General features: G+C 39.4%; 2 long non-coding RNA genes across 3 annotated transcripts, besides 3 other annotated features; one reads left to right on the forward strand and one right to left on the reverse strand.

Moving 5' to 3' along the window:
• The first annotated feature begins 6847 nt into the window (after positions 1 to 6847).
• Positions 6848 to 21936, forward strand: LOC105369439 (uncharacterized). Of its 2 annotated transcripts, none has more exons than XR_947928.3 (4): positions 6848 to 7139; positions 15736 to 15896; positions 19152 to 19261; positions 21613 to 21936. It is a non-coding gene; the product is annotated as an uncharacterized LOC105369439 (long non-coding RNA). The 2 variants fall into 2 exon arrangements; XR_947927.2 differs by having other exon boundaries at positions 6888 to 7039; positions 21613 to 21726.
• Positions 6974 to 7174: a silencer, noted in NCBI's record as "peak1408 fragment used in MPRA reporter construct". NCBI's record gives its function as "represses an SCP1 promoter by STARR-seq MPRAs in K562 erythroleukemia cells {active_cell/tissue: K562}" and the evidence as "EXISTENCE:reporter gene assay evidence [ECO:0000049][PMID:32103011]".
• Positions 17196 to 17697: an enhancer, noted in NCBI's record as "NANOG hESC enhancer chr11:95209557-95210058 (GRCh37/hg19 assembly coordinates)". NCBI's record gives its function as "activates a minimal SCP1, AML or CMV promoter by ChIP-STARR-seq in primed H9 embryonic stem cells {active_cell/tissue: H9 hESC(primed)}" and the evidence as "EXISTENCE:reporter gene assay evidence [ECO:0000049][PMID:30033119]".
• Positions 23107 to 23657: an enhancer, noted in NCBI's record as "H3K27ac hESC enhancer chr11:95215468-95216018 (GRCh37/hg19 assembly coordinates)". NCBI's record gives its function as "activates a minimal SCP1, AML or CMV promoter by ChIP-STARR-seq in naive H9 embryonic stem cells {active_cell/tissue: H9 hESC(naive)}" and the evidence as "EXISTENCE:reporter gene assay evidence [ECO:0000049][PMID:30033119]".
• On the reverse strand, positions 54999 to 57956 carry LOC105369440 (uncharacterized). The gene is made up of 3 exons (XR_001748336.2): positions 57881 to 57956; positions 57164 to 57267; positions 54999 to 55918 (listed from the first exon to the last, which is right to left on the reverse strand). It is a non-coding gene; the product is annotated as an uncharacterized LOC105369440 (long non-coding RNA).
• Between the last annotated feature and the right edge of the window lie 14133 nt (positions 57957 to 72089).

The following is a 72089-nucleotide window of genomic DNA, read 5'->3' on the forward strand; positions in this document are numbered from 1 at the left end:
TGCATCAGGCATTGTTCTAAGCACTTGACACATCTTTTGACACTGACACCTTGTACATAGGGCAAATATTACCTCCACTCACACTGGAACCACAGAGGCTAAAAGATTGGTCTGTTAATCTGGGAATCAACAAGTTTAGACCTTGGCAGTGCCTGGGTAAATAAGCAACGGAGCCTCATTTCCCGGAGCCTTCAGGAATGCAACACAGGCTGAGCACCTCCTGCCACCTCCTGAAAAACATGTTTCTAGTGGACAGGAGGCCCAGACAGGGAAGAGTGTTTTCCCATAGCAGATAATCACTTCTCTCTCAAGCAATCAACCACGTGATAATTTCTAGGCTGAAAGCATGAGGCTGCTGTTGTGGGATCAGTTCCCATATCCAGTAGAACAATACTTACACTCTGGCCTCATTTCATGAGAGCTGATGTTTCTCACATGAGAAAATTCGAAACTCTTGGAAGGAGATGGAACTTTCTAGGGTGAGTTCCAAAGAAAGCCAACACAGGTCCTGCTGCACAGCATAAATGGAGGGGCTCAAGCCCCCTGCAAACATGACACCTTCTTGATGAACTCTGGGCATGTCAAGCAAGGACTGAGATGTGAAGGGCAAGCCAGAATGTGCCAACCCGCAGTTGTGTGATTCAAAGCAGAATCTAATTAACTCATGGAGTTGGATGGTTTCCAGATTCCTTATAAATGTCATAGAAAGGCAGAGGAAACAACATGGCTGTAATCCCTCTTTTTTTTTTTTTTTTATTTTTCTTTTGAGTCCTTTTTAAAAGATGCTTTCAGCTCAGTGTATCATTGAAAACACTAACAACAGCTTACCGTTGAATAGCGCTTTGTAACATTTAAAACGTCTTTCACATCTGTTATCTCAATGGATCTGACACCAACCTTATGAGGTAGACAAGTGTGTTATTAATAACTTTGTTGTAAAAGCAAGGGCACTAGGGTTCAGTGAGGTTAAATGATTTGCTCAAATTTACCTGTATTATTATAATAGTAAGTATCATTTATGGAGTGCTTAAGTGTTCTATATACATTATCCCATTTAATGCTCACAGCTCCCCATGAGGTGGAGACGTTCTTCTCCCCAGGACCACAAGGTTCTGAGCAGAGGTGCCTGCCCACAACCAAGTCACCAGCTGGGAAGAGGTGGAGCTGGGGCAAGAACTCAGAGTCCCCACTCAGAGCCCAGCGTAACTTGAAATTTTGTACCCTTCCCAATACATGAGGGAAGATGTATGTTTCCAAAGCATTGTTTAAAATGAGAAAGACGGAGCGCAGTGGTTCATGCCTGTAATCCCAGCACTCTGGGAGGCAAAGGCAGGAGGATTGCTTGAGACCAAAAGTTTGAGACTAGCCTGGGCAACATGGTGAGACCCTGTCTCTAAAAAAGAAATAAAAATAAAACGTAAATAAAATAAAATGAGAGGAGAATTGTCTTACTGAGAAGGCTGAGACTTTTACTGGGCAAAGAAGGTGGGCTAGAAGGAATCCCAGGGGTGGGATAGGAAGAAGGAGGGCAAGGGTCTGAGAGGTGCCGCAAGGGTGCAAATGATGCTGCTGAAAACTGTCAGCATGAGTCCTCGTGGGGCCAGGGACACAGCCTGCTCCCCGAGGAAGGGGCCACATCGTCTTATTGTCCCAGAACCCACTGTGTGCTCACTAAATACTTGCTGGATAAATGGAAGAACAAATGGGTCTTAAATTCATGAGCGATATAAGAAAAATATGAAAACATTTTGACAACTACTTAATAAAAAATTAATAAATAATCATATTTGATGACTCCTCTGTACCTGGGTAAATGCTGGTTATTACTGACATGCCAGGTGCTTGGTTAAGGACTTGCCAAGCATTATCTCTTCTCCTTATGTAATAATCTCATCTCATCTCAGTAGGCTATAAACATGAAATGAATTTATTATTATTTTAAAATCACTGTTTCAACAGGGCTTGGTGGCCATTTCTTCCAATTCCTCAATGATATTTTGGGCACAAGGTATATTTTTGGGTTGCTCTTTGTTATTGAAATGTCTGTCTAGTTTCAAACCTGAAACTCAGTTCGAAGCTCACTTTCTCCTTTTCATCTAGCATAGGCTACCTGGGGATAAGGTGGGGCAGGCAGGGCATGGCCCAGCTCTAAGATGCTTCCCTACCACCTCCTTTTCAAGGGCTAGTTCTTCTGGTAGGAATGGGGGCAGATGATGAGGGAAATTGAGATGTGATCTTCTGTAACTGGCCATAGGGTGGTGGCCAAGTGTCCTAGGCCCTGTGGTAGTTTGTTCTGGTTCTGTCTGCTCCTACTGACTCTGCTGTAGAGTAGCAATATGAGGGTGGGATGGGCCAGTGTAAACACTTCACCTTGACTCTTCATGATCAAGGACCCTTCAGAGAGGGGACCCATGCTTCCTATCCGCCCCTCCCATATGTCCACATTCCCAACCCTTTCTCCATGTAGGGCTTTGCCTTATTTGGCCACTATATGACTCCTATGTTCTCCTGTAAGCCATGGACCCCTTCTAGTAGGTCCGGAGAACCATAGGGGTCATCATTCCCATGCTCCAGTGGTCAAACAGGATAGATTGAAGGCTTCCTCCATCTTCTTCCCTGGTGTAGTAAACCAGGGTCCCTTCTTACCTTGCTGAGGCAGGCTCCCTAGCAAGCCTACCTCCTTCAGAAATCTCCAGAAAGAAGTAGCACCAGTTTCTATGTTTATTTAGATCTCAACACTTCAGGGTATATATGGCAAACCCTTCCTCATTGTTCTCTGCTTAGTTCTTGTGGCAATAACAGGTGGACTGCAGATTTTGCATTTCAGCAAGAATTTAGCAAGGTGATAAGATACCAGCTTCCTCTTTTTGTAGGTACTCTCATATCTGTGAGTGATTCTCTTACAACATCAATGTTTCCCTTACCTTTGGGGGAAGTACACCTCTCTACCCTTCCCTCTTCCTAACCACTGATTGCACAGAAGGCCACAGACTTGACTCTCCCTCTTTTTTCTCTTCCTTTTCCCCCATCCTCTTTGTGTAGACCAAGGGGGATAATGAGATACAATGCTAACGGTTGGATTTTCCTATGCCAGTCCTGCTTCCCTTTAGAAAGCTAGGAGTCAGGGGAGAAAGGGTGATGGATTACTTCAATAATTAGAGGTACACCCTTCTAGTCTCTTTTAGCTTCATTTAGGTGCAATTTATATGCAATCCAATGAACCCATTTTAAGTGTGTATTTAAGTGTGCATTTGAAAATTTATGTGACCGTGTAGCTACCACCATATTCAACATATAGAACATCTTCATCACCCTTGATATTTCCCTTGTACCTCATCCCAAAGTCTCTTTTCAGTTTTTTTTTTTTCTTTTTTTTTTTTGGTCTATGGTCTCTAGTTGCTCCTTTGGAGACACGCAATGTCCTTTAACATGTTTAACAAAATTTTGATATTAGTAGGTAATATTTTTATTTTTCAGAAGATGAAACTGAGGCTTATACCAAATTACTTTTCCAGGGAGGGACAGGAGAAAAGCATTAGCTGGGAGAGAAGGCTAGAGTAAAAGATTATGAGACCGTGTTGGAAAGATGTGCTGAGATAAGGTGGATCTGACCTTCTTGTGGCAGACATAAGCAGGGGCCCAATCACAAGGACCTTCATGGGCCATGCTGTGCCAATCTTTTAGTTCTGGAAATTAAAACAACCTCCTATGTCTAGTTAAAGTTTAATTTTTCTATGCCAAAATGATGTATGAACAGATAGATACTTTGTGTGTGTGTGTGTGTGTGTGTGTGTGTGTGTGTGAGAGAGAGAGAGAGAACAGGTGGAGGGGGTGTGTAGAAGGAAGAGGTGGAGGGAGGGAGATAATGAGAATGATTACATATGGGTGCTCTTGGCAAATATCCCTCATCCAAAAATATCTCTCATTGGTCTGTCAGCTGCCCCAAATTGTTTTACCATTGGAGAATTTATCCTTCTTGTACCAATAAATGTGGTAACGAAAAAAAAATACCCAGGACGCACGACTGGCAATCAGAAAATCAAATGTTGCCTTAATGCTCTCATAAAAATCTGTTAATTCTGTCCAAGTCATTTCTCTTCCCAGTTTCTCATAAACCTCATTGGTAAAATGTGCATAATAATAGTTGCCTTAATGGGGTAAAAGCTCTTGCAAAAGTAAGAGACATGTTAGAGCTGGTCTTTGGTTTTCATGGCTGGGACTTGATTCTTCTTTTTGCAATCTACTTTCTTTTAGATCAAAGAAAGGCCCAAAAGTTACTGCTGATTTGTTATCTAAATAAAGAGCAAATATGTCTCAAAATATAGAGGTGATATTCAGAGTGATTTTTTGTTTTCCCTAAAGGATATTTATTTTATCCCTTGTCAAAGCAAGAAGGGAAAGGAAAAGAAATTTAGTTATCAGAGAGATATGCTGAGAGGAATATTCTTTTTTACTATAAAACTGTAGGGCAGCAGCTAGGTGACCTCTTTTACATCTCTAGCTCTTAATAAGCATAGAGAAGTAGAGAATTTTAAAAATATTTAAATTAAATATTTACACATACAAAAGAATATTAACAGCATGTAAGTAAGGTATTTTTAAAAAGACAAAAATGAACATCTGAACACACCACCACAGTGTAAGAATGAAATATTTAGCAGTAGGTTATTAAGCCCTCCCTGATTAATTCCTCTCCCTCCCCAGAGTTAACCTCTAACTGGTGAACATTGTATTTGTCTTTCCCAGAGCTTTTTTTAAAACCACATATGATAATATTATTTGACTTGTTATAAGTGGACTGATACTGAATGTGCTATTCTGCAACCTGCTTGTTTGGCCCAGTTTTACATTTGTGAGATTTATGTATATGGCTGCATGTCATCTCACTCCAGAGATTTTCGATTCTGCATAGCATTGCATTGTATGACCACAGTTTGGTTACTGTCCTTCTGTTGGTAAAACTTTGGGTTGTTTTCCATATTTTCTATTATAAACAGCGTGGTATTGAACATTCTTCTTCATGTCTTCTGATGCATATGAGCAGGAGTTTTTCAAGGTCTTAGTCCTGGTACTGACACTGTCAGGCTTCAGTAGGACATGCTCAACTTTACTGGGTAATGCCAGGTAGGTTCCAGGATGATAGTGCCAATTTAAACTCCTACGACAGTGTGTAGGGGTTGCCATTGTTCCTTGATCTTGCCAATTGTGTATTCTCAGGCTTCTTAATATTTTCCAAACTGGTGGGAATAAAATGATATCTCATTGCGGTTTTACTGAGGAGGATGAAAATATTTGCATGCCTATTTACCATTTGTTTTTCCCATTTTCATTGCATAATTTGTTTAATTCTGATGCAAGAAATTTAGCAATTCCTTATATATTTTGTGAATAATAATACTTCACTGGTGATATGTTGCAGCTCCTGGATTTTCTTTTTATTCCCTTTGTGTTGTCTTTTCATGAATGGAAAAGACATTCTTTTCATTAAGGAACAAAATTCTTAACTTTAACATAATTGAATTTATCAATCTTCTTTTACAGTTGGTATGTATCATAGGAAGTCCTTCTCTAAACTGAAGGTGTATTCCCTTAGATATCACTCTAAAATTTTATGTTTTGCCTTTATATTTTGCCTAATGCATTTATCAATTTAGTTTTAAATGCACTTGCCATTTACCTTCATGCATTAATCAATTTAGAACTGATTAGGTTAGGTAGTAATTCAGTTGCATTATTTTCCATAAGTATAATTCACTGTCTGCACCATTTACTGACTAGTCTCTCCTTTCCTTACTGATTTGCAGTGACCCTTCTGTTATATGTAAGGAGGACCTATACATTCAAGGCTGCTTCTGGGCCCTCTCCATTGAACTGTTTGTCTCTTGCTTGGTCAATACCACCCTGTCTTAAATTTCATATATTTATACAATTTATACCTTTATAGAGTAGGGTAATCCCTCACCATACCACATTCTTCTTCTATAGGACTTTTTGGAACTTCTTGGCCTTTTGTATTTCCATTTAAATTTTACAATCACATTCTCAAGGTTTATGAAAATCCAATTGGGATTATAATTGGAATTGCGTTAAATCTATACAGATACACTAAGGAGAAATGACATCTTTGCCACAGTGAGTATTCCTGATCTAATTATTTAGCTTTTAATAAAGTTTATAATTTTTTCCACAAAGTTCTTACATCATTCATTAGATTTATCCCTAGTTATGTTTTTATATTTGAAGATTTTACAAATGGCATTTTCAGTTATGTATTTTGATCTGTATAGCCAGGTATATTAAAATACAATTGATTTTTTATATTAGTTTTTTATCTATAAAGCCTGCTAAATTTTCTTATTAATTGTAATGTTTTTCTGTAGTTTCCCTTGGGTTTTTTATATAGCCAGTTACATCAAATGTGAAAAAATGGTAGTTTTGTTACTTTCTAATCTTTTACATGTTTTACATTTATTTAATTTTGTGTTATTTGCATATCAACTATGACCTCCAATACAGCATTGAATGTAAATAGTAATAATAATTCTTATCTTGGCTTGGTCCTCCTGATCTTACAGGGAAAGCTTTAGTGTTTTACCACTAAGTATTATGTTTGCAATTAGTTTTGTTGCTGTCACTCTATATGAGGTTAAGACAGTTTTCTTCCTAGTTTGATAAATTTTTTTCAGAGTGTGTGATAAATCTTACATGATTGTTTTCTCTATCTGTTAAGATGATTGATGCATTCTCTCCTTTCACAAGCTAACGTGAGAAATTACACCCTGTTATTAGGATGCTGCAAATACTGGCTAGCTGTTTTCCCAATACATTCCGTTTCCTCCTGGGCGCACAGCAAAGCTGTACTTCCTGGCTGCTCTTGCAGTCAAGTGGCACATGCAACTGAGTTCAGGCCGGGGGACTGTGAGCGATGTACTCCACTTCCAGGCTTGGGCTAATTACCTCCTATGTGCGGTCCTAGCTCCTTGTTCTTCTTCCACAGCGGATGTGCATGAGCACAGGACTTGGATGCTACTTACTGAAGGTAGTAAAGCCAGAAGATGACAGATACCTGGGTCTCTCAGTCTCTCTACACGGCTCACTCATTTTGGACTTTTCATGAGCAAAAAGTAAACTTTTATCATGTGAGTCAGTATACGTTTTAAAATTTAGTGCAGCAGTTAGCCGACCCTATCCAGTAAATAGGAAAAACCGGAATTGATCTTAATGTATCATCTTTTTAAGCATTGTTAAACATGGCTAAATTTAGTTTGCCAGTATTTTCAGTGTTTTACTTAGGATTTCTTGGAACTAATTGCATGAATGAGACTGACCCATAATTTTATTTTTCTCATATTGTCATCAGTTAACCTTCAAGATTATGCTAGCCTCATAAACTGAGTTGGGGAGTATTTCCTCTTTTCTGTGCTCTCAACTAGTTTGCAAATGTTAATAATTATTTTTTTCCTTTAATGTTTAGTAGAACTTTTTCAGCTTGCTTTATCTGCATGGGAAGATTTTTTTTAACATGGTTTTTGGTTATTGGCCAGGTTTTTCATTTCTCTTAGGTAGGTTTTGGTAAATTATATTTTTCTAGGGATTTGTCCATTTTATCTAAGTTGTCAAGTTTTTGACACAAAAAGTTCCTCATATCTTCTTATCTTTTTAATCTCTATCAGATAAATGCTTTGGCTCCTTTATGTACTTTCTCTCTTTTTTATGGATCAGTCTTGCTGATGATTTGTTGATTTTGTTAGTCTTTTCAAGTACTAAATTTTTGCTTTGTAGATTCTCCCTTCATTTCTGCTCTTTATAATTTTCTTTCTTCTGTTTTCTTTGTCTTCATTGATTTTATTTTTTTAATCCTTAATTTCAATGTTTAGCTCATTAATTTTTGAATAGTTGGCTTTATAATGAATAAGTTTAATGCTAAAATTTTTTTCCCCAAATCACTTTACATCTCATTATGCTTAAAAACAATATTTTACTTATTGTTTCATTCTAAATATTTTAAACTTTTACTTCTTTATTTCTTCTTTGGCCTATACATTACTTAATTTCCAAATGTATAGTCTTTCTCTAGTAATGTGTTATAATTTCTCACTTAATTTTGCTGTGATAAAAATACTTGATCTAATTTATATCAATCCTTCAACACCTATTCATTATCAGTGGAGTGGAAGTTCTATCACGAAAATGTTAAGGGTGGGAGACAAATTCATGCAACCTCTAAAGAAACTGATGTCCAGGGAGAGTGAGGGGCTTGTTTAAGTTACTATTACTAGTTAGTAGCAGGGCCAGAACATTGAAAAAGGTTTCTTAACTTCCCACCAGTGTTCTTTTTACCAGGGTTATCACCTCCAGGACAATCTAAAATACTGTTATTTGTTTTAAACAAACATATATATATATATATATATATATATGTATCACTATATATAAACTTCACACACCCAATAAAGCACATATATCTCTTGGGTGACTCCGATTTGTGTTAAACAAAGAAGAATATTTTATTTGTGTTCCATTAGCATACTAGTTACTACAATGTTGAAGTACCTAGACAGGTCTGCTTCATATTTTCAAACAGAAAGTTGCATTATTTTATTGATAAAATTATTTTTCAGCTTTTCCGAAGTGGTTTGCATTTTATTGGATATGTGAAATATATATATATATATGTAACATTCACATACTGGGACATGTAAATTAATATATTAAACTTCTAATTAGATTCTTAGACACCTGCATGAAGTCAATAGCTAATGAGTCATGCTCAGATGATTTATTCTTTAAATAATCAAATCATATGTGTGTATATGAGATACATATATAGAATTCTATATATAGATCATAGTGTGTGTGTATATATATATGTGTATATATATATGTGTATATATATGTGTGTATATATATATGTGTATATATATATGTGTGTGTGTGTGTGTGTGTATATATATATATATATATATATATATATATATATATATATATATATAAAATTTAATCCCCAGAACAATTCTATGGGGTTGGAACTATGACCCTAATTTAAAAGCGAGAACTCTGAAATTCATAGAGTTTAAATTGTTTTTCTAGAATTAATAAGAGAAGCACTGAAAGAATTGGGGAGATGCATTCTATCCTCTACTACCTTGTAGTTTGGTTGGGCAAAAAAATTAAGACTAACACAAAGTAGCTAAATACAATAAAGTTAGTAGAATAGTGGGAGAAAGAGTGGCAAGATGGATGGAGGCCATATTTATGAAGCTCTTAAATGCAAAGCTGAAAAGTTTGATTTTTATCGTGTGTAAAAATAGCTATAGATAGAATGTATTGAATGTGTACACTGTGCTCATCTCTTTAAAACATACTCCCATTTTTATACTTGTATCTTTCCTGTGAAATTGAAATTATTTCCATTTTACAGGTGAGGAAACTAATACTTAGAGGGATTAAGGAATTTGTCCAGGATCACACAGCTAGTCAGTGACAAATTCAAGATTTGAACTGAGGTCTGTCTGATTTCAAAGACTATGCTTTTAACTGGAGGAAAAATTTGTGAACAGTCAAAAGCACAGACCTGAAGTATAAAATTCTGAGTTTTGACAAAGGTATATACCCATGTAACCAGCTCTAAACAAAACAGAGAGCATTTTTCTATCACCTCATACCCCTTCCAGTCAATCGTCACTTCCCAACAGAGAACAACTGCTGTGTTTTCCATCACCGTAAATAAACTTTGTCAGTTCTGGAACTTCATGCAACTGGAAGCATACAGTAAATATTCTTTTATGTCAGCCTTTTTTCATTCACCATGATTCTTTTGAGGGTCATTTATGTTTTGCATGTGCCAGTAGTTTGTTTTTGTAATTGCTGACTAGTATTTCATTGTAAGACTGTACCATGATTTATTTATCCTTTCTGATGTTGATGAACATTTAGTTGTTTCTAGTTTGGGGCTGTTAACTATAAAGCTGGCATAAACATTCTGTGTAATCTTTCTGTGAACATATGCTTTTATTTCTCTTGGATAAATAACTCAAAAATTGAATTACTGGTCAAAGATTAGGTGTAATTTGTAAGAAACTGCAATTTTTCCCGAAGTGGTTGAACTCCTTTACACTCCCAAGAGCAATATGGAGTTCTTATTGCTTCTCATCCTTGCTAACATTTGGTGTTGTCTGTCTTTTTAATTTTAGTCATTTTAGTGGGTGTGAAGTGGTATCTCATCATGCTTTTAGTTTTCATTACCCTCATGATTAATGGCAATGTGTATCTTTTCATGGGCTTATTAGTCATTCACATAGAATTTGTTGTTGTTGTTAAGTGTCTAAGTCTTGTGGTCATTTTTATTGGGTTATTCGTCTTTTCCAATTGAGTTGTAGGAGTTCTTTTTTTTCTTCTTTTTTTTATTATACTTTAAGTTCTAAGGTACATGTGCACAATGTGCAGGTTTGTTACATATGTATACATGTGCCATGTTGGTGTGCTGCACCCATTAACTCGTCATTTACATTAGGTATATCTCCTAATGCTATCCCTCCCCCCTCGCCCCACCCCACGACAGGCCCCGGTGTGTGATGTTCCCTGTCCTGTGTCCAAGTGTTCTCATTGTTCAATTCCCACCTATGAGTGAGAACATGCAGTGTTTGGTTTTCTGTCCTTGCGGTCGTTTGCTCAGAATGATGGTTTCCAGCTTCATCCATGTCCCTGCAAAGGACATGAACTCATCATTTTTTATGGTGGCATAGTATTCCATGGTATATATGTGCCACATTTTCTTAATCCAGTCTATCATTGATGGACATTTGGGTTGGTTCCAAGTCTTTGCTATTGTGAATAGTGCTGCAATAAACATGCATGTACATGTGTCTTTATAGCAGCATGATTTATAATCCTTTGGGTATATACCCAGTAATGGGATGGCTGGGTCAAATGGTATTTCTAGTTCTAGATCCTTGAGGAATCGCCACACTGTCTTCCACAATGGTTGAACTAGTTTACAGTCCCACCAACAGTGTAAAAGTGTTCCTAATTCTCCACATCCTCTCCAGTACCTGTTGTTTCCTGACTTTTTAATGATTGCCATTCTAACTGGTGTGAGATGGTATGTCATTGTGGTTTTGATTTGCATTTCTCTGATGGCCAGTGATGATGAGCATTTTTTCATGTGTCTGTTGGCTGCATAAATGTCTTCTTTTGAGAAGTGTCTGTTCATATCCTTTGCCCACTTTTTGATGGGGTTGTTTGATTTTTTTCTTGTAAATTTGTTTGAGTTCTTTGTAGATTCTGGACGTTAGCCCTTTGTCAGATGGGTAGATTGCAAAAATTTTCTCCCATTCTGTAGATTGCCTGTTCACTCTGATGGTAGTTTCTTTTGCTGTGCAGAAGCTCTTTAGTTTAATTAGATCCCATTTGTCAATTTTGACTTTTGTTGCCATTGCTTTTGGTGTTTTAGACATCAAGTCCTTGCCCATGCCTATGTCCTGAATGGTATTGCCTAGATTTTCTTCTAGGGTTTTTATGGTTTTAGGTCTAACATTTAAGTCTCTAATCCATCTTGAATTAATTTTTGTATAAGGTTTAAGGAATGGATCCAGTTTCAGCTTTCTACATATGGCTAGCCAGTTTTCCCAGCACCATTAAATAGGGAATCCTTTCCCCGTTTCTTGTTTTTGTCAGGTTTGTCAAAGATCAGATGGTTGTAGATGTGTGGTGTTATTTCTGAGGGCTCTGTTCTGTTCCATTGTTCTATATCTCTGTTTTGGTACCAGTACCATGCTGTTTTGGTTACTGTAGCCTTGTAGTATAGTTTGAAGTCAGGTAGTGTGATGCCTCCAGCTTTGTTCTTTTGGCTTAGGATTGTCTTGGCAATGCGGGCTGTTTTTTGGTTCCATATGAACGTTAAAGTAGTTTTTTCCAATTCTGTGAAGAAAGTCATTGGTAGCTTGATGGGGATGGCATTGAATCTATAAATTACCTTGGGCAGTATGGCCATTTTCACAATATTGATTCTTCCTATCCAGGAGCATAGAATGTTCTTCCATTTGTTTGTGTCCTCTTTTGTTTCGTTGAGCAGTGGTTTGTAGTTCTCCTTGAAGAGGTCCTTCACATCCCTTGTAAGTTGGATTCCTAGGTATTTTATTCTCTTCGAAGCAATTGTGAATGGGAGTTCACTCATGATTTGGCTCTCTGTGTGTCTGTTATTGGTGTAAAGGAATGCTTGTGACTTTTGCACATTGATTTTGTATCCTGAGACTTTGCTGAAGTTGCTTATTAGCTTAAGGAAATTTTGGGCTGAGACAATGGGATTTTCTAAATATACAATCATGTCATCTGCAAACAGGGACAATTTAACTTCCTATTTTCCTAATTGAATACCCTTTATTTCTTTCTCCTGCCTGATTGCCCTGGCCAGAACTTCCAACACTATGTTGAATAGGAGTGGTGAGACAGGGCATCCCTGTCTTGTGTCAGTTTTCAAAGGGAATGCTTCCAGTTTTTGCCCATTCAGTATGATATTGGCTGTGAGTTTGTCATAAATAGCTCTTATTATTTTGAGATACGTCCCATCAATACCTAATTTATTGAGAGTTTTTATCATGAAGGGGTGTTGAATTTTGTCAAAGGCCTTTTCTGCATCTATTGAGATAATCATGTGGTTTTTGTTGTTGGTTCTGTTTATGTGATGAATTACGTTTATTGATTTGTGTATGTTGAACCAGCCTTGCATCCCCGGGATGAAGCCCACTTGATCATGGTGGATAAGCTTTTTGATATGCTGCTGGATTTGGTTTGCCAGTATTTTATTGAGGATTTTTGCATCGATGTTCATCAGCGATATTGGTCTAAAATTCTCTTTTTTTGTTGTGTCCAGGCTTTGGTATCAGGATGATGCTGGCCTCGTAAAATGAGTTAGGGAGGAGTCCCTCTTTTTCTATTGATTGGAATAGTTTCAGAAGGAATGGTACCAGCTCCTCCTTGTACCTCTGGTAGAATTCAGTTGTGAATCTGTCTGGTCCTGGACTTTTTTTGGTTGGTAGGCTATTAATTATCACCTCAATTTCAGAGCCTGTTATTGGTCTATTCAGGGATTCAACTTCTTCCTGTTTAGTCTTGGGAGGATGTATGTGTCCAGGAATTTATCCATTTCTTCTAGATTTTCTAGTTTATTTGCGTAGAGGTGTTTATAGTATTCTCTGATGGTAGTTTGTATTTCTGTGGGATTGGTGGGATAACCCCTTTATCATTTTTTATTGCGTCTATTTGATTCTTCTCTCTTTTCTTCTTTATTAGTCTTGCTAGTGGTCTATCAATTTTGTTGATCTCTTCAAAAAACCTGCTCCTGGATTCATTGATTTTTTGAAGGTTTTTTTGTGTCTCTATCTGTAGGAGTTCCTTATATATTCTGGTTTCAAATTCTTTATTAGATATATGTAAAGCAAATAGTATTAACCAGTTTGCAGTTTGCCTCTTAATTTCTATAATGGTGACTTTGGGTAAACAGAAATTTTAATTTTGATGAACTGCAACATTACTTTGGTAAGAGTATAGATTTTTGGATCCTGTGTAATCTTTACCTACCCCCAAGTTCAGAGATGTTCTCCTAGGTTTTCTTCTGGAAGTTTTATAGTTTTAGCTTTATGTTTACATGTGTGATTCACGTAGAATTAACTTCTGTGTGTGGTATAAGGTAGGGGTAGAGGTTTATTGTTTGTTGTTGTTTTCTTCTTCCATGGGGTTATCCAGTCATTCCAACATTACTTGTTAAAAAGACTTACCTTTCCCCATTGAATCACTTGCATATTTTGTTGAAAGTTGATTGACTGTATATGTTTGGATCTATCTCTACACTCTTAATTCTATCCTATTGATATATTTTATCTAGCTTTACACCACTTCCAAACTGGCTTGATTTTTATAGCACTGTAATTTATCTTGGATTCAGGTAATGTGAGTCCCAAAACTTGTCACCAATTTTCAAAATTCTTTTGGCTATTCGCATCCAAACATTTACCAAGTGTATTTATATCACACTTCTATATAAACTTTGGAATCAACTCTAATACTTCTTTTATTTTTCAGAGTAGTCAAGTGTATTAGTAAGAAGGGGGAGCAAGGAATTCAATCTGTGACTGACTGTGAACAATCAATTGAGATAACTCACTATTTTCAGACCAGCCTTAACTCTAAATTTTTATTGGAATTTCATTGAGTCTGTAGAGCAATTTTGAGAGAACTGGCATCTTAACAATATTGAATCTTCTAAGTCACAAACATGATATATTACTCCACATATTTAGGTTCCCTTTAATTTCTCTAGGCAATATTTTACAATTTTTAGGTCTTGAATGTCTTTTTAAAGATTTACTCCCAAGTATTTGATGCTTTTTTGATGTTACTGTAAATAGTGTTTTGTAAATTCCATTATTTTATTCTTTGCTGCAGCATATAAGAATACATTTTACTGCTGTATATTGACCAGTTATCCTGTGACCATGGAAGTGTTTTGACTAGTGCAATGAAATGATCAAAGAGGTATTTCAGAAAAAACTGAGCAGAAGAATTGCTCACTGACATATTGATTAGATGTGTCCCAGGAGGATACATGAGCCTTACCGTGAGGCATAATCACAGATCATAGTTCTAACCTGTGGTTGCTGCCTATACATTTGTGCTCATAGTCAATTGTGTTAGCTCTTGGGCCAAAGAATGTGGATAGCTGATTGCAAACCCATCCATCACTCAGAATGGCAAAGCAACTCAAAGCATACCTCCTACGAATGGAAGCACAGTAGTGTCCTCCTCATCAGATTGGTTGAACACTTCTCTTAAATTGCACTCAGTGCCAAAGCTCATTTGCACATAAGTTGGGTGTGGTGAAGTGTATGTGTATGAGGGACTACAGGTTAATATCCCTTATCTAAAATGCTTAGGACCCGAAGTGTTTCAAACTTCAGATGTTCTTAGAATTTTGGAATATTTGCATATACATAATGAGATATCTTGGGGATGGGATCTAAGTCTAAACACAAATTATTTATGTTTCAGATACACCTTATACACATAGCCTAGAGGTAATTTTACACAATATTTTAAATAATTTTTGTGCATGAAACAAAGTTTGTTACCTTGAACCATTAGAAAGCAAAGGCGTCACTATCTCAGCCATCCATATGGATGATCTGTGGTTGTTTGGCAGCAGCATCATTCCTGACTCTGAATTTATATGCTACCAATAAGCAATCACTTTCTTACAATTATTCACACATAAGTATTTAACAGTAAACAACATGACTTACCATTAATATAGTGATATACCATTAATGCAGTGAAAACTCAATGTGTTCAGGGTAACTCAGCAGCACAGTAGCATCACCACAATACCTGTATCCACTGTTCAACAACAGCAACAGCAAATAACAGCAGGCTTTCAGGTCCACCTATGATGTGTTTTGATTAAAAGGTTTAATGTACACTGAATTTTATTTCTAAGGTAAGAAAAAGCATCAGAAGCAATTGAGGGACCAGGAAGTGGGCCCTCTAAGGAAGAGGAGGTATTTTGCTAGATGGCTTTTGAAGTTGTTTTCTCCAGAGTCATTTTCCTCATTAACAACAGTTTTTGCCTTAGAAGTCTCTCTTTGATTTTATAAACTGACGTTATTTATTGTTCTGTTGTGAATACACACTGCTCTAGTCCTTCAATAATCTCATCACACATTTTCACCATGTTGTCTATAGACACTTTTTCTGCAGTGTCAACATCATCTTCATCATTACTATTACTACAATCACCTTGATTCAGAACCCATCAGTCAATGAATGAACAACTGGAGCCTCACTATTGGTGTGAATAATTTCTTTGATATCCACTTCTTCCAGCTTGCTGATAGACTCTGAAGGTATGTTTTTTGCAAAAGTAAGGAGGTTGGGTTTTATTTTTTCTCACTTGACATACAAAGTTTTTAAAGTCACCATCTTCTTCATCATCACTGAACACAGTCACAGGCTGGAGGTTGTGACAGGCATGTGTCTTTAGTCTGTGTACCAAGCATTGGCAGTAGTATATATGACATCCTTCATGCTAAACTCCTTTTGAAAACCTTCCATATTCATACCTCTGTTCACTGCTGCTAGCATGCTTTTCAAAAAGTGTTTTTATATTTACTTTTCATTGATAGAAGGATGCTCTGGTCCCATGGCTAAATTAATGAAGTCATATTTGGGGGAAAGTATATGGCATAAACATTATTTTTAATGAGAATTCCAGCTGAAGAATGAGCAGAAAGTTGCCAGGGAATAACAAAATCTTTCAATAGTCATTTAGTCCAGTTTCCCTGCAGTGAGCCTGAGCAGCTGGTACAAAATGTTTGTGAAACCAATCAGAAAGATGTTCCTGGTGATCCATGCCTTTCTGTTAGCATAATAATGGACTGGTAAGAAATTCACTCCTTAAAAACAGTGAAGATGCAAGCTGTTGCCTATCACAGTATGTTTACACTTATGTGTGCCTGCTGCATTAGCACATCCCAGCTCAGTTATTCTGCCTTTGGCATCCTTATTCTCTGTAGGAACTGTATCATCAGTTCTACTCAGTGTAGTTCCAGGGCAATAATGCCAAAACGGTAATGCTTCATCAGCATCATAAGCTTGTTCTGGCATAAGATTTTCATCAGTAATGACGAAGGTCATCATCAGTGATGACCTTGGCAAATTTGTTAATGAATTTATTCACTGCTTCATGATCAGCACGTGCTTTATTATTACAAATCTTTAAAAATGTAATACTATATCTAAAAAATATCTGCAACCAGCCTGTTGAATATTCACAGTTCCCTTCAATTTTCAGTTCATCATGACAGATCTTTGCTTGTTTAATGATCAGCACACCCTTAAGTGGCATGTGTTGCTTGCAGCACTGATGGATCAACTCTTTTAATACACAATTGAAATCTCCATTTTTAGGTTTTGTGGTGTTTTTCCATTTTTCATTAACTTCTGTTTATCACTTTCTGTGTAAACTTCAACATTTTGTCCTTCTGTTTCTTCAGGTCATATGTGGTGGTCATTTCAACACCATAGTCTTCTGTAAGACATTTCACACTTATATCACCGTCCAGTTTCTCCCCAGTTTAACTTTCAGTGCCATAGATAAATATAAATCCTTCCTCTTTTTTAAATTATTGTTACCCTTGGGGGTATCTGCAGCCCTTTTTAACATTTTCAACAATATTTTACAATACATATCAGAGAATAGGCAAAAACACAGTGAGTAATGCATGTTGGTCTTAGCCCCATGTGGGGCATTGTGGGGAACCTACCCTTGGTGTGCCTGATTATCTCAATGCCATTTTATTATCCCTTGTGGGCATGATTGCATGGGGGAATCTGGGCATCATCAGAAGAGATAGGGGCGTGAAGAGTCTTTTTTCCCTCAGAGATGCTAAATAAATGATGTGCTGCATGCCTGCATTTTGACCGCAACCCATCACATATGGTCAGGTCTTATTTTCCACGTGTCAGGTCATGTGGGTGATAAAAAAGTTTCAAATTTTGGAGCACTTCAGATTTCAGATTTTCACATTAGGGATACTCAACCTGTATATATATTTTTGAAGCTCAAAAGAATTCTGAGGGTACTCATTTATACAAGTTTTTCATCAGCTGCTCATTTTTTCCATCCCAACTTTTTGGTAATGGCTCAAGAATCTAGCTAGGGTCCTCATAATTCTGTATCATATTTCATTTTGCCCTCTGTGTATCTATCTTCATAAATTATTAGGTTGAGCTTGGGAGAATTTCCAAATTCCTCTTTGCATGTTTTTGTGTGTATGAACAATCCAAAACTTTCAGCTTTAAGCTTACTATTTTACTAAAGCAGGGAGATTGATAGAAAGTTTTTAATTTCCTTAGAAAATAATAAAAGACAAAATAAAAACACTCTTATATTAAACATCCAGTTCTTTTCTTTCTTTTGGTAACTTACCTTCTTATTTTGATAAACAAAATTTCATGTCCTTCCTTAACATGATTCAAAATTTTAAAATAAATTCTATGCTGGGAATAAAAACAAACCATACAATGGTTGAAAAAATAAACATTTTCAAACTCTGAGTAATCACAAAAGTTCTGACATGCCCCTCTCCTACCAGTTGAAACACATGGATTTTAAAGGATTACATGCAAGGTAGCTTTCCTGGTTTTGAACTACAAAATAATGCAGAATACAGGTATGATTGACTGGTGCCTTGGGACAACAGACACTGTGCATGGGTTTATAAAATATAGATATTTATCTTGACTTATTTGCAAGTCACCTTATGCAGCTCTGATGATGTTTACACTTGCAGAACTTATCAAAGTTTCTCTTTATACTATAAACTTATTACATATACAGGCTGGTTTAAGGAAAGTTAGGAAGCCTTTGTCTTTGACACTCCTGGATGGACCCTAAGGGGTAATCTGATCCCAACCTATCACTTTATATTGAATAAATATATGGAATAAATACCTAGAGAGAGTGAGTGACTTGTGAAAGCCACACAGCTAAGGCCTGAGCTTGGATGAGGACTATGTTTCTTGGTTCTTTAAGCAGGAATCTTTCTATTGCCCTGTGTGGTTTTCATCTTTTTCTTTTGCTTTTAGATATTTCTCCAACAGGACCCTGATGTCCTTATCTGGTCCTTATTACAATGCCCTACTGATCTTGCCAGCACTTATCAACTCCCTTCATCTTTCTAATCAGACCACCTCCCTTTTCCTCCATGTCCTATTCCTAGTGGTCCTATCCAAGCTTAATATTGAATCTAAAGAGCCAGTAGTGTTTATGGCACAATATGTTGCTCCTTGTTTGAAGTAGCTTCAATGCCTCACCTCATATAAGCAACTATACATAATATTCCTAAGAGTTAAATGTATTGATTTCTCACTATGTGTCAGACACTGCTAACATTTTATATAAATTATGTCATGGATATTGCATGCATTATGTCATTATCTCATTTGAGTAATGAGTTATAAAGAGACAAGTCCAGTGAGTGATGTATTTAGAGACAGGTGGGGTTATCCTGCCCCATTTTTAGTGATATCACACAGGCAGTAGCCCTGATGCCCTGGGCAGGGGCCAACACATGAAAGGAGCCTGCCTTGTCTTCCAGTATCCTCAGCTCTTGGCCCAGTGAGTCTTCTGTGCATGCTGCTGGGGGAAATCAGCCAGAACTGCTCTGCTGGACAAGATTCTCAGAATAGAGGCTGCTAACAAGCCCAGGTATTCCCATGCTCTGAAATTCATTGTTTGCCACAAACTGGGAAGCAATACCCAGGCTACAGGGCACCATGTAAGGCTTAAATAGAGAAGTATCTAGAAAAGACTCCCTGGATACAGAATGTCCATGGTTATCTGTTATTTCTGCTGAATAAACTTGAGGGCAGGAAGAGAGAATCAAACTGGTTTTTGTGAATATTGTTCTGCTACTGTCAGGTCTTGCTTCTTGTGTATTCAATGAAATGTTCCTGTTGATAAATGGAAATGTGTAAATGGACAAGAGCCACTGTAGAGTTTAACACTAATGGGAAGAAAAATAATACCTTCATATACAAGAAATAATTAGTCAGAGGCCAGGATAAGGATGAAGTAGGTCACAGGAAGCTAGAAAATAGGAACCATTTGCAAAGGAGTATGTGAGACAAAGCTAGTAAAGTTAAGGAAGAAAGTGGAGAGACCTGAGCACCAAGGAATACGATAATAGCTTAAGTGTTGATTACTTGCTCTGAAGTAGACACATTCATTGTACCTGAAAAAAGTCAAATAGACTTTGGCTCAAATATTTGTAAGCCTCTATGTGAAATGGGAATCAGACTTTTCTAAGGAGGCTTCAGAGAGGAGAACTGGCACCAGTGTGCCAAGCTCCAAGGAGGCAAACTTTGGCACAGTATCTGAAAGAGCTTTCTAACAATCACTGCATCTGAAGGTGAGCTGGCTGCCTCCAGAGCAGAGAATTTCCCAGTGCTGAAATTGTCCAGGCAGAGTCAGGGCTGTGGGAAAAGGAATGTAAGCAATAAAGGTGGAGGTTTGGAGACTTGGAGACTTGGAGATTATAGTAGTCTATATTTTTCTGAGGGCAGGAGAACTCAAGAACTCTCCAGTTTAAAGTAAGAATAAAAACTAGGCCAGGCACAGTGGCTCATGCCTGTAATCCCAGCACTTTGGGAGGCAGAGGTAGGTGGATCACCTGAGGTCAGGAGTTCAAGACTAGCCTGGCAAACAGCAAAACCGCATCTCTACTAAAAATACAAAAATTAGCCTGGCGTGGTGGCAGACGCCTGTAATCCTAGCTACTCAGGAGGCTGAGGCAGGAGAATTGCTTGAACCTGGGAGGTGAAGGTTGCAGTGAGCTGAGATCATGCCACTACACTCCAGCCTGGGTGACAGAGCAAGACTCTGTATCAAAAAACAAACAAACGAACAAACAAAAAATAAGTGGCAGGAAGAGGCTGGGTTTTGTACCCACACAGATACAGATCCCAGCTCAAATTGCACCTCTGCACTTACTTGCCGAGGGCCCTCGCTGTTTTCTACACTCTCTGGGACTCAGTCTCTTCTCTGTCTATAAAACAGTATAGTCACAGCTATCCTACAATGTTCCAGTGAGCATTAAGTGGTATATCTCATGGAAATTGTCCTAACACACAGAAGTGTGTTTTAGCAAGATAGAGAAATATGGCCCAGGGAAAGGCTGACTTTAGAAAATCCAAAGCTGTGGAATCTCTAAGAACCGCCTCTGAGAAGTAACTTTATATGGGAAACAATGTTGACCTCTCTCTACATTTTTTATATTGTATTTCCTTTCTTGGGCCTGAGATCCTGGAGATCTTCCACTCACTTGAATAGCAATTTCTTGAACCATCGCAATGGCCTGAATTTAAATGGGTAAGAATCAGTTAGTACTAACAAGTCTTACAGAAAAGAAGAGAGGGTTAGGAGCTCAAGATTATTCCTCAGAAAGGATATCCCTTCTCCTAAGGCTTAGGCAGCAACAGTGAACAAGGATGACAACACAGACATCCCAGTATTGTTCAAAATACAGAAAGCAAAGTAAAAGTTGAGACAAATAGTTAAGATATTCAGTTCATAAGCTTATCTATTCATGGTGGATCTGGGTTTGGAAAGAAGCATATTTTATTCATCTTTTGTCCAAAGGTCTAGGCATAACTGAGCTTGTCTGGGGAAACTTTGTAAATGTAAGTTCTTCCTGAAATTGCAATGTGTAGATGGATTATGGTGCCCATCACATGTTATCAGGCTAAGACAGAGGAGACTATGAAAAACTTGTTATAAAAGGAGCATTGGCCAGAGGCAGAGGTTGCAATGAGCCAAGATTACACCAGTGCACTCTAGTCTGGGCAACAGAGTGAGACTCCATCTCAAAACAAAAGGTTGGGGGGCATTCAGTTTGATAGAGTATCACTGATTTGGTCAATCAATGCCTGACATTTCATTGGCCACTGTTAGTCATGGTGGGGAGGGGGCCATGATCTAAGATAACCTAATAAAGCTGAAGGAAGGGTGTCTGTTCCATAAGTGGGGACACCATCTCTTTCTCGCACTGCTCTCAACAGATGGCAGTTGCAGCCATCTTGTGACTAGAAGAAGAGGAAGCTCCATACTCAGGGGCTCCAGAACACTAGAGTCACAGTCCTGAGACACATACCTGGAGGCTGCCCTGCGTGTGGACTTCGGTATGTTTAATAATAAATTTCTTAATATTTTAAGCCAGTTTTAACTGTGTGTCTTACACTTAAAGCCAAATGTGCTCTAACTGTAAAAAGTAAGATGGGGGAATACTAATTCTCATTATAATCTTCTCCAACCAACTTTTAAAAAATAAATTCTACTGTATATATTTGAGGTATACAACACAATGTTATGAGATAGTAAAACGATTACTGTAGTAAAGCAAATTAACATATTCATCATCTCACATAGTTATCTATTTTTTATGGCAAACACAGCTAAAATCTACTCATTTGGCAAAAATCCTGAATACAATACAATATTATTAACTATAGTCCTCATGCTTTAAATTAGATCTCTAAACTTGTTCATCCTGCATATCTGCTACTTTATATCCTTTGAACTACATCTTCCCATTTTCTCCCAGCTTCCATTGATTTTCTTCAAACACCATGTACTTGTATTATTTTGATTTTTAAAAAATAAAATTTTAAGAAATCCTGTTTCTTTCATAAGTGGCGGCCACTGACATAGATCTTAGTCTTTCTCATGCTTCATAGAAACTGAGAAGAGCTTGGGTTCTTGGAATTTCAAAGGCTAAATCAGCCAGTTGATTTAATCTATTTATTTTTTAAAAAATCAATTCTGTAAAAAATTTAGTCAGGTTAAACCTTTTAACACTCACATAAGGGCAAACACTAGTTTAAATGTCTTCATTATTTCATGTTCTAACCAGTTGTGTGGCATTATGCATATAGGATATTATAACATTTGAATTTAGTGGCTAGCAATGTTGTGGCAAAATGTGATTAACATATCCTGTGGCTGTCCTCTCCCTCTCCCTCTCCCTCTCCCTCCCCCTCCCCCTCCCCCTCTCCCTCTTGTCTCCCTCTCCCCACGGTCTCCCTCTCCCTCTCTTTCCACAGTCTCCCTCTCATGCCTAGCCGAAGCTGGACTGTACTGCTGCCATCTCGGCTCACTGCAACCTCCCTGCCTGATTCTCCTGCCTCAGCCCGCCGCGTGCCTGCGATTGCAGCCGCGCACCGCCACGCCTGACTGGTTTTCGTACTTTTTTGGTGGAGATGGGGTTTCGCTGTGTTGGCCGGGCTGGTCTCCAGCTCCTAACCGCGAGTGATCCGCCAGCCTCGGCCTCCCGAGGTGCTGGGATTGCAGACGGAGTCTGGTTCACTCAGTGCTCAATGGTGCCCAGGCTGGAGTGCAGTGGCATGATCTCGGCTCGCTACAACCTCCACATCCCAGCCGCCTGCCTTGGCCTCTCAAAGTGCCGAGATTGCAGCCTCTGCCCTGCCGCCACCCCGTCTGGGAAGTGAGGAGCGTCTCTGCCTGGCCGCCCATCGTCTGGGACGTGAGGAGCCCCTCTGCCTGGCTGCCCAGTCTGGAAAGTGAGGAGCGTTTCTGCCCGGCCGCCATCCCATCTAGGAAGTGAGGAGCGCCTCTTCCCGGCCACCATCCCATCTAGGAAGTGAGGAGCGTCTTTGCCTGGCCGCCCATCGTCTGAGATGTGGGGAGCGCCTCTGCCCCCCCGCCCCGTCTGGGATGTGAGGAGCGCCTCTGCCCAGCCGCGACCCTGTCTGGGAGGTGAGGAGCATCTCTGCCCAGCCGCCCCGTCTGAGAAGTGAGGAGACCCTCCGCCTGGCAACCGCCCTGTCTGAGAAGTGAGGAGCCCCTCCGCCCGGCAGCCACCCCATCAGGGAAGTGAGGAGCGTCTCTGCCCGGTAGCCACCCCGTCCGGGAGGGAGATGGGGGTCAGCCCCCGCCAGGCCAGCTGCCCCGTCCGGGAGGGAGGTGGGGGGGTCAGCCCCCCACCCGGCCAGCTGCCCCATCCGGGAGGGAGGTGAGGGGGTCAGCCCCCCGCCCGGCCAGCCGCCCCGTCCGGGAGGTGAGGGGCGCCTCTGCCCGGCCGCCCCTACTGGGAAGTGAGGAGCCCCTCTGCCCGGCCGCCACCCCGTCTGGGAGGTGTACCCAACAGCTCATTGAGAACAGGCCAGGATGACAATGGCGGTTTTGTGGAATAGAGAGGGGGGGAAAGGTGGGGAAAAGACTGAGAAATCGGATAGTTGCCATGTCTGTGTAGAAAGAAGTAGACATGGGAGACTTTTCATTTTGTTCTGTACTAAGAAAAATTCTTCTGCCTTGGGATCCTGTTGATCTGTGACCTTACCCCCAACCCTGTGCTCTCTGAAACATGTGCTGTGTCCACTCAGGGTTAAATGGATTAAGGGCGGTGCAAGATGTGCTTTGTTAAACAGATGCTTGAAGGCAGCATGCTCGTTAAGAGTCATCACCACTCCCTAATCGCAAGTACCGAGGGACACAAACACTGCGGAAGGCCGCAGGGTCCTCTGCCTAGGAAAACCAGAGACCTTTGTTCACTTGTTTATCTGCTGACCTTCCCGCCACTATTGTCCTGTGTCCCTGCCAAATCCCCCTCTGCGAGAAACACCCAAGAATGATCAATAAAAAAAAAAATAATAAAATAAAATAAAAAAATAAAAAAAAAAACATATCCTGCGGCCAGAACTCAATGAAGCAATTTTAAAATGCTCCAGAAATAGCAAGCACTCCTTGCAAAAAGAGGGTCATATTCCCGGAAAATGTGACACAGCTAATGTCCATCAACTGACTAATATTCATTAGCATTCAACACATTAGTAGATTGTCCTTCTGTGAGCACTTCTGTTCTTAATTTATAATGCTTTGTAGGGTAGTAGAAATAGCATGTTTTTAGAGGCCAAATGTGGGCTGAAATCACAACTTGGACACTTATTAAGTCAGTAACTTTGGTCAGGTTACTTGATGCCTCTAAACTTCAATTTCTTCATCTATGAAACCAAACTCGTTCAATAGATTGCTGTTTAGATAAAAGTTATAGGTAAAGAGCAATGTGCCTTCACTTATTAATACATGCCATTTTCCTCTATTTCCTTTCCCCTGATTTTCCTCATTAGAAATTCTGAGAACCTCACACATTTTTTGTTTTAACTAACGAATGTTCAGGAGGGAAGAGTGAATATAAGTGTGGCCTGAGTGAAAAGGAGATTCAGACACGTCTGTAAGCTGGTGAGGCCGGGCATCGGAAACCCTATTTACGCGACTCTGAGGAGCCTCCTGAGAAGCCAAGCTCTGTGCCGATGGGATCAGACACCACTGAACATGTCCACGGTGCTTGGGGGCTTGGACAACAGCAGTCCGACACTGAGACACCTGCAGGCACGGAGTTCATCGTCCCAGGGGAAGTTTGTTACAGTAAATGTACATCACAGTTTTGTTTTGTTTTGTTTCCTAGTCAATATCTGAATCCTACAACAAAGGGCATATTAAAAAGCAGAAATTGGTTTTCACTAAATTCTGTAACTCATTTGGAGATGGGCATGCTGCTTGAGGTCACTTTCAGCAGACTGTGGCACAAGAAGACTAAAGTCACTCTTTCTCTTCCAAGCAACCCATTCCATGTCCCCCTCCCTGTCTTCCCTACCTCCCCCTGCCCCCTGCCACCCAACCAACAATACAGTCCTGGCACTGTAAGAACTCAGAGCATCGGGTGGGAGGTCCATCAAAAATATGGGTATTCAACAGATGTGGAGGATCAGCAGTGGCACCAGCAGAGTACTTCTGAAAAGCAGTAGAGGAGACCTCGGTGCACATAGTAGGACAGCTGCATCTGGGAGCAAGAATGAGGGCTCATGTGTTCAGCTATGTATGTGAGACACAGGCCTCCAAAAACGCTGTGCTTCAAATGCACTGAGCTCTTTTGGGCATGAAGATATTCATAGAATGATACATAGAAATTGTGTTAACTCATAATTTCTAAAAGTATATTTATGGGAGCACATATATATCAACATAAAGTTCACGTATTTTGTGACTGCATGAACGTTTTAGCATCTGAAAATTATGAAAAGCAACATGTTAAATTATTTATACATTTCATTTGTACAACAGTAGCCCTCTGAGTGGGAGGTATAATGAGCCCCATGTTACAGATGAGGCTCTAAGTGTTTAAGTGTCTTAAGTTACTTCAGTCGTTGAGCAGTTGAGTTGGGATTGAAACTCAGGTATTTCCAGCTATGAACCTGTGCTCCAGACCACTCTCCAGCATTTCTCACCTGTCTCAAGGTCATGTGGAATTCTAGTTTAAATGGATAACTGGGCCCATGTCTAGGGCCTTGGTGTGGCAGCATTATTACCACCTGGGAACTTGTCAGAAATGAAGCATCCCAGGCTTCACCCCACATCCACTGAATCAGAATTTGCATTTTAACAAGTTCCCCAGGCAGTTTGTATATACATTAAGCTCTCGGAAGCACTTTTTTATGTTGTTTTCATCTTCTCTGTCCAGATACCTTTCAAATATAACCATTTGGTATAAAGGCATTAGTTAACTCATTGAGATAATCTCACAGCTTTGAGGAAGGATTAGCTAATGCAAAATTTATTCATTTCTTTCTCTGACTGGACTGACAGTATATGATATTAAAACAACTGGTTGAAAAGTGCACAATTCAGGCAAGCCAATTATCTTGTACCATAGTTGTCCAAAAAGACTCTTTTAAGAAAAAGTCTACATTTCCAAATAAAGCACATAATTCACAGTAGTTGTGTGAATAGCAACAACCAGCATCTTTCTTAAAGAATAGGCCAGAGGATGACTCCATGCCTGTCATGCCTTTTCCCACTGTAAGGTTAACCCAGCATGAAGTCAGACTTGCATCAACTGGTTGTAGCTTGTTTGCCTAAGGAGGCAATTCCAGAATAGATCATATTCATGAGACTCTGTGTCTCCAAGGATTCCAGAAATGTTAACTTTGAATTACTTCTTTACAAAACCCAGAACAAAAAGCTGTGGATTGGTAAGTGTCTGAAGAATTTGTGGTAATTGTGGTAGAAGTCATTTTTTTCATTGTTCCGGGCATTTGGGACTCTATGACCTGACCACATTGTGAGGGAAAACTTCAGTTAATTTGCTCCTAAGATGACAATCCATGTGAAATCTAAGGTACATGCTTTGCAAAAGAGTTCAAAAGTTTGGTTGAAAGCCCATTACTGGATGAGAGGGAAGGAAACCAATTACCCGGGAATGGTAGTGATAATTAAGACAATGTTATGATTCACTAAGAAGAGCCTGGGTTATGAACAATGAACACTGTGGCATATAAATTACCTGACAGAGTTTAATGATGTGTTCTTTCTTATTAATTGCTCCTTTGGTGACATGGTCTATAAAAGTTATTTTTTACAAGAAACAAAAAGAAGTCCACCGTCTCATCTTAGTCTTCTCAAATTTTACACATTGCTAAATTTCATGACCTTGGAGTGTCTTTACCTAACCCAGCATTTATTAGTGTGAACTGCAGTTTGGTTTTATATTTTTGTATGATAATCATGAGACATGATCCCATGTAGAATTTCCATAACTTTAAACAGACTTCTATTAAATAGCATCAGTTGAATTTTATAATTGAGCACCCTGATTATGTTCACTTATTCATGGAAAATGTTCTCATTTTGATATTATCTCTTCTAAATCAAATCCAAAGTAAAACTTATTTTGTCTAGATTCATATATTTTGGGGCATAGGCTGGGTGTACATGCAGCTGTTGAAGCAGACTGTGGAGAGCAGGATATGATCATTTTGGCCACTTTCCCAAACTATCCCAATCACAGAGACTAAATGCCAGATGGAGAGGTGCAGTGGTCACGATGACAGGATCGCAGCTCAGTCAATCAGTGGGCATAACTGACATCCATCCAGCTTTGCCAGCTGGTGGGTGAGAAGAAGTATTAACATTTACAATAATGTTTCCTACATTTCCACAGCTCTGGTCCCCTGCCCCCAACATGTTCACATGGGTAGTCCAGTTCATTTCAGAGGTGCCCATCTCTAGATATTTCTGAGTTTTTTAAGGGGATTTATATGAGTAGCTAGAAAATCCCTTAGTACCCTAAATTGTATAGTCCTGGGAATGTTCACTGTTTCCTCAAGAGCCTTTATGGGAGGAGGAGTAGCCTGCCTTACCTTGAAGCGGAACCACTACTTATAGCATTCGTTCAAGACCTTCTGCTTTGGGAGACTGCCGCCACCCACCCACCGCCCCCCACCCCAAAACCCAACCGCTGGCGTTGCCCACCCATCCACTGCTCCCTCCAACCCCTAGCGTTGCTCTTGTCTATTGTTCACTTGTGTCTGCCCAGAGCCCTGCCTCCTTGTCCCGACACACAATGGTCCATGCAGCTGCCAGCCTCCTCTGAGCCACCTACTCTGGTCCTTCTTCCATCTGGGTGTCTGGTGATCTTTTTTTTTTTTTTCCACCCAATGAAAGAACTGACTTTTCTTTCTCGTGTTCCTCTCTCTCAGGGAACAATCCCAGAGCAGAGACGAATGGGGCACTGGCTGACAAGTTTCTCTTCTATTTAGTAAGTCTTCTCCTTCACAGAGCACAGCCTCATACAGTATTTAAACAACTTGCCCTAACACGTGAGTGCTGAGGGTATCAAAGGATGGACTTTGCTGAGTGAGGCTTGTTCAAGAACTTTCAGAATGCATGGCTTTCTGGTAAAGGTGGAGTAGAGAATTGAACCTCTGAGGCCAGTGTGTGGCTTCCCACTCTCTACTTGTTGAACTGAAGATGACTGAGCCTGCAAGTTAGAGGTTGCCTGACTTCTCTACCCAGTCACAGGTGAAACTAGGAGAGCAGTGAGGCATGGCTTGGGGGAAGCAGAGGAGTGAGGCAACAGCAGCTGAGTCTGAGCTTTGACTCAAAAGAGCCAACAAGTTGCACCGGTATTCATCATTCATTCACTCTGTGAATGTAGTCAGGATAACAATGGCATTTGCATCCCAGCAAGAGATTAAGTTATGAGAAACATGCTCCTCTAGGATGCCATTCTTTTACCCATTCATTCATTCATTTAGCTAGTATTTATTAAATGCCTACCTTGTGTCAGGGACTGTGGGAGTTCAGTCAGGCTGGTGGGAAAAATTTTAAAGATAGTTATAAGAAATAGACACAAACCTTCTTGGAAGGTGGAGGGGTTTGCTTAAACTCCAGTAATAGATCGGCTGAAGGCAGCCTAATCTTTACCTTAAGTAAATAGTTTAAAGTAGGTACAAAGGAATGTAAGGAAGTTTATCTAAATAGCTTGTTTACACATGTGGTCCTAAAACTAACCTTTGATCATTTGCGGGCAGGATGGCTGTCTCGGGGGTCGGGGGTCGGGGAGGGCAACCAGGTTAATTACCCTCTTGTGGTGTAGACTCAAAGCCTTTGTTTTTTAGTGTGTGCTGAATAAGTGCCAGCAGGGCCAGCTAGTTGTGGCTGCAGTTGTGACTCTTTACAGCACCCTCCTTGGTGTCTGTGAGTGGCCCAGACCCTCAGCCAGACAGGCAAAATATCTGCATCAGTGTATGTCTCTCATCCATCGCTGGGTCAGGGTCTGTGGGTAGAACCCCTGCAAGGGACATACATAGTGTGAATATATAGAGTATATATAGATAGATAGATGCTATAGACTGAATGTTTTATCCCCCTCTCTCCCACTAAACCCCCAATACGTATGTCAAAATATAATTCCCTAATGTGACTGTATTTGGAGATGGGATTTTGGAGAGGTAATTAGGTCATAAGAGCTCTGCATAGGATTAGATAATAGGACCAAAACCCTTATAAAAGAGACCCTAGAGAACTCACTTGGTCCCCTTCTGCCATGTAAGGGCACAGCAAAAAGACAGCCATCCCTGAACCATGAAGCAAGCCCTCACTAGACACTGAATCTGCTGGTACCTTGATCTTGGACTTCCCAGACTCCAGAACTATGAGAAGTATATTTCTTTTTTTTTATAAGCCACCAACCTGTGGTATTTTTGCTGTAGCAGCCCAAACATGCCAAAATAGCATACAGTAGACGGACATAGTATACAAAGCAAATACTTTACTTTCTCTGGAGCTGGATATTAAACAAACACACAGATAAATACATTCATACAGATTTTATGATGCTTATGAAGGAAAATAACAGGAGATAGTATAAAAAGGAAGTTAGGGTAGACCTCCCTGATGAACTATGATGCTACCTTATACTTATATAATGTTACTATGAGCTAGGCATACTTATTTCCTCTTGTAATCCTCAAGGAAACCTTATAACATACGTACTATTAATATCTCCGTTTTACAGATGAGGAAACCTACAAAGACGTTAATTAATAAGCCCAAGGTCATACAACCAGTAAATGGTAGACCCTGGACTTGAACCCAGTATTCGAAGCTTAAGAATGAGTAAGATTGAACCAGATGAAGAGTGTGTAGCTTTTCAAACAAAGAGAACAGTATGTGTGAAGGAGGCAGTGACAGCATGGGGCATTTTAGGAGGTGAAGAAGTCCAGTGATTGTAGTGACTGAGAGGACAATCACAAGACAAGAGGTAAACTGGGGCCAGATCATGTAACTTTTTTTCTTGCTTTTAAAAATTATAATTTACATAGAGTCAGAGTCACATTTTTAGTGTATAGCTTTGTGAGCTTCTATATGCCTGTATAGTCATGTAACCACCACTACAATTAAGATATAGAAGAGTATGAGAACCTCAAAAAATCCTTCAGTGTCCCTTTCTTAACAAAACTCCCCTTCACTTCCTCTTACGTGTCTTCTGACCCTATGATTTGGCCTTTACAAAAATGTTATAGAAAAGGGGTATATAATATGTAGCATTTTGAGTTTCCCTTCTTTCACTTGGTACAATGCATTTTTTTGTTTGTTTGTTTTTTGTTTTGTTTGTTTCTTGGATTCAGGGGGTACATGTGCAGGTTTGTTACATGGCTATATTGTGTGATGCTGAGGTTTGAGGTATGGATGGTCCCATCTCCCTGGTAGTGAGCATAGTACCAAATAGGTAGTTTTTATTTATTTTTTTTTTTTGAGACAAAGTCACACTCTGTTGCCCAAGCTGGAGTGTAGTGGCGTGATCTCAGCTTACTGCAACCTCCACCTGCTGGGTTCAAGAGATTCTCCTGCCTCAGCCTCTCGAGTAGCTCTGACTACAGGCATGCGCCACCATGCCTGGCTAATTTTTTTTTTTTTGTATTTTTAGTAGAGACGGGGTTTCGCCATGTTGGCCAGGCTGGTCTTGAACTCCTGACCACGTGATCTCACCACCTCGGCCTCCCAAAGTGCTGGGATTACAGGTGTGAGCCACCACACCCAGCCCCAAGTAGGTAGTTTTTCAATGCATGCTCCTTTCCCTCCCAACTATTGCTCCCATATTTTTGTCCATGTGTATTCAATATTTAGCTCCCACTTATAAATGAGAACATGTGGTACTTGGTTTTCTGTTTCTAAGTTAATTTGCTTAGGATAATGGCCACCAGTTGCATCTACGTTGCTGCAAAGGGCATGATTTCTTCATTCTTTTTCATGGCTGAGTAGTACTGCTTGGTGTATAAATATCACATTTTCTTTATCAAACCACTGTTGATGGACAAATAGGCTGATTCCATGTCTTTGCTATTGTGAATAGCATGGCAATGCACCATACAAATGCATTGTCTTTTTTGGTAGAATGATTTATTTTCCTTTAGATATACACCCAATAATGGGATTGCTGGGTCAAATGGTAGTTCTAAGTTCTTTGAGAAATCTCCAAACTGCTATCCATGGTGGCTGAACTAATTTGCATTCATACCAACAATGTATAAGCATTCCTTTTTCTCTGCAGCCTTGCCAGCATCTGTCATTTTTTGGTTATTTAGCCATTCTGACTGATGTGAGATGGTATCTCATTGTGGTTTTGATTTGCAATTCTCTCATGATTAGAGATGTTGGGCATTTATTCTTATGTTTGTTGGCCATTTGTGTATCTTCTTTTGAGAAGTGTCTGTTCATGCCCTTTGCCCATTTTTAAGCTGGATTATTTGGTTTTTGCTCGTTGATTTGTTTAGATTCCTTGTAGATTTTCTTATCAGATCTTTGTTGGATGCACAGTTTGTAAATATTTTCTCCCATTCTGTAGGCTGCCTGTGTATGCTGTTGGTAATTTCTGTTGCTGTGCAGAAGCTCTTTAACTTAATTAGGTCCCACTTGTCAATTTCTGTTCTTGTTGCAATTGTTTTTGGGGACTTAGCCATAAATTCTTTGCCAAAGCTGATGTCAAGAGGATATTTTCTAAATTTTCTTTGAGGATTTTTATAGTTTGAGGTCTTACATTTAAATCTGTAATCCAGCTTGAGTTAATTTTTTATATGGTGAAAGGTAGGAATCCAGTGTGATTCTTCTGCATACGGCTAGCCAGCTATTCTAGCACCATTTATTGAATAGAGAGTCCTTTCCTCTTTGCTTATTTCTGTCGACTTTGTCAAAGATCAAATGGTTGTAGGTGTGCAATTTATTTCTGGGTTCTCTATTCTATTCCATTGGTCTATGTGTCTGTTTTTGTACCATTACCATGCTATTCTGGTTATTGTAGCCTTATAGTGTAATTTGAAGTCAGGTAATGTGATGCCTCCAGCCTTGTTCTTTTTGCTTGAATTGCTTTGGCTATTTGGACTCTTTTTTACTTCTGTATGAATTTTAGAATAGTTTTCTTCTAATTCTGTGAAAAATGATGTTGGTATTTTGATAGAGATAGCATTGAGTCTGTAAATTGCTTTGGACAACATGGTCATTTTAACAATATTGATTCTTCCAACCCATGAGCATGGAATATTTTTCCATTTATTTTGCTGTTTCTGATTTCTTTCAGCAATGTTTTATACTTCTCCTTGAAAAGATCTTTCACCTTCTTGGTTATACATCTCCTTGGAATACACCTTTACTTAGATATATTCCTGGGTATTTCTTTTCTTATATGTGTGGCTGCTGTAAATGAGATTGTGTTATTGATGGGTTCTTAGCTAGAATGTTATTGGTGTATAGAAATGCTACTGATTTTTATACATTTTGTAAATTTGTATCTTGCAACTTTACTGAAGTTGTTTATCAGTTCCAGGAGGCTTTTGGTGGAGTCTAGAGTTTTCTATGTATAGAATCATATCATCAGCAAAGAGAGCTAGTTTGATTTCTTCTTTTCCTATTGATTTCTTTCTCTTGCCTGATCATTTGGAGTAGCACTTCCAGTACTATGTTGAATAAGAATGGTGAGAGTGGGCATCCTAATGCTTTTGAAATTCATGTTGTGTGTATGAGCAGCTTGTTGCTTTTTATTGCTGAGTAGTATTCTGTGGTGTGGATGTACCTCAGTTTATTTATTCATGCAGCAGGTGAAGGACATTTGGATTATTTCTGGTTTGTAGTAATTATGAGTAAAACCACTATAAACATTCAAATTAAGATTTGTGTGTGAACATAAATGTTCATTTCACTTGGGTAAATACCTAGGAATGAAATTTCTGGACCATGTGGTAAATGTATGTACTTGGCAACGATTTTTCAAAGTGGCCGTACATTTTGCACTCACACCAGCAACTGATAAAAGTGTATTTGTTTGTTTGTTTGTTTGTTTGTTTGTTTTTACGACAAAGTTTCACCCTGTCACTCAGGCTGGAGTGCAGTGGTGCAATCTCGGCTCACTGCAACCTCCTGTACTCAGGTGAGCCTCCCACCTCAGTCTCCTGAGTAGCTGGGACTACAGGCATCTGCCACCATGCCCAGCAAATTTTTGTATTTTTTGTAGAGATGGAGTTTGCTATGTTGCCCAGGCTGGTCTTGAACTCCTGGGCTCAAGCGATCCGCCTGCCTTGGCCTCCTAAAGTGCTGGAATTACAGGCATGAGCCATCGTGCCCAGCCAGTTAATGTCAAAAAACAAACAAACAAACAAACAAAACTGTAGCCATTGAAATAGATGTGTAGTGCTATCTCATTGTATTTTTAATCTCCATTTTCCTAATCAAGATTTTCCTATGTTGAGCATCTTTTCAGGTACTTATTTGATAGTGTTGTTCAGGTCTTCTGTATTCCTATTAATAATTTCCTTCCTAGTTTTTCTATCAATTATTGTGAAAACAATCTTAAAGTCTCCAACTAAAATTGTGAATTTGTCTATTTCTCCTCATTTTATTAGTTTTTACTTAATGTCGTTTGAAGCTCCTTGTTAGGCATATGCACAAATAGAATCATTATGTCTTTTTGGTGAAGTGAGCCTCTTTAAAATCATGTAATCATCTTCTTTATCTCTCCTAAAATTCTTTGAAGTCTACTTTGTCTGATATTAATATGTCCACTTCAACGTTTTTTGACTAGAGATTTTTATAGTATATGCATATAGGTTTATATGTATATATTTTCATCTTTTATATTTAACATATAATTCTTTACAGGCAGTTTCTTACAGACATTGTATAGTTTTGGGTCTTGCTTTTTAACCCAATTTTGCAATCTCTTTTAATTGGTGTGTTTAGACCATTTATATTTAATGCAATTATTAATATGTTTGAAACAAAATGGACTATTTCTATTTTTAAAAAGTTTTTCTCTTATAATGTCTTCCTTTGAATTGAATATTGTTATAATTTTATTTTATTTCCACTATTGTCTTATACCTTTAAATAATCTTTTTAGTGATTGTCATAGGGTTTACTATATCCAAATTTAATTAATCACAGTCTACCTAATACTTTACCACTTCAAGTATAATGTTTGAATGTTACAGCCATATACTTCTAATTTTTCCCTCTTATCCTTTGTGCTACTTTAGATATCCTATAATATATTTTAAGTTTGTACATACAGTTGTTATTTGGTATCCATGGGTGATTGGTTTCCGGACCTCGCATGGATATCAAAATCCATGGATACTCAAGTTCCTTTGTACAAAAAGATGTAGTATTTGCATATAACCTACTCAAATCCTCTCATATAGTTTAAATCATCTCTAGGTTACTTATAATACCTAATACAATGTAAATGCTATATAAATTGTTGTTATAGTATATTGTTTTCTATTTGCATTAATTTTTATTGTTGTATTTTTTAAATATTTAAATCCACAATTGGTTAAATCTATGGATATGGAACCCATGGATACAGAGGGCCAACTGTCCTATAAATACACAATATATTACCATTATTTTTACTTTGAAGAGTAAGAAATTTTTCAGAGCAATTAAAATAATTTCATATTTAGTTTTATTAATGTCACATACATTACTTTTTTTCTTTGTGTAGACCAAAGTTTCTGTCTAGTATCATATTTCTTCTGCCTTAAGAACTTTTAGCATTTCTTTTAGTGCAAGTCTTCTTGCAACAAATGTCTCAATTTTTGTTGGGAAAATATCTTTACTGTTCCTTCAGTTTTTAAAGATATTTTTGCTGTGTATGAAATTGTCCAGGCTGTCAATTTTTAAATACACTTTAAAGATGCCATTCCACTGTCTTCTGGCTTGAATAGATCTGACAAAAAATCTGCAATTTTTAAATTTATTCCTCTGTATGTAATATGTTAGTGTGTGTGTGCGCGTGTGTGCATGCGTGTGTGTGCACGTGCACTCATGTTTATTTTCTGGCTGATTTCAAGGCCAATCCTTTTTCTTTGTTTTTAGAAATTTTAATATGATATGTCTAGAGCTGTGTGTGTGTGTGTGTGCATGCATGTATGTGTATGTGTGTGTATGTGTGTGTTTAATGTATCTTGCTTGGTGTTCTCTGAACTTCTTGGATTTGTGGTTTGGTATCTTTTATTAATTTTTGAAAATTATCAATATATCTTCAAATATTGCTTTTTCTTTTTTTCCTTTCCTTCTAGGATTCCAGTTACATAGACTGTTATTGTACCACAGCTCCTGAACACTCTATTTTTTAAAAATATTTTTTCCATTTGTATTTCACTTGGGTAATTTCTAGTGATTTGTCTTCAAGTTCACTGATTCTTTTCGTAGTTTTTCCAGGCAACTGATGAGACCATCAAAGGCTTTCTTCATATATGTTACCGAGTTTACCATTTTTAGCATTTCCATTTCATTTATTCTTTCAATTTCTATTTATTGGTTGATATTACCTATCTGTTCATGCTTGTTGTCTACATTTTACACTACAGTTTTTTATCATATTAGTCATATTTACTTTTGTTACCCTGTCTGATAGTTTGGATTTCTGAATCATATCTGAGTCTAGTTCTATTAGTAACTCTGTCTCTTGACAGTATATTTTTTCTTGCTTCTTTGTGTGAATCATAGTTTGGGGTACAAGCCTGACATCTTATGTAGGACAGTAGAGAGTGTGGAAAATCCTATTTATCCTTGGAAATAGGCATAACTCATCTTTTGCTAAGTACTAAGTGTGGAGGTTTGAATCAATCTAATCAGGAGTTAAGTTGGCTTTGTTGCTGATGTGTTTACCTTGGTGTATCACAGGCTTCAAATTCATCTAGCATTATTTTGTATTTAGGGTCAGGGATTAGTTTCTGGAGGACGTTTCTCAATGCTCCTGTTCTACGTATAGCTTTAGATTTTCCCTGTGACCCTATGCCTTGAAGAGAAAGCTTTTCTCCATGCTCTGGCCTCACACCCAGTAGTAGGCTTCTGTTATTTGTTTTTTAGTGCTTTCTAGTCTTGTTTAGGGGCTAGGATGTAGGTGTTTTCTCTTGTCTTGGTTTAGCCTCAGTCTTAGGCAGACACTGTGTTCCTGGGTCTCAGTGGTGGGGGCTTCTTGGTTATCCTACCCCTCCTCATTGGCAAAGGATCTCTAAGGCCCTGTTCTGGGCCCAGGACATTTTCCTATGCTTACTTGAGAGGTAAATTTTTTTTCTGTGTTCTTACTCCAGCTGCAAAGGGTCTTCATCTGTGTCCCGAGGGTGACAGAGTTTGTTTTGCTTCCACCAGAAGCTTAAGGGTTTTTTTGTGCCATGGGGGAGACAGGGAAGAACTATCCAGGAGCGGTCTTGTGCTTTTCTCGCAGTGTCTGCTGTTTTCCTTCCCTAAACCTTCACAAGGGAAGCTTTCTCTAGTCTTTTGCCTTGACCTCATCTCTCACATGAACACTCAGTGAGAGCTGTGAGGAAAAAACTGCAAATGGCTGCAAATTCCAGTTGTGTCTACAGCTACTAGGAGATCTGTAATCTAATGTTAGCTCATTTGGACTAGAGGTCGTTGTTAAAAATAAAAATAATAATGTTAGCTCATACTTGGCCTTTTTTAATTTGTTAACATTTTCAACTTAACCAAAATTTTCTCACTAGCTTGTGTGTTAAGCAAGAGCTCCCATCTCATCTCTCCATGGTTTTTTCTCCTGTCTTTTCATAGATTTCAGGATAGTTGGCTGCCCTGTGACTTTGATGAGTTCAGTTCTTTGATGAGTTCAAGAGCGTTTATGGTTCTGTAGATTACATAGTTTTTTATTCTTGTAAGTGTGGGCGTGACTCTCCAATTTCTACTTGCTACATAGAAGCCAGAAGCCTTCTCATGTAGAACTTTTAAGCCATGTTAAAGAGTTTATATTTTATCCCAAATGCAATAGGAAGCCAAGGAAGGGTTTAAGCAGAGGATTGATTGGCCTGGATTTGTATTTTTTAAAATCACAAGTTTAATATTTACTGGGTTTGCATTGTATGCCAGGAACTGAGGTTTCCAAGATAAATTTTAAAATAGTGGGAAGAGTGTCCTCAAATAGTTCATAATCAAGCAGATTAGTCTTACTGACTGTAACAAATAACTCACAAAATTCAGTGTAAAGGCTATAAATGAATATCCAAGCAGAGTGCTCTGGGAGAATTAAGGAAGGGAAATTTCATTTTGGCACACAGGGTAGAGATGATAGAAAATGACAATCAAGTTATATCTTGAAATTTAAGCAGGATATATAAGGTTTCAGAAGAACCTCACACAGGATGAATGTCCAAGGTTTTCTTATAACTTGCTTTCTAAGTAACATTATTTTAATTCCTTGTCTTTTATTTTTGGGTAATGACTTCCTAAGAAGGCAAGGAAAATATTCAGGTATACCAACCAACCACCACCACCATAAACTTACTTTTTATCAAAAGGCATCTCTAGGCTTTGATATGTATAAATGATGGCTAGTTTCCTGATATAGAATAATAGAAATTTTTTTAAAACTTTTGGATGTTATTACTATGTATTACTGTAGTTCTCAGGCTGGCTTACTATCAGAATTCCCTTAAATGCTTTTACGAATGGAGATCTCTGGGATCCAAAGGTTCTGACTCATGTTGTGGAGGCCAGGATTCTGTACTTTTTTGAAGCTCTTACAGTGAAGCCAAAGACAAGCTAGTTTAGGGCAGATTGTCTCCCATATTTAGAGTCTTTTTGTTTTAGTTTGAGTTCCCCCAAAAGCAGATTCTGAGACAAAGACATAATTTTAGACTGTTTATTTTGGAGGTGACCTCAGAAAGCATAAGTGAGGAAGTGGGGAAAGTAAAAGAGGGAAAGGAAAGAAATCACTACAGTGCAAGTAAATGAGTGTATTGCTTCTTGGGGCATGTGGGGCTCAATCCCACTGAAACTTTCTGAGAAACCTGTATATAGTCCTTCCTGAAAAGGCAACCTTTGACCATGTAACTGAGTTTGCTTACCATGTTTTGACCACTATATCTCTGTCTTCAGGGATGAGCACCTGACCCAAAGGCCGCCAACCAATAAACTAGCCAGTGTCGTGTGTGATACGAAACAAGTCCACTTGATCAGATTCTCTCAGAAGAACAAGGATGTTTGAAACTGGGTGTGATACCATGGATTACAGATGGCTCCATGATAATCAAGTTGAAGAACGAGAGAGTAGAGATATCCTGGAGATGGAAAGGTCAGTCTCAAAAGATCTCTAGGGTGTGGATGGCTACTCTGTTCTTGTTCCCATGAGCCAGGCTGAATCAAGTGTACCTATTCTTCCTGAAACTAAGTTGTCATCTTTTCTTAGGGCCCATGAAGATATATCCTTACAGAGAAATTCCCATTGCTTGAGGCAAATTAAGTGGGTCAAAAAAGCTTTGACTGAAAGAATTAATGAAAGTAGCCACAGAGCCACAGATGGAAAATAGGGCCTCAGCATCCACAAAATAATCTCATTATAAATACCTTTAAAAATCTTGGAGCAGATAATCAGAACCTGACTGTAATATAATTATAGTCACTAGTTTTAAGTGAGAGCACTTTTTCTTTCTATATTACTATTAACTCTGTAGTCAAAACAAACTGATTGTAAAGCTATTTATGCCTATATGCAGACTGTATAGAAAGCAGAGCTTATTTTAAAGAAATTCTTCCAATGTATTTCCGGAAACCTGAGCCAGTCATATGGATTGTTTTTATATATGTGTTCTGATTCCTTATATAACCAATTCAAGGGGAAAACATATTACCATTTTAGATGGTTTTTCTTTTCAGGATACCATGTGAGTGAGAAGTGCAGTGCCCTGCATTTCTTTGGCTGGGTCTGGTTGTCAACTTCACACAGCCATTTATTAATCCCCAGGTAATCTTCTAGTCACAGTTGATCTTTGGAGCAGAGCACTTGGCCCACTGCAGTTGCCCCAGGCCAAATTCTGTCTTTGGAGGGACTTTCTGCTTTTGCTAAAGCCAGTAGGAAAGGTACCTATTCATGCACATAGAAAACCAGAAGATTTTTTTGCAAAGAATAGCTCTCAAGAAGAAAGGGTTGTACAAACTGGAATTAACAGAAAAAAGGGGGGAATTTTAATGGCTTGAGAGTCTGGACTTTATATTTATTTTAACAAATATTTATTGGGGACCCACATGTGTTTAAAGCTGGGCTCAGCACTATTCTAGGATAAAGAGAAATATAAGTCCCATGATTTTCCTCACAGCCTACACAAACATGAATGATTAATTATGAAATAAACTAATGTTTCTTCAGCACTGCATAATTTATGAATTGCATTTATATGTGTGTATGTATGTGTATATGTATTATGCACACATATTTGTATGCATTATAACTCTTATTTAGTTCTCACAAAAACCCTCTAGGGTAAGTGGTATTATCATTACTCATTTTGCAGGCATTAAAAAATGAGTTGAGTAAACTTGTGTACACTGTATCACTACACTTAACATACTATGTAAACAAACCTGTATATGTGCTCATCATTCCCAGTGAACAAGGAGCTGGTGAACTTGGGCAGGGTCTTCCTTACCTTTCTATTGCCAGCACCTAGCCCATGTTGATTGCTATTGAAGCTGAGCCCCTGGTCTCCAGGTTGTCCGCATTGTCCCATGATGTATTCTCCCTGCCTCCTGAAGCTGCTTGTCAATCTGCACTCCTGATGCCTGAGATCCCACTGCCCCCAGCTGTGCTGCATTCTTCAGATCCCAGATCAGCATGCTCTGCCCACTGCCCTCCTCCCATTGTTTCCTCAATTCCCTGACTACAAAATACCTTCTAAATGCGGATGGCTTGGGCTGTCTCAGAGGCTTCAGCAGGTTTCCCATATTGGTTAGCTCATCAGAGCTGAGGAACACAGGACAGCAGCACCAGACACTTCTGGGGCCTATCTGTAAGTCTGTCCCTATCCTCATTTCTCTATCTGCAGTATTTCATTTGCACCTCACAAGAACACACATATTATTACAGATGGCAAAATAGGCTGAAAGAAGTGGTAATTTCCCCAAGATCACATGACTGGCAAGTAGCAGAGCTGGGATTTGAAGCCAAGTCTCCCTGTCATGCCTAATTCCTTAACCATTAAGAACAACTATCTGGATTTCTTACCTTCCTGGATGCCCTTGTTAAAGAGCTTGCCTTGCTTTGGAATGTTGAGTAGGATGTTTACAGGATGTGATAAATCTGCCCAAGAACAAGGTGTTGAAGAGGAGTGTGTACTACCATTGCAATGACTCATTTTATCTATCATTTTCCCCTCTCCAGACTCTGAGTTCCTTAAAAGCTGGGACTGGGCTTTATTTACTCATGCCTTATGTTGAGCACATTGCTTAGAACAGAGTAGGTGCTCTAAAAATGCTTGTTGAATGAATAAATGGATTTTCCCCCACATACAATTTGATCTTGGGCATGTGGCTTATAAGTGCTGATGCTCCAGTTAGCTTTTCCCTCCAACCACAAATAATTTAATAAATAGCTATCACACACCTAAGAATGACAAAGGAGGAGCCACACTTTTGAAGGAAGCACATGGGATGATTTAGTTGGCATCCATGTAACCTTATCAGGACCTCCAGTAACATAGCAAAGGAGAGAAGGTGAATCTTTGGGCTCCATCTATCTCTTTCAGTGCCCCTATCCTGTGTTCTGAGTCATCCTCTCTTTTGTCATCTAAGAAACTGATGCTTAAAGTCTTACCTTTCCTCTTTAATTGATCCATGTTCAAAAGTTTCTCCCTTCTTCCACTCCCTCAACATATCTATATCCCCACTGGCTAACATCTACTGAGTGTCAAATTATTTTATTGTGTAATTTATAGTGATAGACAAATGACTGATAAACATCTATATGTTGGTTTTCTTTCTAATTAAGAGAAAAATATTTAACTAAAGTTATTTTAAAATAGTAAAATAAGAGGGGGTATTACTCTTCTGGTTGCTGAGGATAAGGAGGTGAATCAAGCCAAGTCCTTGCCCTTGTTAAAAGAGAAACTTCAGATAAATTAAATTTAGAAGAGTTTATTTCTGTGGAGAACAATCGATGAATTGGGCAACACTCAGAACCAGAAGAGGTTCAGAAAGCTCCACCCAGCAGTATGAGTGATGAGCTTTCATAGGCCAGACACAGAAACACAGTAGAGAAATCACCTGATTATTTGCAGCTAGCATCTGCCTTATTTGGGCATGATGTGCTGAGTTAGCTGCCTGTGACTGGATGAAGCTTGGCTGTTTTTTATACTCCTAAGTTAGCTTTTGGTTTGTTTATGTACAAGTTAGATTGCAGTTCATTATGTAGGAGCTCAAAGAACAGAGACAGCCTCAGGCTAATGGTGTACTGCTTATATAATTTAATACCCTCATGAAACTTACATTCTTAATGCAGAGAGAGATGCAAGACAAGGAAAGACATAAGTAGGATAATTAGCAAGCCTATTTAGTTCTGATCTTATGCGTCAAGACCTTCAGTAGGGGGTCTACTGGAAAACTGTGGATACCAGGTCACACACTATTGTTTTACATTTTGCAGATAAAGAAACCAGGGCTTGGAGTGGTTAAATAAGTTGCCCAGAATAACTAATTAATTAAGTGGCAAAGTTACAATTATCTCACAGGACATCCAGTTCGTAATCGTTCCATGACACTCACTGTAATTTTCTGGAGAGCTTAAGCCACACCTTTTTTTTAACCTTTATACAACAAGTATTAGAAAAATAGAAACTTATATTGCTGCCATAATGAGGGTGAACATGCTGAAGAACCGTGTGTGGAACTTTTGCTAACAATGAGACTTTGCTTAAAAGGATTCCTCTACTCCATCAATATTTTTGTGTTTTTGTTTGTTTGTTTGTTTGTTTGTTTGAGATGGAGTCTCGCTCTGTCCTCCAGGCTGGACTGCAGTAGTGCAATCTCGGCTCACTGAAACCTCTGCCTCCCAGGTTCAAGCGATTTTCCTGCCTCAGCCTCCCGAGTAGCTGGGATTACAGGTGCATGCCACCATGCTCGGCTAATTTTTGCATTTTTAGTAGAGATGGGATTTCTCCATGTTGGCCAGGTCCATCCACATTTTGATGGGAGTGTTGGATTTCCTGACAGACCCAGAGCTGATTGGTCCTATTTGCCTTGTTTTCTCTTGCAGTAGCCACCTTTCGGGAATCTGATTGGAGTCACACTTGAACTTAGAGAACTTGTGGCCTTGAGTTTTGAAATTCACTGAGCAGGGAGACTGGAGACAGTTCTTAAAAAATAATTAGTTCAGTTGACCCTCCTTTCCCTCCAACACTTGAAGAACTTGGCTGGAGGAGCTGTGGAAAGTGTGAGGCAAGGAATTGAATTCATCCTGCTCACCAGTCATCAGTCAGCAGGCAGAGTGCTTTTTAACAGAGTGAGCTGTCTGCCCTCTATGTACAGAATAACCCTACTGCCTGGGGTCATCTCAGGAAGACTGGTGCACTGATCTAAGCATTACCTCACTACCCCACAGGAGATTTATGGGCCCTGGAAGGAGGACCCGTGCTGGTGGAGGGACTCCAGCTCATCCCACCTGCCCCAGGGTCAGGCAGCCAGGAGACAGTCTCCGCAGCTCTGACAGCAGGGTCAAAAATCAGGAGACCTAAGCTCAAGCCCATGCCCCTATAGTCACCTTTATGGGCTGATGAATGTAGGCAGGCACATCTCTCCTGGGGCAATCACACACATTTATTGATGTGGAAGCACTGATCTCATTGCTTTTTAAATAACTCACTGTCTTGCTAACTCATTAAATCCCAGTCATTTGCAGCTGGCTTCCCAGAAATCAGGAGAAGGAAGCTAACTTCTTCTTAAGGTCTCTAATAAGACCTTGACATTACAGAACACCTTCCTGAAAGGACCTCAAAGCTTTAGTATCATTCATCCTGCCCTCAATTTACAGGTAGGAAAATGGAGGCATCAATTAAGCAACTTGCCTGCAGCACAGAGTGAGTCTGGGGAAAAAAGATAGAACCTGCACCCAGCCGGTCTGGAATCCTTCCTAGGAAGAACCTTCCTTATTTGAGTTACAGAAGGTGCCAGGTCCTAGCATAATCACCACATCGAAGCAATTTCCTCATCCCTGCAAACAAACCTAATTGATTTTCATTCATTTTAAAGTAACCGATAGTAACTTTCTTTTCAAAACAACTAGAAAAACCCATGGGAGCTTTCTTTATAGACTGTCTGGTACTGTGTTGGGGTTGTGAGGGACGGATATCGTGTGCGTAATTTTTAAAGCACTTGCATCATATGCTAGGCCAATATTTTATCCAATGTTTTCCTTAAAATCAAGAGTGACTTCCAATTTATCTGTAATTCCTTGACCCAGTCTTCAGACTAAAAACCTTGGAATCATCCTGGACTCCTTTCTTTCTCTCCCCCTCCTCCCCCAATAGTCAGGAAATCCTATTGCTTTCACCATCAAAGTAAATCCACAATCCAACTACTTCCCACCTCGGCTATTGCTCCCATTGTGGTCTGAGCCACCAAGATCTCACACCTGGATTTCTGAACTAGCATCCTGATTCTTCTCGTTTGAGTCTATTCCTAACATTGCAGTCAGAGTTATTATGTTAAAATATTAAGTTAGATCATCTTACTTCTCTTCTCAAAACCATCTGGTAACTTCTGGTCTCCCTCAGAGTAAAAGCCAAAGTACACACACACACACACACACACACACACACATACACACACACACACTGGCCTCAAGACTCCACATGCTATAGCCCTCCTCAGAGTTGGCAGCTGCCTTCCCTCTCTGAGGTCATCTTCCTCCCTTGGTGACTCTGTTCCAACCTTAGGCCCCTGCCTATTCCTATCCAGCACAGTTCTAACTCAGGGCATTTGCACCAGCTGTTTCTTCTGTCTGGTTTGTTCTTCCTATAGATATCCACACAATTAACCCTCTCCTTCAAGTTTTTCTCAATTCTAAAGATGACAAGCTCATTCTCACACTAAGTCCGTAGAAATTATAGTAGAGGTACTTTTGAATTAATAAAAATGTATATCACTGCTCTCAAAAATAGAAGGGGGCTGGGCATGGTGGCTCATGCCTATAATCCCAGCACTTTGGGAGGCCAAGGCAGGTGGATCATTTGATGTCAGGAGTTCAAGACCAGCCTGGCCAACATGGTGAAACCCTGTCTCTACTAAAAATACAAAAATTAGCCTGGCGTGGTGGCGGACACCTGTAATTCCAGCTACTGGGGAGGCTGAGGCAGGAAAATCGCTTGAATCCAGGAGGTGGAGGTTGCAGTGAGCTGAGATTGCACCATTGCACTCCAGTCTGGGCAACAGAGCAAGACCCTGACTAAAAAAAAAAAAAAAAGAAAATAGAAGGGGAACTCTCAGTACAGCAGAAACAGTGAGCACTTTCTGAAAGATGGAAAGCAATGAGTTGGATTAGAGCAGGAAACTGAAGCCCAGGATGTGAGCAACAGCAAGTAGAGAGCATTGCCATGGAAAATGGGGCAGCAAAAACTTGAAGGAGGTGAGACAGTCAACTATGCAGATAACTAAAGGAAGGGCATTCCAGACAGAAGAAACAGCTGGTGCAAAGGCACTAAGGTAGAAGTGTGCTTGGAAGTGATAGGAAGGGCTCCTCATCTAGAAGCAGTGGGAGCTTGGACCAAAGGAAGATTCCTAATATAGCCGCACCTTTAAAACTCTACCTCAGTCTTCCCAGAGAGCATGTGGGGCTCAGATCCCTGGTATCCAGACTCCAACATGACAGATATTGAGGAGAATAAAGAATGGGGAAAGGTTGGCCACTGCTTTCTGTGAGAAGGAGCTCACTGGGAACCTTAAACAGAATGGTTTAGATGCATGGTTTGAGCACAAGTTAAATTTCAGAATTCTTCAGAAGAAACTAGAAGATCAGAGATCAGGGGCAGTGAGTTTAAAGTCTAGAGTCTAGACTTTAAACTGGTATAGGAGGCTTGGAGATCTAGGAAAAGTGAGCTGGTGTCCAGGCGGAATAGAGATTATCTTCCATGTAAAGGCTGGTGTGTGCTGCCCTTTGAGGCATGTCTGTCCCTGTGATTAAGAAAAATATTTGCCAAACAGGAGGAACTTCTTGAGAAGAAAGGATAGGGTACGCACTTTAGTGAAGACAGAGGCCCTGGTCCTTAGGAGGGGTGTGAGGAGGATGCAGGTGAGAAGGAAGGAAAGTGCTGTGGAGAGCCATTTTTGGAAGGGCACCCACCCCCTGCCTCCTGGTCCTGCTCACCTGGGGTGGGGAAAGTAGCCCTTTCCCACACACTCATTCCAGTAGTATGGTGAAGGCAAAGCAACCAGGAGGGAGAAAGGAAATTTCTTTTTGTTTTTAAATAAGTGAACACTCACTAGTTACTTATATTTTAATACAACTTTAATATTTGCCAAAGGTATGTAGCATAAGACACACAGAATTAATCACATAACATCATATTTAATAGCCATAAATGATAACATATTACGTGAAGTCAAATGGAGGGGAAAATTAGGCCTTACCAACATCAAAGTATAAGCATAGGATAGATAAATATTTATAACATACTTTAACTGTAAAAAAAAAAATCAGAAACTTCCATGAAGGTGAAACCCACTTACACTACTATTTAATAAAACTTTCTCTCATCCACATTTCTGTGAATAAAACCCTGGCCTCCTGCCCTTAGCTGAGTGGTTCCCCCATTCCTTTTTGGAAAATGTCATAAAATGGCTTCGTTGCCCAATAATCATGTGGGACAGGATAGAATAGATGAGTTGAGGGTTGATCTCAATGTAGAACACCTAATAAAACCACCTCATTTTCAGCTCTGGAAAAGAAGTTGTGGAATTATCATCCTCTTTTTCCTTTTTTCCCCTCATTTTCAGAGTCTGAAGAGATCAGGTCCTTACTTCCTATCTGGCCATTTGTTCATTCTCTCACCTATAAACCACTTATTTAGTGCCAGATCCATGCTAGGCTCTGCAGATAAAACAATAAGCTGGGCATGGTAGTTCACACCTGCAATCCCAGCACTTTGGGAGGCTGAGGAAGGAGGATCACTCAAGCCCAGGAGTTCTAGGTTGCAGTAAGCTAGGATGTTGCCACTGCACTCCAGCCTGGGTGACAGAGCAAGACCCTGTCTCAAAACAAAAAACAATATGACACGGATCATATCTTCAAGAATCTTGCTGTTTTGGTAGAAGAGGAAGGCAATTCAGGTCCTTCCAAGACAGAGTATTAAATATCATTAGTGTAGTTCATTGTAGGCACCCTAACCAGCCTGGAGCCAGTCAAGGTGGGGGTCCAGGTGTACATGCAAATTGAATCTGGATTCAAAGGGACGAAGGGAAGATCATTTCAGGCAGATGGAGTGGGTTGCACAGGGCTCGGAGACCAAGAGAATATTGTCTACGTGGACAACTTCTCTGAATCTCCTTGTGTGACAAAAAACTTCTCTGAGTCTTCCCCGGAGAAGGAAGCAGGGGGCTTTCCCTGGTATGGAGATTCCACTTCCTCCTGGAAGCCCGGCTAGTCTGTGGTTGGGCTCCATGTAGAGTAGCCCTCGCCTTATCTGTGGTTTCACTTTCTGTGGTTTTACTTTCTGTGGTTTCAATTACCCGAAGTCAACTGCGGCCCAAAAATATGAAATGGAGAATTCCAGAAATAAATAATTCATAAGTTTTAAATTGCATGCCATTTTAAGTAGTGTGATGAAATCTCATTCCATGCTGCTTCATCCTCTCTGGACATGAATCATCCCTTTGTCCAGTGTATCCACACTACGTATACTACCTGCCCGTTAGCCACTTAGCAGCCATCTTGGTTATCAGACTGATTGTGCAGTATAGCAGTGCTTGTGTTCAAGTCACCCTTATTTTACTTAATCACGGCCCAAAAGCACAAGAGTACTATGCTTAATTTATAAGTTGAACTTGATCATAGGTATGTGTGTATAGGAAAAAACAGTATATATAAGGGTTTGGTACTACCATCTGTTTCAAGCATCCACTGGGGGGTCTTGAAATGTATCTCCCATGGGTAAGGGGGGGACTACTGCCTAGCTTCTCTCCCATTGCTTCCATAAGGAAGGCACATTTCACTGCAGCTCAGAAATTATATACTTTAATGGTGAACTCTGAAAAAAACTCAGATGTGAGAAATATATTGTGATAAAACAAGTTGTCCAATGCCCTTTCCACATGGAGGAAAGTCTGATACCTGCCAGGCACTACACAGATGCTGCTGTTACTGCTTCTGGAATACACACAATGGCCACTCAACATGGGCTTCAACCAGCAAGAGGCCTGCAGTGGGAAGGAAATGCAAGGCAGATTTCTGTAAGAGAGTAGAAAGCTCTGTTTCCTATTGTCCCTGTGTGGTGTGGTTTGTGGAGCCCTGGAAGACTTGCCTAGACCATATATCTGCTCATCAATTTCTTGAGTTCCTTGATGGTTAAAGTTTTGAAGACATCTGTGAAAAAGTACAGATGCTATTGGGGTGAGATGATTCATTAAGCTGGTGTCTTGTGGTTACTCTAAGCACGGATTCATTGATACCAGGCAAGATCTGAGGAATAGGATACAGAAACAGGCAAGATTTAAAGAAGGTAATTCAAAAGGGTACAGAGCATAGGGTAGGGCAGGGAAGGTAAGGGGTAGGAAGAGGCTATTTATGTCCTTTGGGCGAAAGGTTCTGCACGGGGACAGAAACCATCAAAAGAGTAGGAAAACAAATTTTCCCACTTCACAACTTTGCATAGGGCAACTTTCCATATTGACAGACTGGGAACACGTTTTGTCATCCTTTGGTCAGTAGTACAACAAATGGATTCTATCTCAAGGAAAGTAGGAACATTCAGAGGTGACAAGAGCTTAACATTAGGTGGGCCTTGGGCCGTGAACATCAGGGAAGTCTTAATGTAATTTAATAGTGACACCTGGCATCATGACCACTTTCCTATTTGTGGTTTACAGGTTATATGATGCCCTATTTTATTCTTTTTCACCTGTTTCCAAGTACTACACATTTAGTGACTTAAACCAGCACACATTTAGTATCTCACAGTTTCTGTGCATCAGGAGTTTGGGCATGGCTTAGGCGAGTCCTCTGCTTCAGGGTCTCACAAAGCTGCAGAAAAGGGGTTCAACCAGCCTGCGTTCTCATCTGGAGGTCAACTGGGGACTCCACATCCAAGCTCATCAAGTTGATGGCAGAACATTTTCTTGTGGCTGTATGACCTCAGGTCCTAGAATTTCCCTACAGTTCCTGGAGATCACCTGTAGTTCCTTCAACAAGCCAACTGCTTGCTTTAACAAGCCAGCAAGGAGAATCTCGTGCTCCAGTCTGCTAAGATGGAGTCTTATATAAATAGCCTAAATTAATCCTGGGAGTGGCACTACCACCTTTCTCAGAGTCTATTGCCTAGAAGCAAGTCACAGGTGGGAGTGTGCCCCACCCACACATAAGTGAAGAGGATTATACATGGTGTGAACACCAGGGGGCAGGAATTAGGGAGCCATCATAAGGTCTGTCCACCTTCAGAATTGTGCCTGGGGTGGCTCCTCCTAACGTTCTCCTCTTAATTGCCTTCTTATCCTCCACCCCTAGGGAAAGATCTTCAGACCAAAAAGGCAATGTTATTACCGAGTCTATGATTCTGCCTGACACATAAGCTTGAATTAATCATCTTATAACATGAAGGCATTTATATTAGAAGCTCCCATCACCTTAGTGTTTTTCCCTTCAATACCTGGGACTAATACTTGGAGCTGGAATCTGCATCTCATTCGGAATCCAGGCTTGCTCTCTTGCCTCTTGTTCCTTCTATCCCAAAGCATCTGTATTTATAGCAGCTCCTCTCTCAGAAAAACAATTTCACCACAGTATCTGGCTTCTTGTTTTCCTTTCTTGACTGAGTGCATGACGAACTGGCCCATCCCAGGAGGCTGTTTTTTACTTGCGGTCTTTGAATTATTACATTACTGGCCAACGCTGCCTACTCCATCTCCTTGCACTCTTCATTTCTCCATTAATACTTTTTTCTCGCGAGTCCTTGGTTTTGTCTTTCTGCAGCTCATCTCCCTTCAGGGAAATTACCCTCTGTAATTTAGCATAGTCTGCACCATACCCTACCTCTGAGGAATGCTTTTCACATAGTCAATTGAAAAGGTAGCAGGCTTAGAAAAACACCACCAATGGCAACTTAAGCCCCAAACAGCTGCTGGTGAGCCTAATGAATACTGTGCTCGCTGGGATTATATAGCATGTCTGCATTTCTCACATACTGAGCAGGAATCTAATCTTTCTTACTCCTGCTTTTTTTTCTCTCTCATGCATTTGTTTAACTCTCTTCTTTCCACTTTATCATAGTCTTTAGTTTTGGCCAAATGTTTTAGATCCCATAGATCAGAATTTTCCAGTCTCTACCATGAAGCAAGGACTCTGATCCGTTACCTGGTGGCATCTCCCACGTAAGACCGATCCTTTAAGCTGCAAAGGGACCAACTAGAAAACTATTTCTCCTTCCTCTTGTAAAGGAATTTGTCATGGCTTAAAATAATTCAACCACCTTCCAGAAGCTTCTTTCTCCCAGCATGTTTAGCAGCAGGAAGAGTCAAATGTTCCACAGTGCCTATGGCTCACTCCCTATATACACAAACAGGTTTGCTGAAATTAAGGTTTTAAAAAACATTCCAGTTAAGATCAGAAAATCACAAGCGTTTTCAGCTTGATGTTCTCACTTTTCAACCAACTATTTTTACAGTCTATTAGCTCAGCCTAAGCCATTACTATCATGTGTATATATATATATATATATTTGGAAACGGAGTCTCGCTCTGTCACCCAGGCGGGAGTGCAGTGGTATGATCTCAGCTCACTGCAACCTCCGCCTCCTGGGTTCAAGCAATTCATGTGCCTCAACCTCCTGAGTAGCTGGGACTACAGGTGCACACCGCCACACCCGGCTAATTTTTTGTATATTAGTAGAGATGGGGTTTCACAGTGTTGCCCAGGCTAGTCCTGAACTCCTGAGCTCAAGCAATTAACCTGCCTCAGCCTCCTAAACTGCTAGGAGCCACTGACTATTTGAAAGTTGTATTGGTAGGAGGCTTATTTTCTCACCCACTGGAAGACCTTTTTAGGATATAATTTTATAACTCTGTATTAAATTCATCAATAATTATGTGTGTAGTGCAATAGGTATTGGCAAGACTAAACCTTGTTTAAGTGTTTGACGTAAGAGACATTGCTTGATGGGTTTATTCTCAGTGGGTAATAAACATACAACCTGCAAATACTACTTTTAAAGACACATACACAGATAATATGTAATATATATAATAACTACATATGGTATTTCATGTAATATATAGGTTATATTATGTATTGACTCTAATATGTATTGATGTACATATTTTTTATTTATTTTATATGTGTGGATATAGCTATAGATGATATAGACATAGATATTTATCCGAAGTAATGCTTGCACACTGACGATAAAAATTCACAATCCCACCATACGGCCCACTCACGTCCCTAAGTCCTGCTCCTCAGAGACAACTAATTTTTAATGGTCCCTGTTTTTAGGTCCTCTGTTGGTTATCCTAAATAATATGCTTATGTTGTTGTCGCAATTGTTGTAGACTTTCGAGTTTTAGCTAATAGCTTCACATTATGATCTATGAGGACTTAGCTCCTGTTTTCCTCCATCTCTCTGTCTCTGACAAGGTGTAAGTTATTCTCTTAATCTTTGGTGTTCTGAAATTGTAAAATACTGTGTGAATAATACTTTGTTTATCATGCTGGGCACTGTGCAACCTCTTTATATTTAAAGATACCCTCCCATCATCTTCAGGAAATTCTTTTTTATTTTGTTTTTGATCATTTCCCACCCTCTGTTATCTCTAAAATTGTAGTTAATAACATGTCAGATCTCCTAGGATTGATCTTTAATGCCTCTTATTTTTTTGTTTATATTTTCTTCCTAACTCCCCGTTGTTCTATTTTCTAGAAGCTTTCCTCAACTCAGCTTTGTACTCCATCTACTCTGAATATTCAATGTTGTCAGGGTATTTTTAATTTCTAAAACAATCCTTTTTGTTCTTCAATTATACTTTTTAAAAAATAAAACATTCTCTTCTTGTTTTATCCATGCCACAGATTCTTCAGTACTTCTGAGTACACTAAATTAATTATGTTCTGTAAGTTCTCTTCTATTCCCCAAGTTCTCTTTTTCCTCTAGGGAATAGCTGGTGTGCTTATCTTGGCATTTCTCTTTCTTATTGTAGGTTTTCCTCAAGTGTCTGGTGATTTTTGGTTGTCTCTCCAGACATCAAAATGAGCAATAAGCATACTGCCCAGGAGCTCTGTGTATGCCTGTAGGTGTGTCCACTGGTAGGTTTTCTCCAAGCTGAGTGCTATAGGACCTGTCTTGATGATGGGGAGCCCCAGGGAATGAATGAGGAGGGCCTTATGCTGGGTCACTAACACCCACATTGGCTACCCTAGTTCTTCCCCAAGCAGTATATTCTATTCCATTAGAGAACTCTCCAGTTATTTTGCTTATGGGCAAGGACCTGGATTTATATAGCATGTAGAGGTGAGAGAAAGGTGTGGCTAGGGCCAACTCTTTCTATATATACATCTTTGACTTCAGCTTACCTTTCTCCCACCTCCTTTTTGAATCCAGAGCCCTTCTTGATTTTACCAGGCAGGTCAGCTACTTCCTGTGCTGCAGTAACCTGCTCACATTCAAGCTTGAAGTTCCCACTTTTCAAGGTGGTGTCTTTCTCCCCTCTCCTTCATCACTTGACATTATTCCTTCCACCTTCTGAATTCTACACATTTATTAAAATCCCCCATGGCGCTCTCCTATTCATTTTGTTGTGTGAGGCTGTTTTGCTTTTTGAAAATATATCCTTTTAATAGGGTCTCTGAAAAAAAGAGGCAATAGACACATAGGAATATTCAGCAATCCAGAATGTGAATCACATAGATCTCCAGTTATTTCTCTTGTACACCTAGATGAGGTTAATGACTGGAAGGTTCTTTTACTCAGAAATGTATGATATCAACAAAGCTTGAAGTGATTGGACTCATCCTGGAATAGGTTACTTAAAAAAAAATTTCGTGATCATCCATGTCCTCTAAAATGCAGATCATAATAGCTGCCTTTGATGATTTTTATGAGAATTTAACGATAACATAAATGTATGAACTTGCCCAGCATAATACCTAGATCACAGAAAGAACTAAACTGTTATCAGTTCTTGCTCCTCTCCCTTGTCACCTGCGAAGTATGAGTGCTGGCTGAAATAACTCGATTGTCTTTTAAATTGAAGCATTTTATATCATCTCACCCCCACTCCTAGTAGCAGCTGAAGATCTCACATGCGCTTTGTATAGATTCTTACAGGGCGCTCTTCTAGGGATTTGAATGTTGGGGCTGCTGATTCCTTTTTGGTTATTGTAAGTTGTAGACTAAAGAAAATAGCTCACTCAATGGGTTTTGGTTATTGTAATTTCTTTCTTCTTCTTTATGATTATTATTAATATTACTATTATTTTGTCTCTACCACTTGAGCTCCAGTTAGGCAATGGAAGGAAATGCTCTCTCCAAATTTTGTGCAGTAAATGGATTTTGAAATCACTGGTTTTAGAAATTTCTTTTAATAGACTTCAATTAATTGCTTCATTTAGAAGGAGTTAGTAACCACTGAGTCCAAGTGATGAAAGAAGGAGCAATGATCTTGTGGTTCCAGAGGTAACTCCAGCCTGGAGGACACAGTGCTTAGCATCAGCTCATGAATCAAGAATGAACTCCATACTGTAACTAAGCCCAGAAACGTTATCCCGAGCCAGGGCTTAGTTGACACATGCTCTGGGCATCATTAGCTGGTTAGGTCTTGCAGAAATATGAGGATCATGGCCAGGCAGAGACCTTTCAAATGATTCATTTATTCCCAAAGCCATCTTTGGCTGAGGCTCCGCAGTGTAGGGAAGCAGTGTGATGGGTTAGGATGAGCGAAGCATAGGAATAGTGACCTCAACCTTACCCTTAGCTTTTGTTTCTTTAGGTGAATTACCTCATCTCTCTAAATCTTGGTTTCTTCATGTGAAAAAAGTGAGAAATAATATTTACCAGGTAGGACTGTGACAAAGATTGAATTTTAAAGTGCACAGCAGTGTGCTTAGCACATAGTAGATTCTCAGTATATATTAGTTGCTGCCCTGTTTACCCTGTACGTTTCTAGCTTTTCCTATAAGGAAACAAGACAATGATTACTAGACTAGCCAGGGCTGTCTGTGTAAACACTGAGGAGCCCAGGCGTTGTTTGGCTGGATCTCAGAAAAACTTGCACTGCTCACGACTGGTGACTCATGAAAATGATGGGCCTTGGAAGATAGGAGCACAAATTTAGAACTGGGAGAATTGTAAAGTGGATTAAAGCTATTTACAAAACAGTGGCATTGTGCAATCAATGATCTTTGAGTTTTAATTTCTGAACAAATACATAGGACCCAAAGTTTTGTTTAAGGCATTACGAAATCATAATTATTTTTCTTTGATCCCACAGAAATAGCAACTCTTTTCTTTTCTTTCTTTCTTTTTTTTTTAAGATTGAAGATTTTTCTTGACATTGAGGAGATGAGGAAAGAAAGCTTTCTCTGCATATTTAATTTACAGGGCATTTATCCCTTCTCTGGCTGATGACCTAAAACCAAACAAATCATTATAAAAACTAGAAGAAGGAAAAAAAAAAAGATAGCAGGTTTGTGAGAAAGGGTCTTTAAGCCTAGTTAGGGAAGACATCCAGAAGAGAATCGACTCAGACAAATACAAATACTAGAATTCGAAGGGCATAAGAACTGTGAGTGGCTGAACCATTTTCCCATCCCCTGCCAGGATGTCTGAGAGGAACTTTTCAAGATAAACAGGCCTAGTACCCCGAAGGGCATTTTTTGATGCTAATAGATTTCAAAGGCTGTTTTGAAGAGGTTGTGGGGCAGGACAGTACTCAGGCATATCCAAATTATTCTTTGCATTCTTAGCAAAGAAGTTGAGCAATTTTTTAAGTCAGTCTGCAGGAAGCTCAGAATGGGTATACTGATATATTTTAGAGGTTTTCAACTCACAATGCACTTTTCAGTTGCATGAAGAGTTCACCTACTGAGTTGATTCGAGAAGGAAAAAAGCCACATCCCCACTTACTCCCCATATTCCAAGTTGAAAACATGTCTCTTTTACTCACTTAACTCTGCAAATCTGAAAATCTGCTGCTGTGGATTAATTTGTTGGACTCAAGATTTTGCTCCCTGTGGAGATTCCAAATCTTGTCATGAGCCAGTTCACCATTTTTATTACAGTTTGCCTACTTTGAATGAGTATATTAAATTCTTACTTGACAGCCAGTTTTGATGACAGGCAAAAGATGGAAGAGAGAAGAGAATCCTTGCTCCACTGTGAGAAGGAACTTTCATGAAATGGAGAAATGCTGGCTATTCCCTTATGTAATGCATCATTTTATTGAGAGTCACCCTCAGTAAAGTCACCATTTTATTGAGAGTTCTATCCCCAGCCTTACTTTACACTTCAACTAGGATGTCTGATTTGAGTTACTAATAGAGAGGCACTGTAGGACAATGGTCAAGTCAGACCCTTTTGGATTCACATTCCAGGCTTATCTACTAGCTGTACCACCTTGAACAAGTTAATTGAATTTACTGAACCTCTGTTTCTTCATCTTTACAACAGGAATAGCAAAGGCTACCATATAGGATTATTGTGAGAATTTAATAAAACAATGTATGTCAGGTCTTTTGAGTAGTGCAAAAGACTTTTGGTACATAGCAAATACTCAAAAAATATTGACATCATCATCATTATTATCGTCATCACCATCATTATCATCTGGTCCCAGTAGGTATGAGCTGGGAGCAGAAATCATTTTTTACTGGTTAATCTATGACTTAGGTAATTTAAGTGTTTGTCACTAGCCTAGCCAGACTTAGTTCTGTTTCATCCTGAATCTTCACTTGTCCTTCCTGGAGCTATGAAAAATAAGCCACACATACTGCACCACCCTATTTGGCCTTGGGGATAGGATTAGACTAGTAGGAACACGTACACATTTCTATGATTTCTCCTGGATCTGAAACAGCTCCCTTAAGTCTCAGCCTTACTGAAGATCCTAAAGCTATAAAAAAGAAGCTATAAATAACCATAGAAATTTGTAGACAAATTTAGTTGGACCTAGACATCTGGAGTGGCCCTTCAAAGGTACTAACTATCCTACTTTTCTGTTTTAAAACTGTTGATGTGTAGGTCTCACGGGACAAAAAGACAAGTAACAAAGTTTTTGGCCTGCTTCACATCCTATGGAATCCCTTGGGAATTTTTTCTTCAAGGTTTACCCAGTATGTGAATCTGACCCCATGATATAACATTTGTGAACAGTTCTGTACAAACAAGGACTTGTTTCTCTCCCTCCCTCTGATTCCCCGTGGAATTTTCAGGGATGAACAGTCTTTTCATCTTGAAATCAAGCAGGAATAAGTCCGTCTTGACTTCCCTCTTCACTGCCTTTCCTCCCCCACTCTTTTCAAAATCTTCATTTAAGGATCTGTGGAGTGAACAAGACAGATCTTGATTTGTTTGTGTTGTGTAAAAGTTGAAAGGAGCCAGGAAGAAAGAGTACCATTTGCTAACCTCAGGAGACTTGGAAAATATATTTTAATCCGAGAAATTCATTCAAAGGCACATCTTTCTAGTATCTGTAAGATGAACTATTTTTAAAAATCACAATTGCTCTTCCAAGAGCCTCCTTGAGATTTATTGGAAGAGCATTGAGAGTCAGTCTGGCAATGCAAATTAAGGGTCAGGGAACTGAGAACACCAATGTGGTCCTCACTTTGCACAAATGATTTATAACTCAGATGATGACTTAAGGTATGACTTGAGTAATTTAGATACGACTGACTTGATTCCCCCATTCTGCGCTCTGTGAAAAGTTCAGTGCCTTTCCACAATTTCTGCAAATCCCCAGGGGACTTATACACTCATGATCACCTTTGAGCTGAACAATTTACACTCAATTTCAGTTCAGTTCATGAATCCTAAGCTGACCTCACTCTGAATCATGTATTCAACATAACTTCTTTCTCCAATTTTTTAACAAATCCACTCACATGGGCCTTTTTAAAGGTTTGTGAAGGCATAGAAATAAATATAAAGCAGCATAAGCAACTGAAATTTCCTTATCAGCTATATCTGCCCTTTAGAAAGTATTTTAGATACCCTCCAACTTGGACACTATCTTCCCACCATGCTGCTAGACCCTACCCTTTCCCCTCTCCTATCTTAGCTACTTCTATGGATGATTTATTGTGTGTTCTCTCTTTCTTTCTTTTTTCTTTGTTTCTTCTCCTTTTGATTGTCTCCTGCTAGTCTATGTTCACATGGACCACACTTTCAACCTCTCAACCCCAGTGATTTACTAAGGTATTTTCCTATATAAAAGCAGTTCTTTCCCAAAGAAAAGTACTAAATAAAGAAAGCCGCTAAGATAATAATTGTTTTGAAACCTTTACAAATATGTTTGGAAAGGTATGATAGTTCACTGAAAAGTGACTCCAATCTTTAATTAATTCATGGAAAGCTCACTCTTTCAAGGACTGACATGTTGAATCTGCAAGCAATATGAAACATTCTTATTTTGGCTTTCCAAACCATTTGAATAAAATAACTCTGAATTGTTCTTCTTTCTACTTGGCACCAAGATGGATAGAAAAGGCTCTGTGAGATTTCTTTCCATAGTGAGAAGGATTATGGCCAAGCTATTTATTAGCCTCAAAAGGAAGATGCATACCACGTGCTTTTAAGCTGCATGCTGCTGTCCACCGGTGTCTAGGTCTTGTTCCCACATGGAATGCATACATAAATGTTCATATTCATCACACATCAGAAGAATCCCTTTTTGTATGCATGGGGGGAGAAGGAGACACTTACATTGGCATAATTTAGAAACATGGAGGAAGAGCCCTTCTTTTCCCAAAATAACCTCTCCAGCTTTGTTCTGACTCCTACTATTCCTTTAATACCAGATAAAGTCCTCTAGTCTGCAATTTGTTATAGAGCTTAAAATGCAAACCAAGAGTGGGGGAGCCTGGGTAGCGTATATTCATACAAAGATGTGAATTAATATCAGATCTTTTTTCTTAAGAGCTATTTTTTTAATAGGGAAAAGAAACCCCAAGATCCTTGAAGTAAGAGGAACTTTAAAAGGAGAAATAATGTTTATTGACCACCTGCTTTATGCCATGTAATGTTCTGGGATTTTGCCTATGGAGTATATCTTTTATAACTCCAAAAACACTCTGAAGGATATGAAAGATTGCCTTTTGTACTGAGCTACATCTGCCCAACTCTTAGTCATCCTAACCCATTTCCTAACCATAATGCATAATTCGACAAACATCTATAGACACTCCTCCCCCTTACACATGCACATAAACACAAGTATGTGCAGAGCATCTGGTATGGATCAGTAGGAACGTAAAAGCAGCATTACCCAACATATACTTACCCTAGTTTCCACTTGTCTCTATTTAGACACATGCAAAAAAGAGCCACTCTTTTATACCTGAGAAGGAGAAAGGAACTTTATATTTATGGTTGAGTCAGGGATGGCAGGGGAGAGAAAGAAAGCAGAGTATGAAGGGGATAGAATTGTGCCTATTCTTCCTCTGTACAAGACAGAGCCAGATAGTGTTTGTGTGTGTGCGCGCGTGTGTGTTTACATGCATGTATGTGTGTTTTCAATATATGAACGAGGGTGGATAATGCTGGTCAGCTTAAAAGCACGTGTTGAACTCAGCCATTAGACCCTAATAATGGCTTGACCAAAAACCTCCTTTCTAGGGAAAGAAATCTCACAGAGCCTTTTCCTTCGATTCTTATGCCATGTAGCAATAAAGAAAAATCCGTAGTTCTATTGTTAAAATAGTCTAGAAAAAAATTAAGTAAGGAGTAATTATTCACAGGCTCAGCATAGCAGCCCTCTCAAAAAGGAATTTTCTCTGGCTCACTTTGGGGGTTTTTGAACTTCATGTGGAGAGCAGTCAGAAAAGCAGCTGATTTAACTGTTCAAGAGAAATTTCATCATGCAGCTGAATTCAAGCACAGCTGTTGCTGGGCCTGAGTGACACATTGTGACAAAGAGTAGTATGCTCCATCCCCACCCCCATATCACTACCTCAGGCCCCAGGTACAATTAACTCCAGAAACACTCCAGCACCTGGAGGATCAGGAGGTTTGGGAGAGTGTAAAGGAAGTAGTCCAGATGTGGACATTGGCATTCTCAAGACGGGCTATGAGTGTGGAAAGCCTTTTTCCTCCTGCTTTGCAAACAGCCAATGGGGGACAGAAGGGAACTGGGGCCAAAGAGAAAGGACTGAGCTGATACCACCTGGTAACTACAGCTAACAGACCCTTATAAGGAAAATTGCAGGAAGCTCCTTCAGGGACTCTTCAGATACAGTAAGTCTCACTTCATGTCATTCACAGCCTCCTGGAAACTGTAACTTTAAGAAAGACAACATGTAACAAAACCCATTGTATCATAAGCTAATTGATAAAAGGAAGAGTTAATTCCTATGACATAGTTTTGGTCACAAAAACATCACTGGACTTCTAAGTAAAGACCAAAATACTTCTAATATTAAACATTGAAATAAATGTGAATTATATATACATTTAAGAAAGATTGATAGAACAAGTGAGACAATTATTTACCCAATTTTTCCAGTTCAGAGTAGCAGGTGACTGGAGCCTATCCAGCAGCTCAGGGTGCAAGACGGGAACCAACTCAGACAGGATGCCATTCCATCACAGGGCACATTCACATACACACTCACACTCATTCACACTGAGACGATTCAGACACACCAGGTGAACCTGATGTGCACAGCTTTGGGATGTAGGAGGAAACTGGAGTACTCAGAGAAAATTCAGGCAGACATGGGGAGAATGTGGGAACCTGTAAACTCCACACAGACAGTGGCGCCAACCAGGAATTGATTTTTTTTCTCATCAACGTTATAACAAAACATCGGTCATGGGAGACGTTAAGGCCCCTACCAGGCCCAAGGTAATAATCAGAGAGATTTAGGTGCCCTCCCATATCTTTTGTTGCCTGTACTCCAACTTCAAAAGCTCCCTCAACCTCAGCGTGCCTGGAGCTAGACTCTTTTTGTTGGTCATCAGGACAATTAAGAGAGGAGTGACCTCAGGCATACAGACCTCTGTAGCTCTTGGTGCTGCCACATGGCAAGCTTCCATATCCCTGTGCCTTGCAAAGCATCCATGAAACAGCTCTTCCTGAGTATCTGAATACCTGACACTCCCTCATAACCCGCACCCCACGGAACTCAGAAAGGAGCCATGAGGACTGGCCCAGGAGATAAATCCTATGAGAAATATCACCTTCTTCTTAGAATTATCCCTCTTCTCTGCCTCTAGTGCCTTAGAGTCCATTTGTCAGTCTGACTTTGCCCTTGGCCTAAGTTCTCTCATAGTCTTTCATGCAAATAGATTGTTGGCAGAGTCATCCATCCAACCTGCCAAATATACTCTGACATGTCTTAATCTCACCAGACACAATTTAGGTCAAGGTTAAGAAGACTAGTAAGATGAGATAGAACCTCACTAGTATCAAAAGACATGGCTGACAGTTTCAAAGTCTCTGGCCACATTGCTTTCTCCCTAATTACCTGAGGACCCTCATTCAAAGTATCCATGTTTGCAGAGTGTTCTTGAGATGGGGATGCAGCTTGTGTTTCCCTGCATCTGTTCTTTCATACAGGACATAATTGTTAAAATAGTGATACAACCAATAGAAACAATGACCTATGGTAGCAGCAAGATAGAACCAATTTATTCCAACTTAGAGAATAAGGTAAGATTTTACAGAAGCGGTAAATGTGCAGTTAGGCCTTTTAAACATGGGCAGAATATCAACAGGTGAATGAAGCAGTAAAGGCATTCATTATTTCACCCATTCTACCAACATTTATTAAGATTCCATTATGTGTCTAGGCACCAAGGTGTTCTAGGCACCAAGGACATGTGTGAATAGGACATCATTCCTGCCTTCAAAGGGCATGCAGTACATTCATCTTGGGCTGAAGATACAATGTAAGCAAAGGCACAGAGTTCCAGAGGTATGTGGCAAGTTCAGTGAACAATATGGCTAAGACCTAGGGTCCACTGTGTATGAAGGCAAGTAGGAAAGTACCAGGGAATACGAGGCAGGGAAAAAGTCTGGGGACAGAATACAGAGGATTTTAATATGGCAGTAATAAGTTGAAAGTTCATTATGTGGGCTATAATAAGTCATTAACAGTTTGGAGTTGAAAAAGGGCATGGTCAATTTCTATTTTAGTATAAAGCATTCCATTGGCCTCCTATTGCCTAAAAAATGTCAATGGCTTCACATTACTCATGGGTTTAAGACCAAAATCCTTAGACGGATTCAAAGGACTTGCAATGTCTCCCTTTCCTTGCTGCATGTGGACTTCAGTGATCTTGTATTATCACACCATGCCACTCCCCACCACAGGGCCTTTGCACAGTTTGTTTCATTTTTCAGTGAACCCGTTCCCCTTTACTTAATTAGCTTCTTCTCCTTCAGATCTCAGCTAAGTATTTCTTTGAGAAAGCTTTTCGTGACCTCTACCGTTAGTCCTTACTAGGTCTAATCCCTTAGTATATACACATAATAGATTTGTGATCTTTTGTTACTCTCTATGTCCTTCAGTAGGCTATAATCAATGGCAGAGACTCTGTTTTGTTCATTATTTTCTCTCCAGCGCCTACTACGGTGCCTGGCATATTGTAGACATGCAATAAATATTTGTTAAAAGGAAAGGAAAATAGAAAATCTTTTTAAAATAACATTGTAAAAAATGGTTGTGGGTGAGGGGTTTGGCTGTAAGCGTTGCAATCACAGAAGAGGCTTCACCCACTGACTTCATAGTCAGGCATGCAGTTGTAAATTAATAATAAACTCTCCATGTGGCAGCCATGGAATCATCAGAGTGTTAAGTCTTTCTCTAGCAGCTGATTAGGCTGAATTCATGGGCTGATTAATCTGTCTCTCCAAGAATCATCTCAGTCCAACGCCTGGGTACGAAAAGGCCCTATTGTTTTCCGTTGGTTAATTAAGTGCAATGGCCGGTCACAGATCAGAAAAGCGAAGGTATCATATTGAGTGAGAATGTGCAGAGAGTGGAAATGCAGTGTATTTTAACTGTGTGTGAATAAAGGGGTTAACATTAAAATTACAGAAAAGAGACAGCCCTAGGAAAATTGCTTTATCACAACTGTCTCTGAAATTGTGAAGGGTTAGAATAAGTGGGATGATGAATCTGTGCTTCTCCCTTCCCGCTGATGACTGCATGAGAGGAAATGGGCTCAATCTTCAGGGAGAGAAATTTGAGCAAATTATTTCTCAACAAATTTCCAGAGGAAGTGTGTAAAGTCTTTGTCTCTGGATAAAGAATAAAGGAAAACTGGTAACTATCACTGCTCTGCTGATGAGCATTGTCCTGCCTTAGAATGGTGTGGGTGGTGAGGAAGGTACACACCGTTCCCCTAACCAACACTTCCAATATTAGGATTTTGTTGCCATGCAGGGTTCTGAAGCCATAGAATGACGGCTCTGCATGACATTCCTTGTTTTAATCTGGTAATGCTTTGCAAACCCCATGAATCATCAAATATGCCATGCTTGAGAGATTTTGACAAGTTTTATGAGTCCACCTAGTGCTATTTATTTTTGTTCTCTTTCATTCCTTCTCTGTGGGGAGGAGCACTTTCAAGGGCATCCTTCACAGAATTGGCCAGATGCCATGGTGGCAAATCTAAGTTCTATCATCCTGAGGCAAGAAGTAGCACGTTTTGCTCTTGCCAACTCCTTGGTATGGCATTAACATGACGGATGGAGCCAGCTATTTGCACAACCAGTAACCAGGGCAGATTCTAGGAACTGGGGGTGAGAAGATAAGACACTCCTTTTAAACATAAATATCCCGGGAGGGGTGTCCCAGATCCATGTGTTTGTTGGGGATCTACCTGTTACAGTTTTACGATTCACCCACAGGCTCTATTCAAAATATTTCCAGCATGGCACAGTGCCTGAATTATCTTCCATGATAATTCCTTCTTTGGGGCCTGGCATTGAAGGAACTGCGAATAGGCAAAATCACTATATGGAAGTAGTAGCAAAATAGTGCTATGAGTTTTATCATTTAAGTATTAGTTTAATTGGCTTAATTATCTAAGTCTGTATTGTCCAATTGAGTGGTCACCAACCACATGTAGCTACTGTGCACCTGAAATGTGACTAGTGACTAAATCATCACCGTCTCTTTCATTTTAATTTCATGAGATTTTGATTAATACTAAATCCCAAAACAGAGTGGGGAATCTATGGTCCGTAAGTTTGAGAAATTAGGTATTTTTTAAAAATTAACATCATTCTATATTGCGCAATTTTTAACATGCCAATGTTCAATTTGTCTTTCTCAGAAGGGGATGTCATAGGCAATTTAACAATGATACCTAACCACGGAATAAATTTTGTTGTTTCCATAGGATATCTTGAGGAATACCATTTGGGAAATAACTCTCCACTTGGAAAGGACCAGGAAACAATAGTCAGGCAGAGAGCACCGAGATCTATGCCTTTACTGAGAGAAGATGTGTCTCAAAAGCAGAGCCCTGGGCTGTGAGCTGCAGGGAGTTAGGACTCAGCTTCCTTGCTATGTACGTGTTCGTGTGGTTTTGAGGAACTTTGACATCCCACCAACTTCACCTATCACGTTCATCCCAGCCTAACCTTAGTGTCACTTTTCCTCTTCCAAGGGATGAGTGGGTTTGACCAGCTGAGCTATATGATGTTTTCCAGGTTTAAAATTCTATGGTTCATTCATTCTGATGCAAATCTTTGAAATTTCCTACTTTTTTTTTTAACACTTTCAACCCCTAATTGGATAGTGTCTAAGTAAGTCAGAATATATGCCAAGGTGGATCACAGAAATGTTTTTCTCCTTTGAATACCTCCTAAATTTAAGGGAGGAAAGCAGACCATGAGGAAAAGCATACAATCCTGGGGGAACCAAATATACCACCTTGGTTTGTGAGACCAAACCAGAAAGGAGAATGTAGAAACTTGAAGAAAAGATAAAGCCATTACTTGTAAGGAAGCAAAGTGGTCTGCAGGGACTTTAGATGATAGAGTTTATCTCGATGATAATTTCTAATTCACTGATAGACCAGGAGCAGAGAGTGGCTGGTGAGGTATCTATGTGTAATTGAAAGTGGCATGATTAGAATCAGAGGTACCAATCGTCGACCATAGCAATTATCCAACTGAGAGGTGTTGGCCAAGGAGCATGTTTAAGTCTTTGGCTTGGACAACCAGGAAGATGGAGATGGGAGGTATTCATTCCAGGAAAGAGAAAGTAATGAAGACTGAGCAGGCCTAGATAATAGTAGCTTCAAGTTAGGACATGTGGACTTTGAGATGGCTGGGACACTGTCCAAGTGGTGATGCATAGTAGGAAATTAGGGATCTAGATCTGGATGTTAACAAAGAGGACTTACCAAGAGATAGTCGATATTAGAAGGGAAACGGCTCACTGAAGAGGCAGTGTAGGGTAATGGTTAAGAGAGGGACTTTAGGAACTCTAACACTTCCTTGCTGTGTAACTTTGACCAAGTTACTCTACTTCTTTACGCCTCAGCTTCATCATCTATAAAATAACTGTTTAGTTTTTACCCAACAGAGTCATTGTGATGATTAAATAATGTAGAACATGTAAAAGAATGCATGGCATTCCTAATAAACATTATCGTTACTATTTTCTCCTTTTCGAAGATAAGGAAAATAAAGCTAAGAGTGGGTATATAATTGGCTGACTGTGACACAACTACTAAGTGGCAGTGTTGAGATTCAAGTCCAGTTCTTCCTGAGACATATCCAATGTCCTTTCCACTATATCACTGCAGCCAAAAACTTCAACCATTCAATGCATCACTCCTCATTTGTGAAGTGGGAACATAACCATATGTACTTTATAGGGTTAATATAATATTTATAAAGCATTTAGAACAATGTTTGGGACATTTTATGTGCTGTCGAGTGTTGCTATTATTAGTAGTAAGTAATAGCAATAATAAACACTAAAAACATTTTTCCTACACTCTGCTGTCTGGTAAAATAAAAGTGCCTCCATTTTAAACTAACTCAAGCAAGATATATTTGGGCTAGAATGGGGTAGGTTGAAGGAATCAGCAGGGGTGGGTCCGGTGTTCCCTTTGCATCAGGAAAAGATGAATCCTAGGAACATTGTGAAGGAGCTGAGTGGCGCCGGCAAGGCCCAATTCTTTGGTCTGAATACATGGGCTTGGGAGGGGGTGGGTAAAGTAGAAAGAATTCAAATCTGCACATCTCCAGTGACAGTTGCCACATTTGGGATCAACTGAAACACACTTTCATCCAAGTACTAACCAGGACCAACCCTACTTAGCTCCGGAGATCAGACGAGATCGGGTGCTTTCAGGGTGGTATGGCAGTAGACCTGAAACACACTTTCAAAAGGAATAAATACCTCTAAAAAAATAAGGCTTGGAAGATAGGCATATGGAAAAATGAGGCCAGGGATACAGAAAAAGTACAAGTCAAAATAAATCTGACTCCTGACTTCCTGCTCTCTGATCTGCTCATGTAGCTTCAAGATTTGTTTATGATTGTTTGCGTAGTTGAGAATCTCTGGGGTTTTTTGATTGTTTTTCATTACAAAATTCAACACAGCGGGATACAAGTTTTATGCTTCTATTCCCATTTTGTCAGGAAAGAACAGAGTGAAAACTTTTTAATCTCCCCCCGCCCCCACTATCAACATCGCTGAGATGATTTAATGCCTCATAACAGAAGTAATTTTGTGATAATGACACAAAGGCAGCAATTAAAAAATATTGTTTGTTTCGGGGCCTATAAATTGGCTGTTGGTAATTGACAACAGAATGTGTTTTCTAATCCTCTGAAATGATATCTTATTGCAAGCTGGCATGGTAATTACTGTATTTGTACAGTACCAGAGGAGTTCCAGCCTGAGTTTGACAGGGAGTTGATTAAATCACCCAGGTGTAATTGAAGGTTTTGATTGCATTGCCTCTGAGCTGATCAGCATTAGTAATAGCCTGGCTTTCTGCTGTCATGTGTTTTTAGAGCTGGTGGTATATCAGCCCTTTCAATCTCCCTCCCAGCTCTCAGCCTCTGTTGTGCCAATGTCAAGAGAGAGCCAAGAGAGCTTCTCAGCACAGAAAAAATGAGAACAGACAGCAGATCCCTGGTGCTGGACCTGAATGACATCATTTGAAACAAAAAAGAAACCTGTTTCTAACTGCCTGCTTTGTTTCTTTAGATGGAGAGGACAGGGACTATGGTGGTCACAAGATGTGGCTTGCACATGGCCTAGTCAGTGCAACATAAGGACGTATGTCATGTAACGCAAGAAAAGGGCTTCTGCTCATAATTTGCTCCTTTGGTGATTTCAAATTTTTAAAGGATCACTTCTCAAGAAGGAGAATTGAATTTGTCAATCTTAAATGCAACATTTTAGTCAGTTATCAAGAGAGATATCCTGACTCTATGCTATGAAGAACCTTTGATTTTTTTGGTATTATTCCATTTACTTACGTGGTATTTTTCCATTAACTTACGTGGTTGGTATTATTCCATTTACTTACATGGTATTTTTTGAGTGATGTTTCAGAAAGCACTTTGCAAAGGAGAAGGACAGATAAGATACATTAATAAACTCCAATACAAAGCTGAACATGATAAAGCCCTTACAAACAGTATAAACTAATTGAGATAGAAGAAGTACAGAAAATATTCGTGTCTTACAAATTTACTGGCCATCAGCTAAGATTATCTATGATAAGAAGGTGAATAAGGTTTTTTCCCCTTTAAGATTTTATAGTCTGATCAAGAAAACAAAAGTTACAAGAATAAAATGATAACAGCTATTATTTTTTACTTTTTGTGGATTATTTCTCAGTTTTCATAAGAACCTCTGTGGTAGATGCAACTTTTATTTTCATTTCACAGATAAATAAAATGGATTAAATAGCAGAGAAATTAAATAATATCTCCAAAGCAGAATTGGAAACTGGTAAATTTGCAATTTGAGTCAAGGTCTTTTATAATAACCTGGCAAAATAATCATTATTCCCATTTACAAATAAGAAAATGGGGGCAGGAGAGATTAAGCAAATTGCCCAAGTTCAGCCATTAAAAAGCAGTCAAGCATAACCATAATCCAAAGCAGAGATAAATAGATGATTTAGCATATCCAAGAAATGTGCTATGTGAGCACCAAGAAAGGAGGAAATAATTCAAATTGTGGTTAATCAAGGCAGCCTTCATAAAGGGTTCAGCTTTTGAGTTGAGATGTGAGAATGACAGATTGAGAGATCAAGAGGTTAAAAAGGTTTCTTGACATTGGGGAGGGCAAATACTAACGAAGCAGGGTTCTTTGCTACCTGTCATCATCAAATTCAATAGAAAAGTTGGACAAAAAGAAGAGAAATTAAAAAAAAAATTTCTGGCACAGTTGGGAATTTCAGAATCTCTGTGGAACTGCTTTTCCCACTCCCACCCCTCCCCTCCTGTTAGTGTAAAACACTGAGCACTGGTTACAGAATCTAGATCTCTTCCTTCCATTTATTATCTTGGGTAAATAGTCTCCAAGCCAGCTCCAGCCCTGTTTTCTGGAATGGGTTAAAGCTTGAAAGAATATCCTTTTTTCAGAATTCTGTACTTTTTTTAGCTTCGAGAGGAAAACGGAACCCGGGATCAAAGGGCTACACATGCTCAAGTGCGCACTCAGACCTCGAAGACATTGGGTCACTTCTGGGGAAGGTTAGAAGAATGTAATGGGAGTACGTTGGCACTTGGAGGTTCCAGGTAGACATTCCAGTATGTCTGAATGTTGCTTCTGATGTGAACACTAGAGGGGTGAAGGTTTGGGAAGAGTCCTCCTTACTAGGATGACATCTGTGGGTAGATCTGGCTCTAGTCAGCCTTTAGAAGCCAGCATTCATTATCTGAATTTGTTTTCTCAGCGTCTCTGCTGGTGGGACTCAGCTTCCTCTCCTTTCTAGCTGCATGTCAGGGTACCACCATATGTTCACCCCTCTGCAGTGCCATGCCATGCCATTGGAATGTAAGGCAAAAGGAAACATCTGTAGTACTGATCATACCTTTACTTATGTTCGTCATAGAGTATTAATTTAGATTTTGATTTAAGGTGCCCCTTTATATTTTGTGCCCAAAGCTAGTGCCTCTCTTGCTTTACCCTAGTTCCCACTGACCCCTTCTACAAAGGACTGAAGAATGACTTGGTCCACATTAGCACAGAAAATGGCAAGATTCCAAAATGTTCTTGGACTAGCCTTTACCAGATATTTTGCCTAGGAAACAAAGCCCAGCTTGGGGGTCATTTTTTGTTGTTGTTGTTGGAGTCTTGCTCTGTTGCCCAGGCTGGAGTGCAGTGGTGCAATCTTGGCTCACTACAAGCTCCACCTCCTGGGTTCACGCCATCCTCCTGCCTCAGCCTCCCGAGTAGCTGGGACTACAGGCACTCACCACCACGTCCGGCTAATTTTTTTTTTTTTTTTTTTTTTGTATTTTTAGTAGAGACAGGGTTTCACCGTGTTAGCCAGGATGGTCTCAACCTCCTGACCTTATGATCCACCTGCCTCAGCCTCCCCAAGTGCTAGGATTACAGGCCTGAGCCACTGCGCCTAGCCCTATTCTTTATTCAATATGCTCAACTCTTAGGAATCAAGTCTAGGTCTTCAACTAGCTTTCTGAAGACCTGATGGACTAAGACTTGATTAGTGACAAGAATTTTGTTCTACTACTCAAGTTATTAGAAGGGTCATAGGACATCTCACACCCAGATCCCACTGCCACCTCACTCTGTTAGGTTCTCCTGTTATTGTTTGCAGTTGTGTTTTGGCAACAAGACACCAGATCCCTACAAATACTGTTAGACTATACATATGTAGTCATAGTATGTGGAGAATAACAGAAATATCGACTAATATAGTGACTAGTTTATTCTCTTTGGGGAATAAATACATGGATAAATAAGTGAACAAATGGAAAAAAATATGACAGAGATGTAGGGCATTCCAGGAATCTTCTATGATATGGCTATCGGTCTATGCTAGTTTGCATGCCTACAATGACAGCACACTCACTTACATAGTAATCTTAAAATAGTAAAGATGCTATTATAGGATAGCGGTGATCACATATTTAATCAGCACCCACTCTACTTAGCTGTGCAATGGACATTTAATTTTTTAATTTTTTAAATTTTTTTATTTCTATAGGTTTTTGAGGAACAAGTGGTATTTGGTTACATGACTAAGTTCTTTAGTGGTGATCAGTGATATTTTAGTGCACCCATCACCTGAGCGGTATACATTGAACCCAATTTGTAGTCTTTTATCCCTCACCTCCCTCACACCCCTTCCCTTGAGTCCCCAAAGTCCACTGTATCATTCTTATGCCTTTGCATCGTCATAGCTTAGTTCACACTTATGAGTGAGAATATAAGATGTTTGGTTTTCCATTCCTGAGTTACTTCACTTAGAATAATAGTCTTCAGTTCCATCCAGCTGCAAATGCCATTAATTTGTTCCTTTTATGTCTTAGTAGTATTCCATCATATATATATTTCTTTACTAACTCATTGATTGATGGGCATTTGGGCGGGTTCCATATTTTTGCAATTGTGAATTGTGCTGCTATAAACATGCATATGCAAACATCTTTTTCGTATAATGACTTATTTTCCTCTGCGAGATACCCAGTAGTGGGATTGCTGGATCCAATGGTAGTTCTACTTCTAGTTCTTTAAGGAATCTCCACACTGTTTTCCATAGTGGTTTTACTAGTTTACATTCCCACCAGCAGTGTAGAAGTGTTCCCTTTTCACTGCATCCCCACCAAAATCTTTTTTTTTTTAATTATTTGATTATAGCCATTCTTACAGGAGCGAGGTGGTATTGCATTGTGGTTTTGATTTGCATTTCCCTGATCATTAGTGATGGTGACCATTTTTTCATATTTGTTGGCCCCTGTATATCTTCTTTTCAGAATTGTCTGTTTCTGTCCTTAGCCCACTTTTTGATGGGATTGTTTTTTTTTCTTGCTAATTTGTTTGAGTTCCTGGTACATTCTGGATATTAGTCCTTCATCAGATGTATAGATCGTGAAGATTTTCTCCCACTCTGTGGGTTGTCTGTTTACTCTGCTTACTGTTCCTTTTGCTGGGCAGAAGCTCTTTAGTTTAATTAAGTTCCACCTATTTATCTTTGTTTCTGTTGCATTTGCTTTGGGGGTCTTAATCATGAAGCCTTTGCCTAAGCCAATGTCTAGAAGAGGTTTTCTGATGTTATAGAATTAAATAGTTTCAGGTCTTAGATTTAAATCCTTGATCCAACTTGAGTTGTTTTTTTATAAGGTTAGAGATGAGGATCCAGTTTCATTCTCCTATATGTGACTAGCCAATTATCCCAGCACCATTTGTTGAATAGGGTGTCCTTTCCCCACTTCATGGTTTTGTTTGCTTTGTCAAAGATTAGTTGGCTGTAAGTATTTGGCTTTATTTCTGGGTTCTTTATTCTGTTCCATTGGTCTATGTGCCTATTTTTATACCAGTACCATGTTGTTTGGGTGACTATGATCTTATAGTATGGTTTGACGTCAGGTAATGTGATGCCTCCAGATTCGTTGTTTTTGCTTAGTCTTGCTTTGGCTATGTGGGCTCTTTTTTGGTTCCATATAAATTTTAGGATTGTTTTTCTAGCTCTGGAAGAATGATGGTGGTATTTTGATGGGAATTGCATTGAATTTGTAGATTGCTTTTGGTAGTATGGTCATTTTTACAATATTGATTTGACCTGCATGCATGTGCTTCCATGCAGTGGACATTTAAATTTGTTTTGCTGTTTTTTAAAGCTTGGTTTCTTGCCTGGTAAAATGGAGACAATTAAGTCTATTCCCAAGGTTTTTGTGAATATTAAAAATAAATTTTGGTAATTTTTATTATTGAATTAAATTGAAAAGGGATATAGAAGAAATATCAAATATAGTCCCTACTTAGTATCTTGACCTGAAATTAAATGGGAGCTGATCCCGTATTTCTGTACATTTTATTTATATAAAATAAATAATTTTATAATATTCACATTGTTAGTACTCAATAAAGTTTAATATTTTAGAAAATGCAAGATGAAAGACATTCTATTCATTTAATATCTTTTAAAGGAATCACAAATGCTTTTTAAAAACATTTTAACAGGTGCCAAAGAAGAAAATACATTACAGTTTTATATACATCTACTAATTATGTGCATTAACTTTTTCAATGACAAGTTTAATCTGTCAATCATGGGATGATTAGAAATAAGGTTTTACTGATGTGCAGTCTCTCCATGTATAACCATGGTAGTTTTATATATTTTTACAACATTTAGCCATCATTGTACCAATTCTCAAATAAATATCAGATGATTTAGACTGGAAGATGCCGTTGCTTGAGTGGTGGTGGGGGGCCAGGGAAATCAATTTCAAAAAGCAAAAAAAAAAGCATCAATTTTAGCCATGGTTTTACCCACTGACACACAATGAGGAAATAAATCACAGGAAAAGGAATAGAGCAAACTGTTGCTCATCTTCTAGGAAACAGACTCAAGTGGGTAAAGTGATTTGCCAAAGGCCGCATAGCAAGCAAGTAAGCAGTACCAGGTTTTGGAATTGGTTCTTCATATTCCATGACTTTTCCACAGTGTCACTGCATAAATGGTCTCTCTACTTCTCATTTCCAAATAATTTATCAGCTTAGCCATCCCACTCCACTATTCCGCTCACCTCTCTCTCTATCTGTGACAGCTATTTTTCCAAAGCCATTAATTACCTTCTAATTTTCAAATCCAATTACACTGATACAATCTTTTTTTTTTTGTTTGCTCTTTAGCATTCTACCATGCACTACTCCATCCTCCCTGAAACTTTTTTTTCCTTAACCTTGATTGTAAACAAAATGACCTATCCGGTTTTTCAAATCAGAAACCTGGCAGCATCACTGTTATTAATGACCCCTCTTCTAACTTTCTCTTTCAAATACACACAAACACACACACACACACACACACACACACACACACACACACACAGCACTGTTTGTTGGGTCAAATATGTCTTCTAAATATCCTTCTATTCCCCTGTTCTTTATCTCAACTGTCTCTGCCTTTGTAGTCTCTCTCTTGAATGAAATCTGTTGCAACAACCCCCTACATGTCTAATTTGTTTCTAAGCCACCTATCTTTCTCCATGCTCCCAACCACTCCATTCTTCAATAGACCTCAAAACATGACTCCATGGAAGACACAAGCAAAAGGAGAAAGGTGTGTGCTATAGTTTGGATATTTGACCCTCTAAACCGCATGTTAAAATTTGATCCCCAGTGTTGGAGATGAGGCTTAAGAGGAGGCGTTTGGGTCGTGGGAATACATACCTCATGAACAGATTAATACTCCCCACCAGGGGGAAAGAGGACTGAATTATCACTCTATTAGTTCTCCCAGGAGCTAGTTGTTAAAAAGAGCCTGGCACCTCCTCCTCTCTCTTGCTTCCTCTTTTGCAATGC

The sequence above is a fragment of the Homo sapiens genome, chromosome 11, assembly GCF_000001405.40.
Source record: "Homo sapiens chromosome 11, GRCh38.p14 Primary Assembly".
Lineage (NCBI taxonomy): Eukaryota > Metazoa > Chordata > Mammalia > Primates > Hominidae > Homo > Homo sapiens.